This window comes from Lathyrus oleraceus, chromosome 4, assembly GCF_024323335.1.
Source record: "Lathyrus oleraceus cultivar Zhongwan6 chromosome 4, CAAS_Psat_ZW6_1.0, whole genome shotgun sequence".
NCBI lineage: Eukaryota > Viridiplantae > Streptophyta > Magnoliopsida > Fabales > Fabaceae > Lathyrus > Lathyrus oleraceus.
Window position 1 is genome coordinate 408,661,311 of NC_066582.1, and position 72,089 is coordinate 408,733,399.

The 72,089-nt window shown below is 39.4% G+C and overlaps 2 protein-coding genes across 5 annotated transcripts; one reads left to right on the top strand and one right to left on the bottom strand.

Moving 5' to 3' along the window:
- The first annotated feature begins 32,094 nt into the window (after positions 1 to 32,094).
- On the top strand, positions 32,095 to 38,971 carry LOC127075740 (chaperone protein dnaJ 10). Of its 4 annotated transcripts, none has more exons than XM_051017205.1 (10): positions 32,095 to 32,293; positions 32,400 to 32,517; positions 33,808 to 33,867; positions 34,079 to 34,161; positions 36,786 to 36,951; positions 37,053 to 37,182; positions 37,585 to 37,743; positions 37,837 to 38,009; positions 38,130 to 38,210; positions 38,287 to 38,620. In XM_051017205.1, exons 2-10 carry the CDS (start codon positions 32,431 to 32,433, stop codon positions 38,365 to 38,367), a joined length of 1,020 nt encoding a protein of 339 aa, XP_050873162.1. In that variant the 5' UTR covers positions 32,095 to 32,293; positions 32,400 to 32,430; the 3' UTR covers positions 38,368 to 38,620. The 4 variants fall into 4 exon arrangements, with proteins under 4 accessions (XP_050873162.1, XP_050873164.1, XP_050873163.1 ...); XM_051017207.1 differs by lacking the exon at positions 38,287 to 38,620 and adding an exon at positions 38,667 to 38,971 and having other exon boundaries at positions 32,114 to 32,293; XM_051017206.1 differs by having other exon boundaries at positions 32,114 to 32,293; positions 38,296 to 38,620.
- A 4,612-nt stretch (positions 38,972 to 43,583) lies between these two features.
- On the bottom strand, positions 43,584 to 44,633 carry LOC127137743 (protein MAIN-LIKE 2-like). The gene is made up of 2 exons (XM_051064170.1): positions 44,504 to 44,633; positions 43,584 to 44,321 (listed from the first exon to the last, which is right to left on the bottom strand). Exons 1-2 carry the CDS (start codon positions 44,561 to 44,563, stop codon positions 43,584 to 43,586), a joined length of 798 nt encoding a protein of 265 aa, XP_050920127.1. The 5' UTR covers positions 44,564 to 44,633.
- Between the last annotated feature and the right edge of the window lie 27,456 nt (positions 44,634 to 72,089).

The window sequence follows — 72,089 nt, forward strand, 5'->3', positions numbered from 1 at the left end:
TTTGTTTAAACAATGACATTTTATCAATTAAAACATGCAAAACATTTGTTGAATTGAAACAAATAAGAGTGCAAATAATTGGATAAAAAGCTCAAATTGATTTGATAGAATGGTAGTCTGCAAATGGCAAGACTCCATAGATCTGTACAAGTTTGAAATCAGTGATATATATTGGAAGAGGGCTACATTGAACATAATGATCCTTTCTCTACCAATTTGAATCTCGATGTATCCGAAGCTTCAGTTGATGACAAATCGAGAATCTTCTGACGAAATGACGACTGATGGAACAGAAAGTCTTGTCAGGATGCAGTTACTTGCCAAATCCCTAACTTTTGCCTAGATTGCCCCAGGGTGAGGTACTCAATCTAGCGGGATGCAAATATACTCTTTTTTCAAGTCTCTAATTTTTGCCTGGATTACCCTTGCGGGTTCTCCACCGAGACGCTCATTTTTGCCTAAGCCGCCCTTTCGGGTTTTCAACTTAGCGAGCTATTCTGTTTTTTCATTTGCATATACTTTTTTTTTCTAGGCAAAGTATCTCTTGACTGCATCTGAATTCACAGGACGAGTGAAATCCTCCCCATCCATTGTTGTAAGCATCAAAGCTCCGCCTGAAAAGGCTCTCTTAACAACATATGGACCCTCGTAGTTTGGAGTCCACTTGCCCCTGGAATCGGGCGCAAAAGACAAAACTTTCTTGAGCACGAGGTCACCTTCTCGGAACACACGAGGCTTGACCTTCTTGTCGAATGCTTTCTTCATTCTCTGCTGATATAACTGACCATGGCACATGGCAGTCAATCTCTTCTCTTCAATCAATTTCAGTTGGTCATAACGACTCTGAATCCATTCAGCATCAGTCAACTAGGGACTTGAGGGTATAATTTTTTTCTTTTTTCTTTTGACAAGATTGAAAAAATTTTCCTGATTTTTGATTCTTCTTATTTTTTTCACCCTCTTCTCTTTTTTTTTTTTTTTTTTTTTTTTTTTTTTTTACATTACATTTGTAATGCCCCAGTTTGACTGGTTTGCTGATTCTCATGATACAGCTGAATGAGCCTTTTTGTGCTCAAGAAGGCGGGTAATCTCATCAGGAATCCCCTTCAACATCATCTTCCTCTGCTCCGAATACAAAGAATTCAAGATTGGGAGATGGCGTTGGATCATTATGTTCAATGGGTTTAGAAATCCCTGCATAATGATTCTGGATAATGAAAAGCCTTTGAATTCAAACAAGCAAATCATTTATGCAGATAAAAAGATGTTGTTTTTGTTTTTCAGGGTTTTTTGTGATCACTGATTTCATGCAAAAGCAAAAAGTGAAAACAAATGGAAAAACAAATGTTTGACAATGCATTAATTGAATGAAAACATCATTGTATTAAATGCTGCCAACAATGTCATCACTTCCCCTTTTGGCATGGGAGAAGGGTTTCAAACAAAGTGAACAAATCATGCTGATTTATGGATGACCGTAGGAACATCCACAGCGACCCAATTGTGGCAGACACCACCAGGAAGGATGAAATTGTTCAAATCTTCTGCATCTTCTTCTAAGATAGCAGCAGCTTCTTCTTCAGGTTGATCAGCATGGATGAATCCTCCACTTGAATAAACCATGCTCCTTAAGTGCCCCAAAACAGTAGCCAATGCCAGCCCGGGATTGGTTAACCAGGACTAAATCCATCAACATCACTTAGTCTGGAAAATTCCCCCTTGAGTTCACAACTCTCTTGCTCAGGATGATCCATCAATCTGGCAGAGATGGCTCTGGTATAGTACCGGCGAAGTGCGTCTTCAAAATAAATGAAGATCGCAGGGTCAGACCACAGGACGGGAGACCGGAACAAAGCACCTGCTTATGCAAATGATGCATGAAGTGTTTGTGCATATGCTTGTTTTTATATTTCAAAGGAACTCGAAGGTTTTATTTGCAAACTTTGAAATGTTTAAGCATTTTGATCATGTATGAGAATATCTCATCAGATATATCAGGTGAAAAAATTTTCCCGGTTTTTTCATGTTTTGAAATTTTTTGCAGATAAACTCCTTTGAGTTCCTTGAAAATTTTCTTTTTTCTGATGATATGAATGCGGATGAATGCGTGAATGTATGAATGCAACAAACACACTCAAGGATCAAACAAAGCACACCAAACAAAGGTCGTGGGAAAGCTCTATGTATCCCTAATATCAATCATCCATTTTGGTGGATTTAGGTTTTCACCTTATCGACACCCAAGTTCCATTGATATTAACGGTACATGAACCGGTTCTAACATTCTTAATATCAACCAGCCGCTTTGGTGGATTTTAGGTTTTACACCTGATCCGGGATCCATTGATATTAACAATGTTTGAACGACTCAACCACGAATCACGGGTTTGTTGAGAGTCACGAGCATGGAGTCTCGGTTAAGAACCACCCAAAGGGAGTGTACTAGGGTTTAGACCTGCCAGACATGTTCTATCAGAGGTTCCCATAATCATCGTTCCATCTTTCGAATATTATCGGAGGAACGAATACTCGTATTCCAAGAATATTCTCAAGAGAAACTCTTATGAGTGTAGTATCGCGTAACAATCGTATCAGAACTGACATCTGAACGACCTCCGCACTACGGTCCTAAAAATAGGCCAAGATGGGTTTGGTAAACTAAGGTCCTTGGCTTCTGCGGCACATGATTGAAAGAATAATGCCTAACCACAAATAACTTGTGTGACATTATTAGTTCAACATGACCTCCACCAAGTGAATGGACTCGCAAGTCAACTGGCTAAGGAATACTCCACACCAGTCAACAAGACTATGCCATTCTCCTATCCTAGAGTGCACTCGAGTTCGGGTATAGAACTCATCTCACAGATCACCAAAGCAAACAGCAATTGTATATCAAGCAATTCACACATTACAATCAATACAGTTATCCCAAATTGTACAAAAATATGTCATATAACAAATAATAATATAGCACAACAAGGGTGAAAAGTAGGCAATACCACCAAGGATCGTTCGAATCCCCAGTGGAGTCGCCACTTTTCTGTAGCGGTGTATTCGTCGCTATATGATTTATCGATTAAACCATAAGCAAAGCATACAATGAAAATTTCGAGTCGCCACCGCACTTTTATTTATCCAAAGGATTGGCTAAAAAGCGAACAAAAGCCTAAGAAGTTTTACACGTAGAAAACTAATAAAAAGATCAGAGAGTCTGGGTAAGGGGTAAATTACGCAATGGGAAGGTGTTAGGCACCCATCACGTCCTAGGTACTCCTAGGGAGCCCTTTTCACACTTGTTGTATTAAATTGTTATTTGTTATGACATAAGTATTGTGCAAACATGATTGGGATGAGGAGAAAAGAATATACAATTTTTTATTGGGTTTGAACGGATGAACCCGCTGCCTACGTACCTTCCATCAAAGGTAAGGATCAAAACGCCGTAGTTCGGCTAAAAGATTTCCAAAAGTTAGTTGGGTTCAATTTTAAACACAAACCCTAAGGTCTTACGTTATCTACAGGAGAAAACTCAACCTTATACAAACAACAACGTCCACCATGTGAGAACAGCTTCAACTTGCCAGGGAGGGGTTAACCCTATAATAGGCAAGGAAGACTTACAATTCAATCACTAAAGACAGAAGGTGAGATTAACATCAACCACTAAGATAAATCAAACCTCTAGCTCATGTATGAAAAGATTAACAATGGACAAAGCCAAAACAAGTGAATGAGTGAAGTTAATTGATTGTGATTATGAAAATGGAGTCAAAGTAGGATTAAGATTAATTCAAAGAAGTATTATGAAATGAAGTTTGAAAAAGTCAAGGACTTGGGGTCCAGGTTTTTAGTTTGAAAACATGAAGATGTTTGCACAATAACTATGTCAAGTTGGAAATCAAAGAGTGAAAAGGTTTAGGACATAATGGGGATGAATGGATGAGAATGGATTGTAAAACTTCTTAGAAGGTTCACTTCTTGAAATCATATAGAAGATGATTCAAGTGTGTCCTTTGGAATAGCAATGGATAATAACAAACAAACAAGAAAGTCAACAAAAGCGGATATCGGATGCCAATCACTGGGCTTATACCAATCTCCTAAAATAAAACTGGATATCAGATGCCACTCAATGGTCTTACACTAATCTCCTCAAACAAAGAAATAAAAGGGTGGATACCGGATACCAATAGATGGATTTACACCAGTCTCCTAAAACAGAACAGGATATCAGAAGCCACTCAATGGTCTTACACTAATCTCCTCAAAAGAAAACAAAGATGAAATATGGAAGTCAACTGCCAATCTATCTGGACTTAGGTCAACTGCACATATGCTCATAGGAATACCAATGCCACATTACAGGGACTTACAATGGATCCTCACATACAAGAACAAAAGCAACAATATGATCATAGGAAAGCAGATGCCCACTTACAGGGACTTATAACTGCATCCTCACATACAAATCAAACAGATCAAATTATGATCACAGGAAAGCAGATGCCAGCTTACAGGGACTTATAACTGCAACCTCACATACAATCAAACCAAACAACAGAAGATATGAGTGACCAATGAGGTCTTACACTCTATCCTTCCACATCACAGGAACAAATGCCAAAGGAATGGACTTACAATTGTCCTCAATGGGTAAGCAACAATAATAGCATCACCAATACAAATGAGATGATCATGCACCAATGGCAATGGATGATGATAAATGCATAAAGCATACAAGCAATCACGTGCATATGAAGCAATCAATCAATCAATGAGAATCAAACAGCACACTCTATAACCAAACAAGGAGGCTCATACAAGAGGGTTAGGCACTGAGGCCAACTGGAATAGGGTCAAAGATTTGCTCTTAACCTTGCCATTGAGAGGCTAAGGTGAAGCAGATGAAAGGATATGAGGGGTGTGCCTCATTGCTCTTATCCCTGATCAGGGAGAGCATTTTAAATATCAGAAAGTGTGGGAGCTCAGAAAGATAGAGCTCTTTCCACATTAGACTCTATAGATCTTGGGTTTTGATCTCAATGCTACAACCATGTAATGGGAGCAAGGAGAAGACTCACTGAATAGTAGGGGATAGGTTGCTTATCCCTTTGATCTACCAATTGCCTTACTTGAAGGACTTTTCCTGCTTGGGACAAATATAAACACACACAAGCATTGCCTCTTAAGGAGGACTTCAGACAGTTGCCTGGCCAAGTAACAAGCCGGGTCTCCAGACTACATGAAGAGAGAGTAACTATACCTCAAAAGCAAATTGCTAAATAGCAAAGCAAGCAAATAAAGCAACTAAAGGGTACCTGAAAAAGTCAAACTAATCAGTAAACAGTTCAACAGTTTAAATCAAAAGGAAATGAATCAAATAGTTAAATCAGAGGGACCAATGTGCCAAGCACAAGACTCAAGTCACATGAGTCACACCTACAAAACAAAGGTTAGTACATGGTATAATCAAGCTCAATCAAATTTGTATGGTTTCTTTGAAGCATTGATGCTTAACCTGAAACAATGAACTCAACATAAGTCCAAAAGACCACTAGGGCAAGCCTAGGGTCAAAAATAAAAGGGAAAGTCAAAACAGCAAACAATAGTCAACCAAAGTCAAGTTCAAACATTTAAGAAGCAAGCACAATTGGTTTCAAGTTTATATCATGCATCAACATCATTTTATAGACCAAAGAAGTCAAAACATGGCAAGAGGGAGCACACAAAAGGTCAACAGCAAGACCAAGCTCAAACCCAAACATAATCAATTCCAAAAATCATGAAATAATTCATACTCAATCACAATCCATAACATAGCATGCATATGAAATTTCAGCTCAATTGGATCATGGGAAGATGGTCAATTAAAATCAGGAAGTCAACACATTTTCAAGTATGCACAAAGAAGTCAAACAAGCATGGGTCAACTTCAAAAAATCATAACTAAATGAAAACAGATGAGAAATGAATGGGATCAACACCAATGCAAAGCTCAAGATGTCTAAGTATGCACATGTAAAATTTCATGATCATCCAATAAGGTATGAGAATTTCCCAAAGGAAATGGCAAGATGTATCACACAAGTCAACATTTTGGTCAAACAGGGGATAAAATCTCAAACAATTTGGAAATGCCATAATTAATTCCAGGAAAAATCACAAGAGAACTAGACATATAAGAGAGGGTTCATGCAAAATTTCACATCAATTAGAAGCCAGGAAGCATGTCAACAAAAATCATGAACTTGCATATCATTGGTGTGACACAAATTGTCACACCCTACTTCCAAAATTCATATCTCACAAACCACATATGATAAATGCACAAACTTTACACCAAAATGAACATGAATGAGTGTAGATTAACCACAAAAAATTTCAGGGTCATTGGATGCAACATGATTATTTCACAAAAGAAATGGCAAAGGGTACAATTTTTGGTCACATGACAAGAAACCTAAAGCCATTAAAAATCCAGCCACACAAAAAATAATTAAAAATCATGATAAAATAGTGGACATTCTCATGAACATGATGCAAAAAATTCCATGATTTTTGGAGTTGAAATGAATGAGAAATGATTTTTAGAAGTTTGAGCAACAATTGGAATAACATGGACAAAATAACATGGTTCAATGGTCAAAATGTTGACCGAGTGGCAAACTTGTAATAATGCCCTCATTAACCCAAAACGGTGCGTACAGGGTATGGGAAATGAAATGTTCTCATTGGTTAAAACCAATGGAACAGTACCAGGACAGCAAATACACGTGAAAATCCAAGTTTCTGGGAACAGGGTTAGGGTTTACAGGCTGCAGCAGCTCATTTCATGGTTCATCATCATCAAAACGAAATTACAAACAATCATCACACAAGCAGCATGGCAGTAATATAGGAATGTTCGTGCAGCATCAAACATCAGCAAACAACACGGTTCATGCAAATTTGAAACAGGATTTTCTGGAAAAATACTGGGGTTTACAAAGCAGCAGTAACAACATTCATCGTTGGAAGAACAAATTTCCCAGTTTTTTGAATCAAGCATACCATTCGAAACAGTGAAGCAAACACAAGCATAATCCAAGCATGGTTTTCAGTGAATCACACAAACAATCATGAATCGAGCAACAATCATCATGCATCCACAAACTTTAAAACAGCATATCTTAATGAATACTTGACCATTTCATGCAATCCAAAGCTCATTAAAATCAGCATAACAAGAGCTATCTAAAACATAGCATGACATAGTAAATGGTTAAGGTCGAAACCTTACTTGTTTTTGGAGAAAAATGAAAACAGTGATGGATTGATGTTGTTGTGCTGAAACAGCTGCAGGTCCAAGCTTGTAATGATGAATGGAGAGTGGCTTGTAGCTCAATAACCCTTGGAAATACTCAAATCGAGTTTTGCCATTGTTGGAGCTTGGTGAAAACAGAACATGAAATGGAGTTCCAGCTGGGATTTGTTGCTTGAAAAAGCTCTCAAATGTTGGCTAGAATGAAGAACAAACCAATGGAGATCGTGTACTTTGAAGGTTTTGAGCAGAAATTGAAAAAAAGTAAAAATGGAAAATGAGAGAGAATGAGGATTTCTGTCCGTTTCAGGCTGCTGCTAGGGTTGGATGTCCAGAAAATGACCCTTATATTTGCTGTTTTAAGTCTGCTAATGAAGTGCTAAACTTGTTTTACTTTAATGAAGCCATTTGCACAATTGCTAACTTTCCACCAAATGAACATGGAGGTGTATGGTCTGCACGATTTGGGCTTGAAAACATGTCTCAAATATCATACCAACCAAGTCCCAAATGGCAAAAAATGAGTAGAAACCTTTAATTCACAAAGTCAACTTTTGGTCCACTTGAATTTTAAATGGAACAAGTCAAAAAATGCCATTTTGATTGGCAAGGTTTTGGTACATGATGTTTATATTTTTGGAAAGAGGAGATGAAATATGGTTTGTAGGAAAAAACCCCACCAAATTTGGCCTTATGGTTCATGAGATATGGCTTGTTGAAGTTCACAAATTTTTGAAATTGAATTGATCATATCTTGCAAACCATCCATGGGATTTGAGAGTTCTTGGACTTTTTGAAAATGGGAAAACAAGATCTTCAACTTTCATGTTGGGCAAAAATTCATTTGAAGCTTGTATCATGATGTAGGTTTAAGATCAAGAAGTTTCCATTTTTGGCAGTTGAAATTACAGGTCCACTTTCTATTTTGGGAAATTTTCTGTTTGACTTCAAATTCTTCCATGATGAGGTTTGACATGGTATATGAGGCTTGTGTGAGCATGAATGAACTCCTTCAAATCAATTCCATCCATCAAATCACTGATTAAATCCATAGTTGACCAAGTTTGACTTTCTGTTGACTTTCTAGGGTTTTGCAATGATTGAACCACTTCTGATGAATTCCAAACCCTAATTCCTTGAGACCTTGACTTCAAATGATGTTCCAAGTCATATGAACTCTTGATTATTGATCATGGTGCCCAAATTCTGCAAGAATGGTCACCATCCACTGCTTTGACTGACCAATGACTGACTTTAACCTAATTGCTGATGATTGCTTCAACTGCAAGCAACAAGGTTAAACTGACAATATTTTTGTACTTTTTGGTTAGTAAACATATGAAAAGCAAAGATATACAAATGCAAGGCATGCTTGGTGATCAAGAACCACACTCACAAGGCAAACCAACCACTAGGAGGGAAACTAGGGCATGCAATGATCCTTGAGGCCATGATATGATATGATATGGGCCATGAGGGATCTTAGGGCCAAAATTGGGGTCTTACAGATGCCCCTATTTAAGGTCATTCTAGCCGGAGAAGTGAAGTTTAGAAATCTTCATCTCGACGCGGTAGAATGGGCTTAAATAACAGTAATGAGACAAATTTTGGTCCCTAAGAGACCTCATGATGCAAATGTATGTATGCAAAAGACACAAATTCTGTGGGGAATATGATTCACACAGAAGAAAAGACGATCCATCGGAGTAGTACACTCACCAGGCACAGAGACTCTAACAAGACTCTGGTTGGGGATAAACTGACACAGCGTGAACAATACACGACTCTGATTATGGAAACACAGAAAACAGACTGGAGAGCTCACTGGGGAGTGAAGGACTCACACTGGGGAAAGAATTCCAAAGGAAAATAAATCCATTGGAGAGACACAAGCTGACTCCTGGGGAGCAGCAAAAAGAAGTTCCACTAGGGAAGCACAAGAAAATGAGGTGTTACCGGCATAAGGGTAACAAACTCAGGAAGAATGAATATCTAAGACCGGTATAAGGGTGAGAGATATCAATCAACCAAACATCTGAGAAAGACCTGGAAAAGGTACATAACTCAGGAAAAATCTGACTCCACAGGGGACCAAAGTCATAATAGGGAGCAGAAAGGAAGGAACACCAGGGATACCGGTTACTGGGTATATAATAGGTGACCGACCGAAACGTGAATTGGTTTTCACTTCCAAAACACTCATCATCCTGAAGAGAGCTAGAACAGCAGACTTGTTTATAGGATGGATGTTCGATTCCATAAGGAATACAAACCTTACTCGACTGGGGAAGATCAACAAAGGATTCCGACCAAAGAGCGCATGAGACATATTATTCATTACCGGCAGACCGTGAATAATACACTCGCATGGTAAGAAACACTAGGGATACCGGTTACTGGGTATATAATAGGTGATCTACCGAAAACGTGAATTGGTATATGAAGGAGAATAGCCATCCATGGCGCAGCGGAATATAAAAATTTCTCCTTTAATGATCCTTACGAATGAGCATGATCAGTGATAGAATCGTTACCTCTTGTGGAGATTCAAACCTTTGGTGCAGATCTCTGACAATGATCAACCTTTGATACAGATTCACGGGGCGATCACGAACGTTGAACGATGACAACGTCTCTACTCAGTCCACACGAACGGATTCCTTCAATCGCAGTGCTAGCTGTTTGTGAGTGAAGGCTTTGAGTGAGAGAGAGAGATACGAAATTCCAACTCTTCAGTTGTGTTGTCTGGAGTGTATATGCTTCTACCCAAGGGGTTCTATTTATAGAACCACTTGTGTGGGCTTCAAGCCAAAAATCCCACTTAAGTTCATTTTGGCCCATATCTCAGAATATGCCAAAATCACTTAAGTATTTGGTACTTTACCATATTTCGTATTCTTCTTAAGTACACCGTACCTTACGATGTTCCTTAATTATTCTATCTCTCATCAATCCGTCCTTTGTGTGTGACCCTATAGGTTTTCGCGGCGTTGGCAATTATATTAAATCATGCATTTAACATAATAAACAGTGAGCGGTATCTAGCAACACATCACTGCTACCCAAGTCACGAAAATGTCATGTGATCTGACAAAACCTCCTGTGATAATAATTATGTGTATAATTACCTCTTTGCCCTTATGTCTATATTGAACACAAGGTATAGACCATGTCACCCTTGTCCAGTTCAATATTGGGCCCATAGACATTTATCCTGTTAAGCAGGATTGGCAAATTCCATCTAGGACACTCATGTCCCTCAGCATGCTTCGTGGAGTACCTATCAACTGCCTTTATGGTTATCCAGTTACGGACAACGTTGGATCAGCAATAAAGCACTCGACTCTACATCTAGGATCCATAGTGGTTTCAGGTCGAAGAGTGGTATACACTATTATCACCATGAGAATAACTTATGACACTTTGCATAACTTTCTATATAGTATTCTCATAGCGGGTCAATCCAGTATGAATATTACTCTTAATATTCATACCTATGTTTAAGACTTGATAACTCTTTATCCATGATCCATGAGACGTGATCATCAGTCTACAAACATAATAGTCTCCATGCTTTAATGTTATCCCATTTCATAATAAAGCTTGACTACGGACATTTTAAGAATAGTGTCCTTATGTTTAATGTGATCTCATGATTAAGTCATACTTGATACATTAAATGGACTATCTATTCCAGGGACTTTATTAAACAAACATAATAAAGAAAAATGCCTTTTTATTATTAATAAATAATTCGATACAAGTACCAAAAGTATTGGCCTCTAGGGCTTACACCAACAGTATATATGCCAAAACACTCATCATCCAAAACACAAACTGGTTAAAGGATGGATATTCGATTCTACAAAGAATACGAATCTTGCTCAGCTGGGGAAAATCAGCAAAGGTTCCAACTAAAGAGCGCATGAGATATATTATTCATTACCGGCAGACCGTGAATAATATACTCGAAAGGAAAAGACACCAGGGATACCGAAGTATATAATAGGTGACTATCCAAAACAGAGAGACAATCGATACCAAGCATCCGGGTAAACGAAAGACAACTCAAAGGGATAAATTGCAAGCATCCGGCAATTATCCAACAACAAAGAAATATTCGACTCCGCAAAGGGAAAGAACGAATCTTACTCGACTGGGGAAACGCAAAAGGCTTCGACTGAAGAGTGCATGAGAAATATTATTCATTACCGGCAGACCGTGAATAATATACTCGCATGGAAGATTATCCACAACCGGTTACTGGGTTAATAAAGGATAAATCAACCGAAAAGAAAGGCATCGGGATACCAAATTAGGTATATAATGATAACCAATCAAAAGGAGCAACAGACATTACCGACAAAAGGTAAATGAAAGGCGATCTGCTGAGGATAAATTGCAAGCATCCGGCAATTATCCACAGGGACTAGCTGGGGATGCATTGGTAAACAACCAATGATCCGGGGAACAAATCACTAGCAAACGGTGAAAGGACCCACTGGGGATAAAATTGCTAGCATACGGCAATTATCCACAAAAGACTTGCTAGGGATATAAGTGCTGATCTGAGCAACTTATACAAGCACAGGAAAATCAACATCAAATACTAGATGAAGATAACCACAAAATTAGGGTTTACATCTACCGAATACGGGGTAGAAGACCAAAAACTCCGCGTGGGGATAGAACAAATCACAAATCCGCACGGGAAACCAAGGTAGGGTTTATAACAAACCACAAACTGCTGAAAAGCAGGAAAACAGGATTTACAACTACCAGTATGAGGGTAGAATAAATAATTTTTCTTTGACCTTCATTGCCTTTCTTTGGAACAAAATATCATTTTTCTTTGGATTCCATATATACCCTTTTAGAATAAATAATTAGTGTCCACCTCTGAACTAAGAGTTGTTTGTCTTGTTGCCAAACACTTAATTCCTTACTTTTTGGTTTGATGCCTACTTTCCCATGTGGTTCAAATTTCATTCCTTGATGGATTCCAACAACACCATTATCTATTGGTTCCAAATTATACCTTTCTGCCACTTCTACCAAACCTTTCATTTCTTTCCACATAAATTATTTTCTCTTTATCCTTCCATTCATCATCTATTATTCACTATTCACTACATCCATTAAATATATTCTACCAATCATTCACCTCATGTGATATACTCTCTCTTTGAGACAAATACATTATTTCTTTGAGCTCTATACATACTGTGGGCAAATAACTAGTGTCCATTTTCTGAATAAATACCCCTTATCTTTAGCTTGATGCCAATTTACCCCTTATTTTTGGATTGATGCCAAAGTACCCTTTGTTTTGGATTGATGTCAGTTTTCTCGTTGGTTCAAATATACATACCCTATGGGTTCAAATAAAATTATATTTTGGTTCAAACCATACCTTTATCACTCTCTTTTCATCTCCCACCAACGGTTCTATGAACTACGGAGCTCTAAATTCCTTATTGCACTATAATGATACGTAAGCATGAGGGCCCTAATCCTCATCGAGCACTATATCTATTCCTTTACTTTTCCATTTATTCTTTTTTAACTAACCTTTAGATAGTAACACCAATCCGAGCAAAGAACAATCAAAATGGTTCATATTGAGTACAACTGATGTGAGGGGTGCTATTACATTCCCCTTGCATAACCGACTTCCTTACCCTTTTTCTCTTTCCACGTGTTTTATCGATGTTTTCCCTTTCCACGTGTTTTATCTATGTTTTCCCTTTCCTTAGGGAATAAACAAAGTTTGATGGCGACTCTGTTGTATCTTCGAGCGTGCAATACACTCGGGTATATTTCCATTATCTTCAGCTGGCGACTATGTCGGGGAGTCCTTGTTTAGGCAGGAAGGAATCAAGCCTAGTTTTGTTTGTTTCTTTGTTTGCTTGGGTGTTTATCTTTATGCTTTATTCGCTTTTATTTTATGTTATTTATCGCTTTACATATGCATTATTATGCTATTCTGGATATCTATATTTTTGTTGTTGTTAGGTTGGGAAATGTTACATGAGAGAAGCTCTATACCCAAGCTTGAGCACAACATACATGATAGTAATATGACTAGATTAGTGTTTTGATCTCCTTGGAGTTAGTCGATCATGGTTGACACGAGACGTCACACCTAGAGTAGATCCTTTTGAGAGCATCATTGTCCGACGAGTCAGTTGTCTAAAGCAATGGTATCTCAAAATGGGTCCTTGACTCTAGGAACATTTTTAGGATCACCTTTGAAGGATAATACACACCTGTGAGGGGGGTATTGGGTTTTTGCAGGAAACCAAGACCCTTCATACCCTGTTTCTCATTTATACGTCGGACCTTTGAACCTATAACAAAGCAAAGTATACAGATTATCCAGGATATGTTAGAGCTTTGATTTTATGATGTTTCTTTCTCATTACATTATATAACATCATTGAATCATAAATTTGATTTTTTGCACGTGCATTTTTAGGGAACTATCAGTCTGTCATTTTCAATAGTCCATCAAATTATGGATAAGTCTGACAGAAGGAATACCTATAAGTACAAGCACATAGAGTCTAAGTTTGATGAGATAAGGAAGCTTGGGGGTCTTTTGATTGGTGACCACAAGAGTGCCTTTAGGAAGGAGGATACACGATTAATTATCACCTTTTCCCAGTTCTATAATCCTACTCTGCACTATTTTATGTTTCAGAATTTCCTTCTGGCTCCCACGCTAGAGGAATTTGCTCACATCCTTCATATGCCAGTAAGAGACCAGGTTCCCTATATGAGTGTTGATTGTTTTCCGGAATCCGCTATGATTGCACAAGCTCTTCATCTGAAGATGGAGTTGGTTGATTCTAATCTTCGGACTAAGGGTAATGTTAGGGGTGTTCGTTTAAAGTTTCTTTTAAAGAAGGCCACATTGTTTGCTAATAGTGGAAGCTGAGATGCTTTCTACGCCAACTTTGCTCTTCTTATCTACGGTTTAGTGTTGTTCCCAAACATTGAAGGTTTCGTCGACAAGGTTCCTATTACGACTTTCATCTCCAAGAATTCGGTACCCACTTTGTTAGCCGATGTATTTTTCTCCTTCCATTGGAGGAATCTGAAGAGGGGAGGGACAATTAATTGTTGTATCCCTTTTACTCCACAAATGGATCTTAACCCATTTGCTGAGACGAAGGCCTTTTGTTGATAATATTTGAGCTTTGAAATGGTCTCAGAGATTGATGTCTTCGAGTGCTGATGATTTTGTTTGGTTTAGTCGTGACTACGATGGGGTCGAGCCTATTTTCAACTGTGGGGATTTCCAAAATGTCCCTCTTATGAGTGCCAAATGGGGGTTGATTAACTACAATCCTATTCTTGTGCTTCGTCAATTGGGGTATCCGTTGAAGGAGAAACCTGAAGACCGACAATTTGAAGAATTTCTTGTGGTAGGAGGGGTTGAGGATTTTGAGATGGTAAAGAGAATGCGCCGCGCGTGGGGCAAGATTCACTATATCAGGAAGAAAGAGTTGTGTAAACAGAACTGCATTGAATTGACACCATATTTGGACTGGGTCAGATTAAGGGTCAAGACCCTCAAGCTACCGTATCCATGGGATCCATCTATGAGTTTCAAGCCCATTGAGCTCCCTGTTGTTGTTATTTTTGAAGTAGATAAACTCAAGGAGACCATCAAGGCACTAGTAAAGGAGAACACTGATCTCCAATCTAATCTTGGTAAGGTCACACTAGAGAAAGAGAATTTGAAGCTCAACCTTAATCAAAAGAGGGAACGAGCTCTCAAAGAAGATAATGATGTTCAGGTTGAACAACACAAGAAGAGGAATGTCTAATCGATTATGAATGTTGCTTAATCGATTATACAATGAGAATTCAGACTATAATCGATTAAGGATCATATCTAATTGATTATGAGGCAAAAATTTCTTTATAATTGATTAAGTAAGTTACCTAATCAATTAGGGAATCGTTCAAGCAAATCTCCCCCTTTTTTACTAGGTATAATTAATTATTAGGTAATTAATAAAGATAGTTGTCTAATCGATTAGAACGACAATGTAATCGATTAGAGAGCAGACTCGACCACAAAATCTTTCCTTTATGAGCCAATATTCTTCTTCTAAATAATGGATTATTGTGCACTCTCCAAAGCACGAAAATCTGATTTTCTCACTCATTTTCTTCCAAAAACAATTTTTATCGACTATAAATTTCCTTAGTGATGAGAGAGTGAAAACTTACTTTGAGTTGTGTAATTTTATTAATCTGCCTAATTTTTATATTCAAGAGATAATTTCTTTTACGCATTTGTAATTGACTTTCAAATTGCAAGGTTAACCTGCATAGCCATCTCAAATAATTTGAAGGTCATATTCTAATTAATGAGCGTGCTCTATAGATTTTTTAAATAACAACTATAACAATATATAAAATCTATAATAAAGAGAATTTTTAGTGTTGCATTTTTATCATTATTTTATTGTGTAATTTATTTAATAATTTTTATTAAAATCATTATTATTAACTTTTACGTGATTTTCTTCGATTAATTTTCCCATACTATATTTTTAAAAAATTATATTAAATAAAAATATAACTTATATTTTTATTGATACATTTTAAAAACGAACATACGGGCATTCAGGTTAGGATTGATAAAATCAATAGATATTGGGTCCGTTTATTTGAAATTTTTACAAAAATAACCCACTTTTTCAAGGAAATTCCCAAAATACCCTTGGTTTCAAAAAAAATCCCAAACTACCCCACTTTTAGGAGGAGTCGCCAATTGAATTGGAGATTCCTCTTAAAAATTGAATGGAGGCGCCAATCCAATTGGCGCCCCTGAGTAGGGTTTAAGAGGAGGCGCCAATTGAATTGGAGACTCCTCCTAAAATGCAATTTTTGTGTTATAAATAGATGCGTTGTGTGATTAATTATTCCACATCTCATATAATCATTTGGCAATCATGTTTGGTGTTCCTCGCCGATACGAGAAGGTGATTTATGCGAGAGACCAACCTCAGATGCTGATGTTGTTCTGGAATATCACTATGTTCGATCAACTGAAGAGGGAGCTGGTTCGTTGGTTAGATGGGAAAATACCAGAAGGGGAAAAATTAGAAGTATTGAGAGACTTGACAGTATCTTTGGTTGGGTGCGAATGAAGACTGATAAGGATGTTAGGGAAATGGTGTTCGGTCGAGACGACATCAATTTGATTGTTGTAATCAGTTAGAAATATTTCTGTTTTCAGATAGCTTATTTTGTACTAATGTTTGTTGTGAACCTCGTTGTAACAAAAACTTAATGATATATAATGATTGAAGGTTAAATACAATGTTACAAAAAGCTTAAGTCCTAGATGATGCTCCTCGATTGGGACAATTGTTCTTGTTGTGTCCTGGTTGACGATAGATACTACATAATCTTATCATTTTATCTGTTGAATCCGTCTCTATTATGATACGTGTGTTGTTTGGCCTTCCTTTTTTCTTTCTACGCATCTCGTCATTGTGCCAAATAATATCACCTTCATATGGAGGCCAGTAATCCTCCATTGGTAGTACTGAGAAGCTTTGATTATATACATTCATGACGGTGTCGGCCTTGTACACATCAGATAAATGGATGTAAGCATCTTAACGAGTATAAGCGCATGTTGCAATGACATGGGAGCAAGGTATGCAGAAGGCCTAGAATTTTCCATAATCGCACCAACTTCTGTTTAGTCTAATAGCGTAGGCTAAATTTGGTATCCCCTCGTTGTGGTCCATTGTTTCCTGGACGCTGAAATTTTGCCTATGAAGGTCAAAGACTGTTACAGCGTGTGTGCTAGCTTTGATGCTCTCCTTTTTCATGACCTTCATGCAACACTCACTGAATACTTGCCCGAACATTAACACCGCACTCCATCTTTCACCTTTGGTTGTGAACATAGAAGCCAACCTATAATAGGTTGATCTTACCAAGGCGGTTATCGGCAGATTTCGAATTCCTTTGAATACCCCGTTCATGCATTCCACAAGGTTTGTTCTCATGTGGCCCATTGACAACCTCTGTCAAATGCCCTTGTCCATTGCTCTACTGGTATGTTATTTAGCCATCTTCCTGTGTCTTCATTAGACAGTCTAATTTCATCACGATAATATTGAAATGACGGTTGAGTTAGAGCATACCCATCATTCACCATCTTCTTGCGAAGATTCTTATCTTTTATAGCACGCATGAAGTTTTGTGCAATGTCTCTGATGCAATAGACATGGGTAGAAGGAGGATCATGCCATCCGTTGTCATGGTTGTTGTAGGCACTCTCAATGACAGCATGTCTATCAAAAATCAAACAGAGATTGGCTTGTGGAGCCACATGCATTCTGAGATGTCGAAGAAAGAAACCTCATCCACCAACCGTTTCACCTTCAACAAGAGCAAAGGCAATGGGAAAGACATTGTTGTTGCCGTCTTGTGCAACCTCCATGAGCAAAGTACCCTTGTGTTTGCCGTATAACCAAGTGCCATCAATTTGAATAATAGGTTTGCAGAATGCGAAACCTTTGATGCACGGGTCAAATGCCCAAAAGAGACGGTGAAAGATTCTATTACCTGTAGCACAGGTTCCGTCTGGCATCATCGCTGGCAATGTCTCCATAATTGCCACAGTTATTGGGACATATGTTTTTAGTGCCCATAAAAACTATGGCAATTCCTTGTATGAATCCTCCCAGTTGCCGAAAATTTGTTCAACAGCCTTTGTCCTCGCAATCCAGGTTTTCTTGTAAGATGGAGTATAATTATATGTTGATCTGATATGGGATATAATTATACTCACCTTCACTGATGGGTCTTTATTAACCAACGGAAGAATGTCATGACATATCAACGCTGCGCTTAGTTTACGGTGATCTTGTTCAACGTTAGTTGCAATGCAACTGTGAGGCGGGTCTATTGAAGCGATCCCCCAAGAGTCGTTTTTCTTCTTGTAAGACGCAGCCAAATGAAACTTACAAAGCATGTTACGACATTCGAAAACATACCTTCTAGAATCAGTGTGTTTCACTGTAAAATCAGCAGAGTTGTTCATGTGGAATTTTTTGATAGCCAGAACACATTCTTCTTTGGTATGAAACATGTCTCCCACCTTTAATTCGCCTTCTGATCTCGGATACAGATTATAGAAAACACCGTTGGATGTTTCATCATCGTGAAGATCCATATTTGTCATATGTTAAGGCAGATTGTAGACATGACTATGAGGTATTGGTGGTGGTTGATCATTATCTTCATCGTCGTTGTTCAGCATGTGATCAACCTGTATCTCGGTATCCTCTTCTTCTTCATCAACGACATCCACTTTTGCTTCTGCTTCTGGGTTGACGTCATCTGACCATTGTGGATCATCTTCACCAGATTCATCCTGACTGGTTAGTTGAGACTGTTGAGATGGTATACATGGTTGAAGAGTAATGTACAACTCAATACAGTTGCAGCCAGAATGTTCATGACTAACAAACATGTATTCAACATCTTCATCGTCTCATACCTTAAGGGGGGAATACTTGCATTGATTATTCTAAAAATTATATTGGATTTTGATATGTGATCTTTGACACAATACCCGATCCTATACAGGATTGTATTCTTTTTTTCAAATGTAAGAAGGTTGCGTTTCTCTTGATTGTGAGTCTAATGGTATCGGTGTTTCGAAAACAAAAACCATATAGCTCAGACTCGTATGTTTCACCGTTGCAGTGAACGTTGACACTGTATAATGATGAAGATGACATTGTGCAGATGAAAACTATTTTCTTACTGTAGATGAATATGAGTGAAATGTCTTGGATGTTGATAGTAAGACACTTAAATAGAGGAGTGAAATGTCTCACATGCTAGCTAGTTCGAAGTGACGTGTCGCACATGCAAGCTACTCCGAAATGACGTGTCGCACATGCAAGCTACTCCGAAATGATGTGTCAACCATGCAAGCTACTAAGAAGTGACATGTTCAGCATGCAAGAGAGAGGACAACCATGTTTCAGACATGTAAACACACACTCCAAATGAATTGGCGCCCCCACTCATTCCTTGCACATGGGCGCCAATTCAAGTGGAGACACCTTGTCAAAGCATGCATTCAGACCTCGAAACCAAGAAATCAGACCTAGGTCTTGCATGCATGTCCCTATGGAGGCGCCAATTTGAATGGCGACCCCTCTTAAAGGTTGTACATGGTCGCCAATTCAAATGGAGACACCATGCAAGCACAACTTTTCATGCTCCCATCCATTTGCCTATAAATACATCCACTCCATCAACACTTCTTCCACACCATCACTCTCACTACTTCTTCTACAATACTTCTTCTACAATTTCATCTGCAACAACTTCTTGTAGTTTCATCTACACCAACCCCCCGACAAAATGTCTATCCTCACAATGGGCGAATCACTTAGAGGAACGGTTGCAAACATCGCAACATATGTAAGTTTTTTATTTTGTTAACTTTTTATCTTTCATCTTCACCAACCCCCTTTTATTTTAACATACCAACTTAGTCAAGTTTTTTGTTCTTTCTTTTATAGGATTGTCGCATTACGCGAAAAACCGGCGGAGAAACGAAACAACAGAGCCGCCACCGTGCGTTATTTATCCCAAAAGAGGGAAAGGAAACGCTCAAAGTAAACCTGGAAAAGACATGGTCTCGCGACCAGAGAAAGATGGGATCGGGAGTCGGTTATGCGAAGGGAAGGTATTAGCATCCCTACGCATCCGTCGTACTCGACGGGATCCACGCTCGGAAGGAATAGAAAGAAGGTTGCTAAAGAACTGCTCAAACACTGCACAAGGCTGGAAGGAAACACAGAAAGACAAAAGAAACGAGACTCGGCAGGATATCGCATCCTGGGCCTACGTAGTCTGTCAAGCACAAACATCAGAGTCGACGTAGTTCGGGATAGGGGAAACGTGCTCGCTAGGATGTCGCATCCTATGCATACGTATCTTCTCTGACCGGAGAAGAATTAGAGCACTCGTAGCTCGGCCAACACACGCCAAACAAAACACAGACAGGAAACCGACTGCCAATCGCTGGACTTACGTCAGACTCCATGCAAACAGGCAAACATGGAAACCGAATGCCAATCGCTGGACTTACATCAGACTCCGAACCAACAAACACACACACAGGAAATCGACTGCCAATCACTGGACTTACGTCAGACTCCAACAAGCAAACAAAACACAGGAAACCAACTGCCAATCGCTGGACTTACGTCAGACTCCAACACAACACAAAGGGGGTTGAAAAAGAAAAGGGCGCCCGGAGAGATCAGCTCATCTCCTGCCTACGTACCTCATCTGGTATGAGGATCAGGGCGACGTAGTTCCCCTACGCAGGGAAAGAACTTCTAACCTAACCAGAGACAAAGGGAGACACAAACTACTAGGGAGACTACGACTCGAGCCTAGAAGTTGTCATGAATACGATCCCTATGTTGAGGTTTCTATCCTAACTTGCACAGGAAACAAGCTAGCCTAAACAGCACAAACAATCACAAGCAAGCACACACACTATATACGAACAAGTGGCTCACACAAGGTTAAGCTTTAGTCAATGGGTCAAATCAACCTCAACAAACAAGCCAACTGGAAAAGGGTGTGGTTAGCTCTTAACCCTAACATTGAGAGTTAGGGTGAAGCAGATGAAATGGGAAGTGAGGGTAAGACCTCACAGCTCTCATCCCTGGCCTGGGAGAGCTTGACTCACAATAGAAAGTGTGGGAGTTCAGAATGTAGGAACTCTTCTCCACAGATGACTGACACCACATGATCTTGGGTTCTTATTCAAAGTGCATCAACACAATGGTGTGAGCAGGATGAATGACACAACTGAATAGCAGAGGATGGATTGCACATCCCTTGTATCTGCCAATGCCTCTTGACTTAGGAGGTCTTTGAATGTACAAGGCACAAAGATAAACAATCACAAGCATTGCCTCTTAAGGAGGACTTCAGACAGGTGCCTGCCCACATAACAGGACAGGTCTTCCAGACTACATGAAGTCAGAAGAATTATACCTTAGTGGTAAGCAAACCACAAGCTAACAAAACAAGTTCAAAATGAACTCAAAGCCACTTAGGTACCTGTGAAAAAATCTAAACCAATCAGTTCAACTGTACAGACAAACAAACAACGGTTAAGCACACAGACAGACAAAGCATCAGGCAACAATGAGCAAGGCACAAGCACAAGTGAATTTGTTCTCAAAGCCTATAAAACAACACAATGTTAGCCAACATCAACCAATAATCAGGCTTAAATGAATGAGTCACTCCAATCATGGCAATGTGCATCTGAACCTGAAATCACAACTCAAATGATAAGTCCAAACCACTAGGTCAAAGCCTAGGGTCCAAAGAGGGTCAAAAAGTCAAAACAGAACTTCAAACTTGACATGAAGCAACTTCAAACACATATTGACATATCCTAAAAAGGCTCATATCAAAATCATTAACCAAATGCATTTCATGATCAAGTGAAGTCAAAGGCCATTTCAAAGTTCATATGTGATCATCATGAATGAAAAATTCAAATCAAAACAGAAATGATTCAAATAAATCTGGAAAAATTCATGCATATTCAAGACATCTAACATGATCAACACACAAAAAATCAGAAGCATTGGACATCATTAGGCATGGCAATCACATTGTACAAGTCAAGCAATCAAAGGTGTGACACAAATTGTCACACCAAGTTAACTCAATCATAAAACAGAATTGGTGCATGGGAAAAATATCAAACCAAAGCCAACATGTCCAGCAATGTGTCTAGAAACTACACACAAAATTTCAGAGTCATTGGATAATTTTTGAGCATTTTATGATGAAAGGAAAAAGGGAATATCATAAATGGATACATGTTCAATCACCCTAGTACAAATTATTTTTCCAGCCAAGCACAACTTGCAAATTTATGCTCATAAAAAAGTAGACAAACCAAGGAGCATTGTGCAAAAAATTGGAGTGAAATTGATGCATTTTCCTATTTTATATGATTTTTTGAAGTTGAGAAAAAAATTGAAATCAAAAATGAATAGCATGGTCAAATAAAGGAGGGAAACATGGAAATCATGGAACATTTGAAAATAATCCCTCGCCAGGAATCGAACTCGGTGTGAGTTCAAATTGACGCGCCAACCTAAAACGACCACGTTTTGGTCTTAAACCCTAAACCTGCGCGTTTTCCAGAATCGTAGCAAATGCATGAATGTTTCGTAGCTAATTCCTAGCGAAGTCATAGCAATTCTGGAAACAGCATGAACTTCATCCTCTTCCTCATGAACACGATGAACAAAATTCCAGAAAATCTCAAAACATTCCAGAAATTAACAAAACCTATACCAATCGATTCCTTGGCTCATGTACATGCAAGATCATCTATCATTTTGCACTAAAACATCACATATCATCCAAATCGAAGGAAAGAAAAATTTGCATCAAACTTTCAATCAAGCATAACTTTGTGTATAGTGCACCAATTCACTCAAATTTCATATCAGCATGCTCACCAATCAACGATCTACATGAATATCCTAATGGATTGCAAAATAATTGAACTCGAAAACTGACCTTCTTGATGAACAGAACCTGGAATCGCGTGATACAAGGCTTGTAATGGCTCAAAGTTCCTCTATGATGCTTGTGGAGATGAATGTTGGTGAGATTGAAGCTCAATTGCACGTGAAACCAGCTCAATTTGCAAACTCCATGGATGCTTCAAGCTTTGAGTATGAGCAAATATGGCACGGTTTGATCCAATTCCACGTCTAAATCTTCTAAAAAATGCTTCAGGATCATGAATCAACCAATAGGAAATGCTACTGCGTGAAGAATATATACACAGGTTAGAATAGTAAATGCACTAAATAAAGCAAAACAAGCAACCTAAACTATCCTAAAACGCTAGGAAGGACTCGCTTAGGGAAGATGGACCAGCACAGGTCTACATCCTAGATCCCCAGCAGAGTCGCCAGCTGTCGCATCCGCGAAAAAACAACCGGCGGGACTCAAATAAAAACACAACACAGAGCCGCCACTGCGCGTTATTTATCTCAAGATAGGGAAAGGAAACGCTCAGAGAAACCTGGAAAGGAAATGGTCTCGCGACCAAAGAGAAAGGGTAAGGGAGTCGGTTACGCAAGGGGAAGGTATTAGCACCCCTCACGTCCGTCGTACTCGACGGGATCCACGTTCTAAAATAAAGAATAGGTTGCTAAAACATCACACACACACACAGGGAACGCAGGTGGGGTTAAGAGAAGGGAGCTCGATAGGACATCGCGTCCTATGCCTATATATCTCGTCTGAAACGAGAATCAGAGCCACTGTAGTTCGGCTTATGCACGCCAAACAACACAAAACACACAAACAGATGGCAAACATGGAGCCCGACAACCACTCGATGGAATTACGTCAGCATCCGAACCAAAACACACTCAAAAGGGCAAACGTGGAGCCCGACAGCCAATCATTGGACTTACGTCGGCATCCGAACCAAACACACAATCAGATAACAAGTAAACACACGCAAAAAAGAAAAAGGTTGCCCGGAGTGGTCTCGCACGACCACCTGCCTACATACCTCGTCTGGAACAAGGATCAGGGCGATGTAGTTCCCCCTCAAGGGAAAGGAAGAACATGCAAACTAGTAGGGAGTCGGGAACTCGAGCCTACAAGTCATCAAGCAAGCCAGAAGAGACGCTGAGACGTCAGAAGAAACGGCACACATAGACTAACAGGGAGTCGGGAACTCGAGCCTGATAGCTGCCAAACAAAACACACGCAAAAAAGAAAAGGGTGCCTGGAGAGACCTCGCGCGGTCTCCTGCCTACATACCTCGTCTGGCACGAGGATCAGGGCGATGTAATTCCCCCTCAAGGGAAAGAAAATCTAGCCAGAAACCGAGGGAAGACACACTACCAGGGAGCTGGACTCGAGCCTAGTGTTGTCATGCATCGTTACCCTACGTTCAGGTTTCTACCTACTTGCACCATTGCAAACTAATCCTATCCAGGAAAGAAGCAAGCATACAAGCATACAAGCATCAACAGATCAAAACAAGCATTTCAAGCAAGTATCCACATAGCACACACTATAACCAGTCAAGTGGGCTCAAACAATGGGTTTAACTGCCGAAGCAATTCATCTGTACATGGGTATTGCTCGCTCTTAACCTTGCCATTACGAGGCTAAGGTGAAGCAGATGAAAAGGTGAAGTGAGGATGAGACCTCACAGCTCTTATCCCTGACCAGGGAGAGCTTCTGACAAAGGAGCGTGGGTCCAGAATGGAGAGACCCTTCTACGCTCAAAGACTCTGACTCGATTGTGCAACAGCACGAGATCTTGGGTTTGTGTCCCAATGCATCAACACACAGCCGTGTGAGCAGAGGGACGACACACAGAATAGTGGGGGATAGATTGCATATCCCTAACTTCCACCAATTGCCTCATAGAGGACTTCACCTGCTTAGGCACAATATTAAACAATCACAAGCATCGCCTCTTAAGGAGGACTTCAGACAGTTTGCCCGGCCAAATAACAGACCGGGTCTCCAGACTACATGAAGAATAGAAGTCCTACCTCAAGTGGTTTAAAAACCAAGCAGCAGCAAGCAAGTTCTTAAAGAACTGTAAGCAACTAAAGGTACCTGAAAACAATCAAGTATCATCAGTACTCAGACAGACAACAATAAACAGCAAATGTTAATCAGTCAGACTATACAGATTAATGCACACAAAGGCAAGCTATGAGCTCAAGCTCAAACTTCACAACCTACAAAACAAATCCCAATTAGTTCTCAACATCAAACAATGTCAATTTAATCCACTTGGTTCAATCTCCTTAATCATGGTGCTTTTCATCCTGAAAAATCAAGCAAATGTGAGAGACAAGACCACTAGGCCAAGCCTAGGGTCCAAAAGTGAGAAAAAAAATCTAAACAACAAGGGATTCTCAACCAAAATCAAATTCAAACAAATCAAAAGCAAGGGCAATTGATCCCATACTCATATCATTTACCATATTCATTTCATGACCAAAACAAGTCAAACTAGGTCAAACATAACACCAAACATCCAAACAGAATGACTTCAACCAAATCCATATCAAAACAATTCCAAAAATCCTCAAATAATTCACACCTAAACAGGACCTATTCAAGGTATAGCATGTCAATTTTCAGCTCAATTGGACAAAAGGAACTAGGGCAATGAAAATCAAGAAAAACAGACACAATTATTCAAGCCAAACCATAACATCAACACATGCATTCACTTCAAAAATTCATAAGTCAATGAAAACCGTTAATAAATGAATGGGACCAAAACAGGGATATCCTACAATGTGTCTACAACCAGCATACCAAATTTCATCATCATCCAATACCATATGAGGATTTCACAAAGATAATGCCAACATGTATCACATGGACTTGCACATTTGACCAACAGAGATGCAAAATACCAATCAAATTGAAAATGCCACATAAAAATCCAGAAATATTCACATAGCATCTTAACATGTTAATGATCACACATATAAAATTTCAAGTCATTTAAACAAGCCTAGGTCATGAAAATAAATCCAGAAAGTTGACCTAGCTAGGTGTGACACAAATTGTCACACCTAGATTCAAAAATTCATAACTCAATCACCAGGTATCCAAAATTCACAAAATTTATATGTAAATCACCATCAGCATGTCTACAATCACCACAAAAATTTTCAAGCATTTCTTTTAAGGCATGAGTATTTCACATCAAAAATGGCAAAATGTGTCAAAATTGCATACAAGTCAAACATTCCTAGGTCAAACCAATTTTCCACCAAGCACAATTTCTAAAAATATGCTCATAAAATTCTACAGAGAAAATGGGAACTATAGAAAAAATCCTCACATTTTTCTGACTTTCCAATATTTTTCTATGATTTTTCTAATATTTATGTGATTTATTAAATATTTATTCAATGTTTTATTAAATTAAATGGAAGCAGTGGCAGTTTGGTAATTAGGCGCGCAGGAGGCCAAAACGCGCAGCTTCACTAATTGAGCTGTCAGCGTGTGAGTGGCCAGAAATGGAGGGAAACACCAATTCGAATTGGTGTGGCGCGCGCATGGATCAAACGAAGCTTTTGCCCAGAAATCTCATCATCTTCAACAACACTTTTCCAGATTTGCCAAGAACATGAAGAACAACAAACTTCAAGGAAAATTAACATGCCTATAACCGTTGGAAAGGTCTCACTCTCAGGATCTCAAATATCACAATGATTTTGACTAACTCTTCCTATATTTCACGAATCGAAGGAATTAGGTTTTTGCATCATAACTTTGAATCATCATAACTCGAGCTAGGTTTCACCATTTCTAAAACTAATTATATCATTGAACTCTACATGAAACAGTCTTTAAAACGCATATAAGCATTCATTAATCCATGAGATTCGAAAAATTACCTTGATTCGAAGGCAGTGGTGAATTTGATGTTCTTCGCGATTCTTCTACCAAAACAGATGGAGCATGATGATGTGTGAGGTGTCTGGAATGTTCAGGTTCAGTTACAATTGTTCCTAGTGCACGAATTCTTCAAAAGCCATGGATGAACCAAACTCGGACAGTTGCATTTGGTGATGAATTTGATGATGATCTCCACAAACAGTCCTAGAAGAAGTTGAATAGAGATGGCAGCAAAAGGAATTTTCGAGTTTGATGAAGAATTGGAAGAGATTGAAGGATTTTCCTCTTATGTGTTCTTGAAGAATTTTCAGAAATTGGAGAATTTGGAATTGTGATTTTGGGGAATTGTCAAATTCTGTTACAAGTTTGTTAGGATTAAGAACTTATACCTCCAATTAACCAAGCCTTAATCACCTTAATTAACATAATGCAATGTGATTAGCATACATGTCATTTTCAAACCAAGGGCAAAAATGTACTTTCATATGCCAGCTAATGCCAGCTCATTGACAGCTCACACAAACCCTAAACACCTGTCATGAGCTATTGCCACTTGTTTCATGTTCATTGGATGTGTATTTCTCATTTTCCACATGTGATGGCACTTTGTTCATTTTTCCAAGTCCATTTCAAAAGTGAAATCTCAAACCACAAGGCCTTGGCATGTTATGATGATTCCAACAATTTTCAAATGTCATTTGTGAAGTGTTGCAAAAATCCCCATTCAAAAATTCCCATTATTTCTCAAATTGGACAATTTTGCCCTTGGATTTTTAACTGTACACTTGAAATTTGACTTTTTGCATTGACCATTTTTGATAAAATCCAATTATGCACCATGAAAGTACATGTCAAATGGAGTTTGTGCATAAAAAGATCATCCAATTTGGACACTCCTTGTGGAAGTTATGCCCCTCTGATTATGGGTCATTTTTGAAATTGACTGGACCATAACTTGCCAACCATACATGGGATTTTCAAGTTCTTGGGCTTTTTGGAAAGGTTAGAACAAGATCTACAACTTTCATGTTGAACAAATTTTCATTTGAAGCTTCCTTGGACATGTAATTTTGAAGTCCAAAACTTTCCATTTTTGGAAACTTCTATTACAAGTCACTTTCTATTTTTGGCAATTCTTGTCTGACTTGATTTTCTCCATTCTTGAGCTTTGACATGTCAAATAACACTTGTTCCAACATGAATGAAGTGTATCCAACTCATTTTCACCTCCAAATCCATAAAATCATGCACAGTTGACCACAGTTGACTTTTTCAACTGATAGATGAATCTGGCAATGCACTGATCAATCTGAGCCCCAATCTTCTGATGAAATGGCTCAAGGGTGAAACCCTAGCCTCAATAAGCTCCATACAACCATGGGATGATCCTCATATACATCATAGACCCCATCTCCTGATTATGCCCTGATTGGCCCAATGCAACTGATTAGGGTTGACCAGTGGTCAAAACCCTAATCTCAAGGAATCTGCTTCAACACTTGATGATGTCAAACCATGATGATGATGATGTATCACTTCAATCAAGATGAAGACCAATCTCCTTGAGAATCACAAAACCCTAATTAGGACCTCCACATCCTCAGATGATTAATGACCAGTCCAATGAAACCCTAGCTCGCACATGACCTCTTATCTTCTGATCAAGACTTGGGAGGATGACTTGCACAATGTAACCACATGATATGCAATATGCAATGCCTAATGACCTAAAAAATGATATGTAATATGTTATGCTAGTCCCAAGAGAGGAGGGCAAATTTTGAGGTGTTACACCATGTTAATCATGTTTAGAACCTGTTTAAGCCGAATGCAATTAAGATTAATCAATTGTAAGGTGTATGCACAAAATGACATTTTCACCTCATGCACCCCATTCATGCGTGAACAGTGCTTAATTCTGGCCCAAATCCACTTAAAATAAGTCCATGCAAGCTTTGGAAATGGTTTTGTATGCATATGATCCACCAAAATGATTTTATGAAAATTCCTTCTAAAAACTTCATGAATGAGCACATGATAATGCAAATGGAATTCAAGCCATGTAATGAGATGTTTGGAAACTAGAGGTCATGATGAACAAAATGCAAAAAGAACCACTCATCTTAGAGCTTTGGTTCAAAAGTTATGCCCATTTGAATTTTCAAACACACTTTGCCATGATTGGACCATATCTCCTCAACCACACATCAGAAATTCATGATCTTGGACTTTTTGGAAATGGTAGAGAAAGATCTTCAACTTTAATGTTGGACAAAATTTCGTTTGAAGCTTTCTTGATGATGTAATATTGAGTTGAAGTTGGTCCAAAACCTTTCCATTTTTGGAATGTTCAAATTATAGGTCACTTGCTATTTTAGGAAAGTCTTGACCTGACTTCAAATTCTTCCGTGTGAGTGTTTGAAATGTCAAATGAGACTTGTTTGAACATGAATGAAGCATCTCTAACCCCTTCCCACCTTCAAATCCACAGTTGACTTTGCAGTTGACTTCTGTTGATTTCTATGGGCCTCAGATGATTTGCACATGCACTGATGAGTTATGAGCCTTCAACACTTGGCCAAGTTACTTCAAAATGATCCTTGATTCATGTGAACTCATTGGAACCACCCTAGGGCTTTGATCTCATGGGAAATGCTCTTGTTGCCTTGCACAGTTGAACCTCCTGACCAGTCTTGCCTGATGAGATGTATCATGCTATGCAATGCTAATGTAATCTTAATGACCTAAAAAATGAAATGAATGTACAAATGGGAGGTGCAAATTTGAGGTGCTACAAGGATGTATCAAGGTTCCGAACTCGGGTCCACGAATATGTCCATATGGACCCGATGATTTAACCTTATGTTGAACTCGACGGTTTTGGTCATATAAGCAAGATTTTGTCTTGGTCCACAGATAACAAATTCATTCTAGCTTTATGCGAAAGATGGAGACCAGAGACACACACATTTTGGTTTCTAACGGTGAGTGTACCGTGACGTTAGAAGATGTCTACATGCTTTTGGGACTACCCATTAAAGGTAAGGCTGTTAATGGTAAAACCAACTATGCAAATTCAATTTGCATGGATCTCTTGGAGACTGATTTGTTAGATGATAACACAAGAGGTCAAGGTATACTACTCTCAAGCCTTAAGTCGTACTATAATAGTTTATACTTAGATGAGCATTCTACCGAAGATGCTCGAATAATAAAAACTAGGTGTTACATTATGCTGTTAATTGACTCGTTTTTATTTCCCGAAGGTAGTGGTTCTAGCATGCATATTATGTATTTACCTCTACTTAGACATGTAGATAGAATAGGAAGTTACAGTTGGGGATCTGCTTGTCTAGCCTATCTCTATAGCTCCTTGTGCAAAAACTCACACAAAGACACATCTACATTTTCTGGATGTGCTATTTTGCTACAAGCATGGGGTTGGTCAAGACTACCGTCTCTAGCACCCGTCAATAACAACCCTTTCACATTTCCGTATGCACAAAAGTAAGTTGTTTAAATTGCTATATCTTTACTTACTTCTTTAAAGATTATTACCTCTAACTAATATTTTTTGACTTTTTGGTGTAGATGGTCTGCACGCGGTATGAGTTACAATAGATGTCCAAGACACTGTATTACTCAGTATCGTAACCTGTTGGATCACCTTCGACCGACAGACGTAAGAAAAATAACTTAATTATTTTGTTATATTTTGTTAACTTCTTCTACCTTGACTATAATCCAATCTTATTTTACATTTCAGTTTATTTGGCGTCCCTACCTTAATTTGGATCATGACCATCAAGTCAACGCTGAAGATGCGGCCGTATAGACTGCATGCACACTGATAATACGGTTCACAACTGTGGAGATGCACAACAATGATCGTGTGAAGCTGCAGTTCGGTATGCCCCAAAATATCCCACATCCCCAGCTAGCCTAGGAGAATGGCATCTGCGCAAAGTTAACGACCAATGGAACTTCAATCCATGGCAAAGCTTCGCAAGATCAGAGTGTCGCAAATGGAAGCACCGTCATGCCCATGTGTTAACTGACGCAGTCATGCCAACTGAAGAAAAACCAAGTCGAACGTATATGGCTTGGTACAAATCGGTTGATTTTCAGTTTATCGCCGAGGATATGTACTTGTACGACCCACACCAAACGACTTACACACCTGACACCTCAACATCAAACCCCTAATAACAGTGTTAGACCGGATACAAACAACCCCCTGTCCGTCAAACGTTCCGTTCACCCAACACACAAACATACAACCAAAACATTCCATACACCCAACCCCAATACCAAGAGCATACCCCATACCACCACCAACAAATTGACCATCAACTTGAGACTCAACATCGCTTCGCACCCACCCCATCACCCTACCAAAGTCGCCTAAGCCAGAACACCCAACGATCATTCAACACCAACCGCCCCTCCTCCTACCGTAGCCAAGAAGTCCAAACCTCACAAAACCAAAACATCCAACAACCTTATCCCTACCAAACACCCCAACAACCTTTCCAACCTTTCCTCGACGCATCGTTCACACCCATGTCTCCCTTTAACCGTCCCGATCGCCCATCAATGAGTCAACCACATCCCAACTTCTCTGGCATGGGTCATGAGCTCATCTACGACGGTACACCATCGATGCATACTGAAGACTATGCCGACTTGTCTGACTACCTCAACAGACCTTCTTTTGTAGTTGGTAGTGACGCTCCTGGCCCCTCAGATGCTCAAACACTGGTACCGAATCGTCAACGTGGGTTAGGGCCACGGGTTAGGGTAGCTAGAGGATGTGGGACCGGAGGTCGATTAGGTGATCCCGGTCATCACCATTAGGTTTCTTTGTGTAAACGACAAATTTTATTAATATCAAGTGGTCCTATATCAAATTTATCTATCACATATACCATTTACCAAAAAAAATTGTATTTTAGGAGGAGTCTCCAATTGAATTGGCGTCTCCTCTTAAATCCTACACAGGGGCGCCAATTGGATTGACTATGACACCTGCCCTAGCCAATTCAATTGGCGCCTCCATTCAATTTTTAAGAGGAGTCTCCAATTCAATTGGCGACTCCTCCTAAAAGTGAGGTAGTTTGAGATTTTTTTTGAAACCAAAGATATTTTGGGAATTTCCTTGAAAAAGTGGGTTATTTTCGTAAAAATTTCCGTTTATTTTGACTTTTTTTAAAATGATTTTTATAGTATTATATATTTTAGTTTTAATTTTTTTTTACAAAGAATATCTATCATATAAGTTAGGATCTTTTCAATTTATAAACAAACAAAGAAGACGCAAAAGTGACTTACATTATTACACCTTCAAACGACATCGTTTCTTTTGCCACACGGATCCACAACAAATCTGGTTCTCTTCGAACCCCTCTTTCTCTCAATTTCAAGTTCGATACTTTTTCCATTATTGCTTGCTGAATTACTTCTGATATCTCGGTTAGCAAATTCCTTCGTAATCCCTTTCTAATTCTATTCATATATCATTTTACTAATTGTTTTTTTCTTCTTCTCGTGTGGTTGTTTTTCATTTGCATGATTTTAGGGGTTTGAATTGTGATTTGATATAACCAACAATGGTGAAGGAAACTGCTTACTATGATACATTAGGTGTTAATGTTGATGCATCTGCTGCAGATATCAAGAAGGCTTATTATGTCAAGGTAATAATAGTAATAATCAATGATTGATTACCCTTCAATTTTAACACAAACTTAGATTTGAGGATTTGGGAATTTGATTATAGTTTGGGAATTGGGACAGACAAATTTTGATAACTTTTTAATTGGATAATTGAGTTTACACATGGTCAATCAAGTGTTAGGTTTGATTAATAGAATAAGATATATCGAGTGTTGCAACTCATTAACCAAATCTAGCACTTCATTAATCATGCGGAAACTGCATTAATTATTGGCCAGATACATCATATATTCAATGAATCTATAAAGTGAAAATTTGCTTATAATAAAGAATGGAGGGTGTACTGAACTTTATTAACCACAAATTTAAACGTGATTAACCATGATTTTCAAGTGTTTTAATCTATGTGTTAACCACTTGTTGAATTGTGTTAACCACACGTGTGAACTTCTTTAACAATTGAAAAAGTTGAGTTTTGTTGTTCCAAATTGATGTTAAAATAGCATTTTTGTTTGAGTATATAGTTTGTTTATATTTTTTAAGCAATCAGGGTACTTGTGTTAAATATGGCTTTACTTTGTTGGCAAGTTTTTACTCATTCTGAGATTGGTATTACTATGTTGCCCTTGTTTGAGTTATTTATCAAGTTTTGAATTCAATATGCCTCTAAGAATGGCCTCTTGATGTCGCACTACGGAGACTGTATTATAAATAGAGAAATTACAACTAATTATATGATATAGTCGACGTCGTGAGACTATTCTATACAAATATTCTTAACACTATATATTTATTAATTTCAACACTTACAAATCTGGCTTAGATGTGAGGATTACTCCCACTTAAAAACATATGTTCAACCCATATCTCATTAGATGTGAGACTCTTGACATCTTTGATCACATTAGTTCTTTCAGAATGGTCAATTTAGTCCTTAAACTTATCTTGGATGAACTAATGTGATCCGGAATTTTTAATTTCAGTTAGTGATAACCCTAAAATTTTGTTAATTTCAAGGACCAAATCAACCGACTTCTATTGACTTAATACTTAGAATACTACACTTCTTATATTTCTTCGTCTAAATATCCCATCTAAAAGGCTTAGGGGATCAGCGGTTTGAGTGGTGGAATCATCGTCATATAAAATGCAAGATAAGACTGCCTGTAATAGATATGCAATGGGTCTGACCCTTTGCGAGGTTCTTCCATACAGAGCATTATAGAACCAAGTAGCCCTTTCATTAATTTAAAATAGTACATTTGTGCTGGTGTTTTACATTTCTTTTTTCTTTTTCTTCCCTTTTACAGGCAAGAATAGTTCACCCTGATAAAAATCCTGGGGATCCCAAGGCTGCAGAAAATTTTCAGGTATGCACTAAGAATCCATGTTTTGACTTCACAACACTAGCCAATATTACTGGATTTTATTAACAAAATTATTTACATCTTTCTTAAGATAAGATATTCAGAAACAGTATTAAATGTAGGGATATTTGCACCTTTGGGAATCTCTCTCTATTCAGTTTTATTTATTTAATTATTTTTTTGGGTACTTTTCTAACTTTGATATCTGTACCAGCTGCTTGGCGAGGCCTACCAGGTTTTAAGCGATCCCGATAAGCGTGAAGCATATGACAAGAATGGAAAGGAAGGAGTGTCACAGTAAGTTTATAGAACCTTAAATGACTGAAAAGTAATTAAGCTCTATAATGTCTTCCATTGATTTTGTCTTTTATCTTCACCATATTTAATTATTAGTCAGATTGAAAGTGGAATAAAAAATATGCAATATTCACTCCATACACTTTATGTATGTTCCTTTTCTGATGTTGGAAGTTCTTCCTTAATTGCGGTATCCTCCAAGCTGTCTTGTTGCAAAATTTGAGATTTGAGATGCCTTCCTTGCATCCTCCACCTGTCAAGAGAATTTCGTAGGGTTGAGTTAGGCCTAAAATAAATTTTGTCCAGCACTGGAACCAGAATTGTTGGTGCAGGTCTTTGAATTGATGACACACGTTGCTCCGGTGCGGTTGCGGGGTGACTCGCGTCGTTCTGGCATGGCAGCGCGGGGTGGACCTGCAAAGTTAGCACTCCAACACAAGTCAGTTTTTGAGTAATGAAGATGGAGTGAATTATGAAAAAAAAATCCTACCTGTTTCCATGCCAATGGTGGTATTTATATGGTAGACGAAATTAGGCCTCCTTGGTCTTGGGCTTAAGGCCGGCCCAGAACAAATTCTAAAACCTGATAGCAGTGTGATGTGAGTCCAGAAAATGGGTTTGTTGATACTGTAAAATGAAGGGCAATTTGAAGGTCCTACTTCTTTGTTTCCTACAAACACATTCAATCCACGCGTTCCCGTTTTCTCTCCCTTCTCTCAGTCTGTCAGAATTTCACTCCCTTTTTAAGCAGATGGTTACACTCACTGCCCAACCCTTATTTTCCCTCACTTCTCACGTTCACCACATGATTCTTTACAAGAGTTCCTTAAATAGTGTTTTTTCAACACAAGTGGTTCCCAGCCTCATATTTTGTTGCAGATCTAACCAAATTTTGGGGAAACTTCTTAAATATATTAGTGTGCGTTTGACTGATAATTTTTTTAAAAAAGAAAGCAATTCACCTCAAAATCAAATATGCACTTAGAGAAAGTTGTACATCTGTTACTTCAAGAAAACCTATAATTTGACCTTGCTATGCCAGACCTGTGAATGCTTGTAGAGCTATCCAAATTTTAGTAGAGACCAAATACTATAATACCAAGTAGTCTTACTAAACATCAATTTATTTAGATGTTGGGAGAATGAAATACCCCATTTTCTATTGCAATGGAACAGAAAATTATATGCAAGAGGAGATGGTGCAGAATAGTTTAAGAACACTTATATTATTTTTGTTTATCAATTTGATGATGATAGTGTTAGTTAACGCATGTTTATTTTATTATGTTATTTATTTATGTGGATACTTTTCCTTTTTATCTTGAACATTATTTTTGATGTATTAGAGTCTAGGCCCACTCAACCCTAAAAGATAGCTCAATGGTAGAATTTTCCAAACCCCTTGTAAGGAGTACTTTGGCTATATTTGCTAGTCAATGTCAATATGGGATTTCATCTATTTAGGCCCCTTCAAGTGGAAATGGCAAACCATCAAAACTTGTGGGAAAACTCTTCTGTCTAACCCACACCAGACTAGACATGGTATATACAGCTAGTGTGGCAAGGCAGTTTATGCTTGATCCACGAAAAGAGACAAATTATTATTCAAGGAAAAAAGGAAATTATCCATGGAAGTGTTGGAGAAATAAGAAGAAAAATTTAGGTCAATTACAAAGGCAGAATTTCGAAATATGGCTCAAGGGGTTTGTGTGTTAAGAATCAAAATCATACTCGATGACCTTAAAATAAAAAAATAAGCTCCTATAAAACTATCCTGTGACAATAAGTCAGCCATTAGCGTGGCACACAACTAGATTCAACTTTATAGGACAAAACACAGATAGACCGACACTTTCATTAGGCAAAATTAGATAGCAGGCTTATAGCTACAAAATACATCCCTTTAGGACTTGATTTGGCAGATGTATTCACCAAAGGACTTCTCGTAGACCAGTGTTATCAAATAGCAGCGCCATGACCGCTATGGCGGATATACATGGCGTTTTTTGGGCTCGCCGTGATGGTAAATATCAGCCGATATTGCGCGTTTTTCCGCCATAGTCCACTATAGCGGTGCCGCAAAGCGGCCGGTATGACGATGGTTTTGGCTCTCCAGACCGCCATCCACCATCGACAACACTGTCCTAAACCAGTTTTAAGGTATTACTTGCAGATTGGGAGTGATGTATATGCTTTCATCTGCTTCCAAGCAGAACTGTAGGTCAAATAGAAATTTTTTCCAGATTGGGGAAATTCATGCCAATTGATGATGAAGTTGCATAAAGCCTTCCCTGGTTTTCACCACGAGTAAAAGGTTCATACTTTGTGGATAGGTTGCTGGAGCTGGTTGAGCAGGCCCAAGAGAACCCAGTAGTTAGTTAATTAGTTGGGAATTGTTACTTTGTTGGTTACTATTTGCATCTCAGCATAGGGAGTTAGAGGGGTTCTTTTTTTTATGGTCACTGTAAAGGAAGTAGGAAACTCAATGAGAATTCTTTTCTTGGAATAATGGAACTATTTATTACTTTCTGAGATATACCAGTTTAACAGCATGTAAGAGAATGTCCAAGTATGTTAATTAATTGTGAAAACCGGTCAAAAAACATTTTTTCTTTGTTTTTCAGAGATTCCATGATGGACCCTTCAACTGTATTTGGAATGCTTTTCGGAAGTGAATTTTTTGAAGAATATATTGGAAAACTTGCACTTGCTTCTTTAGCATCTATAGAAGTTGAGGAAGACTCATCGGAGCCTCAAGTTCGTATGCAAAAAATTCAGGAAAAGATGAAAGTATTATTTTTTCTCCTAATTCTCGAATACTGTTTTTTGCGGTCCATTGTAAAGTTTCTTACTTGGGTAACTAAAGCTACTTCATACTGTTTTATTTGTAGGCATGGCAGAAGGAAAGAGAACAGAAGCTGATATCTGTTCTGAAAGACCGTTTGCAACCATTTGTTGATGGTCGAGAAGAAGAATTTACAACATGGGCAAATTCAGAAGCGAGTAATCTTTCAAAAGCTGGTAAATCCCTTCTGTTTATCCTGTAATTTTATGGTGTAATATTGAACGATAATCCCTGAATTTCGAAGTTTTAATAACTGAAATTTATTGTTATCAAGAATATCAATTTAATGTCTTTACCAAATTACCAACACGTGTTTTTTAGTTTGCCATCAATTGGATCTTTTTGAGCACTATTGGAGGTTTCAATACTCAATGGCTTGAAAGAAATTATTACTCATTTTTTCGACACTTCAAGTTTTGATTAACTGAACTCTGTTATTCAAATGCATGGATTTCATCATACAGATTTCTCTTCCTCTCAATAGTTTTAATCTCTAATGGCAACCGAAGTGCAAGTGTTTGTTCACTCCTGGTTTTTTCTACTCCTTGAGTCCTGTTAACATCTAACATTGTTTTCAGCTTTTGGAGAGGCCATGCTACATACAATTGGTTACATCTACACACGAAAAGCAGCAAAAGAAATCGGAAAGGATATTCGATTTATGAACGTTCCCTTCTTGGCCGAGTGGGTTCGAGACAAAGGACACCGTATAAAGTCACAAGTGACAGCAGCCTCAGGTACTAGACTAATTAATATAATTGTGTAATCTGTCAAGATGAAAGGGTTTCTCAGAGTTGACAGATTCTAACGGAACTTAAGTGCTTCTATAGGAGCTGTGTCCCTAATTCAAATCCAAGAAGAGCTCAAGAAGCTAAATCAAGGTGAAAATAGAGAAGAAAATGTAATGAAAGCTCTTGAAGATAAGAAGGAAGCCATGGTTAATTCCTTATGGCGGATAAACGTGATTGATATTGAATCAACTCTGTCGCATGTTTGCCAAGCAGTAAGTCGCAGTATTTTCTGTCCATAGCTTGAAAATTATATTTACACGGATCAATGTTATTTTTTGATCATCAAAACAGAATTCATAAGTTACAAAAAAATACTCTTATTATTTTCTCAGGTTCTTCGAGATCCTACCGCGTCGAAAGATGTTCTGAGGTCTCGAGCCAAAGCATTGAAAATGTTAGGAACCATCTTTCAAGTAAGTGTTTTAGTCGAACTCTGATGTTATGCACTAATTTGTATTCTATCTAAGATTACTTCATTTTACTTATGAGGGTGCTAAGGTTGCTTTTAGGCGAGAGAATAGTCTGCGCCGAGAAAGCGAAAATCGGGTAGAAGCTGGTCCCTCAACATAGTCATCATGTTCAGTTTGTTCAATATGGTTATGGACTGGGTTGATCATTTTCTCATGGCCTTTTGGATATCAATGAAATTTGAACCTTATGTATTGTGTTAAAAACGAGAAAGAAACCACAGTGCAATCTGCATATAAGTTTCTAACTTATAGTGTGTAAAGCAATTAATGACTTGTGTTATTATAACTTAAGTGTTCATTCTAAACTCCTATTTCACCGGGGAGGTGATATATAGATGGACATTCTTTTTGTATCGCCAGATTTTCTTTAATTTATTTATTGCTTTTCTTGTGTGATAGGCTATATTAATGGACCGGTACGAGTAATGGACGGGTACGAGTAAAGTACTATAACACTCATCTCCACATCCGCAATTTTAAAAAATTTCTGTATCCAAGTCCATCTCTGCGTGGACACCAACATTTATATCCGCAGCCATATCCATTTATCTGTACTTTAAAAAAAAATATTAATTATAATTTATCATTTTATTTTAAGTTTTAACAATATTAAAAAAATTCAAAGATGTTATTATTGATTAATGCACCTATAGTTCTTTTGTTGATGCAGCCAAGGTTTGTTTTAAGATATATTATTGATTAATCTATAGGTGCAGTGGTTATTTACTTTTATAAGGGGGTGTTTGTTTCGTGGATACAAATATTATTCCCGGGAATATGACATTGGAATTCACATATTTCCTTGTTTGTTTCAAGTTTTGATAGTTTATGTCTGGGTACTTTTTATTTCCAGGAATATGTTTTGTTCATAAATTTCTCCATTTTTATTCCCATGTCAAATGATGAGAATCTTATATTCCCATGGGAATATAAAATAACCAACCATAACTTCCCACTCTCATGTTATTTTAACACATTTATTTTTAATTTTTAAAATTTAATTAAATAAAACTTAAAAATATTCTTAGGAATTTTATTGATTTTGCCAAACACATTGATGGGAATAAAGTTCCTGGCAATACTATTCCTAGGAATGATATTCCCGGGATTATAATTTTAATCCATCAAACAAACACACCTTAACTATCAACCCTAACTATCAAGTATATTTAACCTGTGTGGCGGTTTGTTTTAACGGTTCCATCACTTGTGTATGCAGACACATAATTGGTTTTTCTGCAATTTTCTACTTTAATATTAAAAGTTTGAGTGTTATTTTTATGAATTATAGAACATAAAAACATATTGATCATAAATTGTCATAAATTATCTTAATGGTGGTGAAGTTATTGATATTATAGTTAAACAATACTTTATTGTAAAGTCAGAATTTTTTAATAATTTTAAAATATAAAATAACTTGATAACTATCATGTTAGAGATACAAACAAATAGGTTTATTGTTTATCTATGGATTTTATATTTCTCTAGACATCTTCATTACTATCGATTTAAATAATAAAAAAAAAACTAGATAAATAAAAGAATGCATAGAGATAAGAATATGAGAATAAAATAAAAATAAAAAAATAGAAGATTTTCTATAGGCTGGAAGTTGAATAAACCAGATCCCTTCCCTTCTTTTGTCCCATGAGTATCTGCTCTGTTTACGTTACCGTAACCGCTAAACAGTAACCGCTCAACCTCTAAACTCATCTCTAATTTGTAACTTACGTTTATTTCAATAAATAAATATAAAAAATAAAAAATAAATAATTGTTGAATAAATCTATAACTAAGCATTGGACTTTGATTAGGTAAACATAGCAAAGCATATTTTTCAAGAATTTAATTGATATACACTGACAAGTCTAATGCTTAGTTATAGATTTATTGAAAGATTTTTTTACACCGTCAGTTAATCACACTCATTGATTTATTTAAAATATTTGACTTATATTTTAACCATTTAAAAAATAATACAAACGGATGATTGTTATGCATTGACAGTGTAAAACTTTTTATACTGACAGTTCATAACAATTAATCTCATTTTTCAATAAATCTATAACTAAGCATTGGACTTGTCTCTAAATTAATTTAAATATCCTTTTTATGTAATTTAGAGACAATTGCAATATATTTTATGGAATAAAGTATACTACATGCAATTATGCATTCCAATGTTTAGGGGATGTTTGTTTCATGGATACAAATGTTATTTCCGGAAATATGACATTGAAATTCACATATTCTCTTGTTTGTTTCAAGTTTTGATAATTTATGCTTGGGTACTTTTTATTCCTAGGAATATGTTTTGTTCATGAATTTCTCCATTTTTATTCCCATGTCAAAGGATGAGAATCTTATATTCCCATGGAAATATAAAATAATCAACCATAACTTTCCACTTTCATGTTATTTTAATATATTTATTTTTTAATTTTTAATTTTTAAAATTTAATTAAATAAAACTTAAAAATATTCCTGAAAACTTTATTGATTTGCCAAACACATTGATGGGAATAAAATTCCTGACAATAATATTCCTAGGAATGATATTCTCGGGATTATAATTTTAATCCATCAAACAAACACACCCTTAGTTATAGATTTTTTTTATGTAATTTAGAAAAACCATTACTGTAAAAAGAGTATTTAAGAGAGAGAAATTTAAAAAAAAATTGTAAAAGTTTTTAAAAAAAATAAATTGGGTGAAAAGTATTAAATTCAAATATTTAAATTAATTTTATCAACATATTCTTATCATTGAAAAAATGTAATGAATGGGATTTTGTCTTTAATGACGAATTAAATTAAATTTATTTAAAGAGATTTTAATAAGTTATTAATAGATTAAATAATTACTTTGATCTATTCATTAAAGTTAAAATTTAAATTTATTTGATCTATCCATTTTGCCATCCTTACTCAACTGCTATTGTAACGTACTAACATTGAATAACAAGTAGTTATACGGCATAGCATGTTAATTTACACAATTTAAGACATATTTGGATAAACAACACAATTAAAAACTTATAATATTTATTATTATAAGTCTTTGGACATGCTTGATTTGCAAAAGAACAAATACCATAACAACATTAAACAAATGATTAGTAGGTTTTTTTTTTGTTCTACTGTGTTTGTACCGTATATGATGATCAAAATAAACAATTTTGCACTATTTTCAACATAATAATAATAATAATAATAATAATAATAATAATAATAATAATAATAATAATAATAATAATATAAAATTTACTGTAATGTCCTTTGTGAATCGTATTTAAAAAAAAATTATATTTTTTGTTCATAAAATTAATTTTAATTTCTAAAAATAAACTAAAGTTATATCTAATATATAAGCCAAATAAATATATTAACCAAATATATTACATATTCTAGTTATTATACACATGAACTAAAAAAACAAACAAAAAACGCAATATAAAGCAAACAAAAAAATCCATAGCTATTTCATAAATATAGTTTACCCTTGTAGAATTTTTTTTTAAAATAACCATGATTTTGAAATTAAATACGATAATAACCGGGTTTTCAAAATATTTTCCAAAATAACCATGTTTTTTAAGGGATGCGCCGGAGGAGTGGGCGCATCCCTTAAAAATTTCAGGAGCCTTAAAGGCAGGCGCCAAAGGGGCAGGCGCCTTAGTTAGAGCCCCCTTAAGGGAGGCGCCCCTAGGGTTGGCGCCCTTGTGTGCCCCTTAAGGGAGGCGCCACTAGGGTTGGCGCCCTTGTGTGCCCTTAAGGGAGGCGCCCCTAGGGTTGGCGCCTTAGCCTCCCACTAAGGGAGGCGCCCCTAGGGCTGGCGCCTGTGTGTGCCACTTTAATTTTTTTTTTTTAATTTTTTTTTAATTATAATTATTTATAGTATATTTTTTTTAATATTTCATATTAATTATTTAATACGTAATAAATAAAAATAAAAATAAAATGACTTCATTAAATATATAAAAAATGATTACATTAGAATGACCAAAACCCTAATGACCCGCCCGATTATAACGTCCCCCGGTTCCACATCCCGGTGCGTTAGGTTGTCTCCGAGGTCTCCCACGATTTTCTTGAGGTGTTTGTGGTCTTTGGGTGCTGACCTGATCGAGCGATGGCTGGTTGGAAGGTCCGGCAGAGGTTCCGGCGGTATTCGAAAGATGTGTCATCATTTGCTCCCAATACCCGGAGGGGCTGTGGCCAACGGCGCTTCCGTAATGGAGTTCGGTGCCCATGTCATCGTAGTTAGGGCGTTGGGGTTGGGTGGATTGGGTGAATTGGGGACGGTATAGTTGCCCAAATTGGGTCATTGAGTCGTTTTGAAAACGAAGCAATGGTTCTTGGGGCGTACTATAGTTAAATAGTGGTTGGGTGTTAAATGGTGGGGGGCTATGATGACGTGACTAATATGAATCATCGGTGCTATAGACGGTTGTGGTTGTGGGGTTTGGTTCTTGCCTTTGTGTTTGGGTGGGTGGTATGAAGGGATTGCGACGTTGGATGGTTCGTTGTTGGGTGGTTGGCATGAACGGGTTGCGATGTTGGGTGTTTGGTTGGTTTGAGTATGTGGTCGGTTGATGTTGTGTGGTTGGTTGTTGGGTTTGGGTGGGTTCACATTGGTGTTGGGTGGTGAATTGATGTGGGACATACGATGATGCGGCTCAGATACGAATTGCTGAGTTGTTACAGACCTAAACCATGCCATATATTGTTGAGTCGGTCTTACACCTTGGATGACTGGTTCGTTGAGGATGTGTTGTCGTCGATTTCTCCATTGACGACACATGTCTTTTGCAAAGTCTCTCCAGTCCGAAAAATCCCACTGTGCATCGACCCTTTTTTGATGCCAAATTCCCAAACATGTGGGAGACTCTGGGATATGTTGTACCATTCCGAACTGCAGTTTGACCCTGTCACTTTGGTGCATTTCAACTGTAGTGAATCGGATAATTGGAGTCTTCGCTGTCCAAACTGCAGTATCGTCATGGTTCACATCATGATCCAGACCCAGATATGGCCTCCATACAAACTGGAAAAAAATAACAAATCGTTAGATGAGAAATAATTTGAGAACTATTTTAAGATTAACTATAGTTTGGTAGGAGTATTACATCGTCATGTCCAATGTGATCCAATAGATTTCGATAGACTACAATAGCGTGTTTCGGACACCTATTGTAGTTCATTCCCCTTACTGACCACCTAAGATAAAAAAAAAGGAGTGAAAAATATTATTTACTGTTAATTTAAATAATAGATATAATTAACAAAATGGTAAATAGTAAAGTGGTAGACTTACTTGGTTGCAAAGGGGAACGCGAATGGACGTTCATTTTCTGGGGCGAGCGACGGCATCCTAGACCACCCCCAAGCTTGAAGCAAATAAGCACATGAAAAAAAAGTACAGGTATTCTTTTTTGCATTTTTACACAATGCACTATATAGATGGGCCAACACAGCTGAACCCCAACTATAAGTGTTTACCTTATTGATGTTGCGTAATAAAGGTAAATACATTATATTCACAGAATTACCTGTACTTTCTGGAAACAAAAAGTTACCAAATAAAATCATAATATAACACTGAGCTTTTATTATCTTCTCATACTCGGTTGAATCTTCAGACAGTACTATACTGTTATAATATTGTCTAAGGTATTTTAAATTTATACCTTGCCCCCTTGCTTGACTGGATGTGTCTCCCTCAGGTTCGTCGTCTAACAAAGGGGCACCCAGTAATTCATTGCATATGTCGTTGACATGGTTAACTTTCCCATTGACTGCCTTTCCATCTATACGAAGGCCCAACAGCATGTACACGTCCTCAAGTGTGACGGTACACTCACCAATCGGAAGGTGAAATGTGTGGGTCTCGGGTCTCCACCTCTCCAACAAAGCTAGGATGAACTTGTAGTCCACCGAGTACGAAACAATGTTTAGGAGATTTCCAAATCCACATCCTCTAATATATGGTTCTATTAAAGGATCGTGGGGTACATATTCATGTACACGACATCTAAACCGCTTCGGATCCTAATAACAAAAAAACAAAAATACAATTAGTAGAAGAAATACATTCTAAAGAAATATGTACAACATGTAATCCATAAATAGAAACTAAAAAGAAAGAGATTTGTTTGAAAGGTATAACACAAAGAACACAAAGATATTACAAGTAATCCATAAATAGTAACTAAAAGAGAGAGATAACATACAAATGTCGAGATATTCTCGATTGTGCCTCTGTGTTCATCGCCCATAGTTAACAAAGACATGATTCGATTTTGCAAAGCTTAAGTTTGTTAGATGAAAGAAATGTGGTAGAAGGAAAGAGTGTGATGAAGATGGTTTGATAATGTTGATATGAGAGGGTATTTATAGATGAATAAATGAGTAGGTTTAGAAACTATAATGAATTACTATTGGTTGCATGCAACGGCATAAGAGGTTAAAAACCTAGTGAATGACAAAAGAGGAAAAATCAATGACACAAAGTGAAAGGGAATCTAGCATAGCATGTGTGAATGACAAAACTAGCATAAGGGAATCTAGTAGGCGCATGTGAAGAAATCACATGCAATAGGAGGAGGAGCCTTTCCTAATGGCGCCTACATGTGATTTTTCACATGCAAGGAGGTGGCGCCCTTCCTCTAGGCGCCTAAGTGTAAGCCTTAGGAAGAGGCGCCCTTCCTAATGGCGCCTATGCATTATTTAAGGAAGAGGCGCCCAAACCATTGGCGCCTATGTTTTTGCCAAGGGAATGGGCGCCTATGTTTAGTGTTAGGTCACTGAATAAATTAGGGCACAGAGATTCCTGATTCCCTCTGTATTGAGTATTCTTTTTACTCTTCCGTCTTCAATCTTTTCACTCTTCCCTCTTTATGTTCAGTCTTTCCTTTGCGTGCAAGTATAGTCAAGTCTGTACAGACTATTATGAATTTATTAATGCATTGGCCAAGTATTTATGTTTTGCGGTTGAACAAGATTTACAAATCAGTTAGTTCAATTCCATTCAACACAATGTCTTCCACACAACAATATATGATCAGTGCACATGTTGACGGTGAAATATTTGATCATCAGTTGTTCGGTTTTTGTTTTCGAGACACACAAGTGACTCATTTTACAATAAATCGGCGATCAAATTTTTCACACCTAAAACAAAGAATAGAAAAGAAGTTGCAGTCCAATAATGTCGGTCAGATCATCTATAAAAATCCAGTTTGTTTTGCAGATAACCAGGTAAAATTCTATCAAAGGAAGATTCGAGATGATGATGATGTTCAACATATGTTTGGCAGTCACGAACAATCCGGTTATAACGATATAGAGTTGTATATATTACCACATCAACAACAGGAGTCCCAGTACATTAATCAGTCACAAGTGTTTTGTGAGACTGATGATGAACAAGTTGAGGTGAATGTTCCAGACGATGAAGAAGAGGAACCTGAGATCATCGTTGATTCGATGGTGAACGCTGAAGAGGAAGAGGAGGCAATACCAGTAGGTCATGTATATTGCCCACCCCAACACATGACAAGGTTAAATTTGGGTTCGGATGAACCTTCGGGAGATGTATGGTACAATCCTTACATGCAAATGCAAGGATCTCTGAAACAAGGAGACACATTTCGCACAAAAGAGGAATGTGTAAAAGCCATAAAAAAATTCCACATGGAACTAGCAACAGATTTCAGAGTTGACAGAACTGACGCATTGAGGTATAAAATTTATTGTCCGAATGAGCACTGTCTTTTTAAGTTGTCAGCTTCGTACAGGAAGAGGAAGGAGTCTTGGGAGATTGGATCAATGGGTCCAGATCACACATGCATCCTGACCAACCCAATGCAGGATCATCGCAAATTAAGCTCCCAACTAATATGCGATGAAATATTGTCTGTCATTGCCGATAATCCGTCTTTAAAGGTGAGTACAATAATCTCGCATATTAGGGCAGAGTACAACTACACACCATCATATAGGAAGGCATGGATAGCTAGAACAAAAGCTGTTGAAAAAGTGTTTGGCAATTGGGAGGAATCTTACAAACAACTTCCAAAATACATGTTCGCTCTAAAACACTATGCTCCCGGTACAATTTTCAAGATGGAAACATTGCCCGCATATACACCAAATGGTACATGTGCTGTTGGAAATAGAATATTTCACCGTCTATTTTGGGCGTATCAACCGTGTATCACAGGTTTTTCTTTCTGTAAACCAATTATACAAATTGATGGTACATGGTTGTATGGAAAATACAAAGGAACGTTATTGATGGCAGTGGCACAAGATGGGAACAGCAATATTTTTCCGATCGCCTTTGCCTTAGTTGAAGGGGAGACAGCTGAGGGATGGAGTTTTTTCCTAAGAAATCTCCGATTGCACGTAGCACCTCAACCTAACTTGTGTTTGATCTCTGATAGACACCCCTCAATCATCAGTGCATATAATAACATTGACAATGGCTGGCAAAATCCTCTTTCTACGCATGTGTTTTGTATTAGACATATTGCTCAGAATTTCATGCGAGAAATCAAAGATAAGACGTTGCGTAAGAAGGTTGTCAATGCAGGTTACGCATTGACGGAACCTTCTTTCAAACACTACCGCGACGAAATAAGATTGTCGAACGAAGATGCGGTTCGGTGGATTGATAGTATTCCGTTGGAGAAGTGGACTAGGGCATACGACGGCGGACAACGTTGGGGCCACATGACAACAAATCTTGTGGAATCAATGAACTCTGTCTTCAAAGGAATTCGTAACCTACCAATAACCGCTTTGGTCCAAGCTACATATTTCAGGCTTGGGGCGTTGTTTGAAACCAGACGATCAAAATGGAGTTCCGTGTTGCAATCTGAACAGTTGTTTAGTGATGCTTCAATGAAATTCATCAAACATGAAGCTGCCAAAGCAAACACACACGTGGTTACGGTATTTGACCGAACAAAAGGTTGGTTTAGTGTTGCCGAGTCCATGGATCACAATGAGGGCATGCCAATGGGACAATACAGAGTTGAATTAGATAGAGGTTGGTGCGACTGCGGAAGGTTCCAAGCCTTCCGTACCCCCTGCTCCCATGTCATAGCGGCGTGCTCAAAGGTTCGAAGAGATCCATCCTACTTGCTATCTGAAGTTTACAAAGTCGCCAGCCTTTCAAATGTTTATAAAATTAGTTTTTCAGTAGTGGCAAAAGAGGATTATTGGCCAGAATATCAAGGGGACATTATCTGGCACAACGAAGTTATGCGAAGGAAGAAAAAGGGTCGCCCTAACAGCACCCGAATTCGAACCGAAATGGATACGGCGAACAAAATGGTTAGACTATGTAGTTCATGCCGTCAACCAGGTCACAATCGTAATAACTGTCCTAGTGTTAGAACTAGCACAACCAGATAAATTCAGATGTACGTCTATTGCTATATATGGAAACTTAAATTTATTTCAAAGTACCTCTGTTGCAATATATGGAAAATTAATTTTACTTCATAGTAGACGGCTTTGACGAAAAGACAGTTGTTCATAAAAAATAACACAAACAGTTAAAACAACTAGAATACAAAAACTATGCGATTACAACCATCAAAACAATTTTGAACATGTACTGCATCATCCTACGAGCGTCTTGGTCGGTCTTAATATCCACCCATTCACGCACTTCTCCGCTTTGGTTGAACGTGGACACAAGCCATTGTATTCTTCTAATCCGTTCACCCTCTCCAATTTCGCCCTCTAACCAACTATACAACGTCCGATTAAGACGTTCAAACGTATCTGTGTTCCAAAGTCGAACCTGTATCGGAACCGCAACGACAGAAAATATTACATCAGCATTTCGTTTTTGAATATATCTAGACATTGTTAAAACAAAGAAAATCAAAAATGATGGTTGCACTAGACTAGAAGATGAGTTTGAGTGAAAATATAAACTGAGAGATGAATTTGACTGAAAATTTGTATGCAAGGTGATCGTATTTATAGAGGCGATAAATCAGACACAAAAGACACACAGAAGGGCCCCAAAGAAGACACACAAAAGAAACTAAAAAACCCTAGCGCACACACACACAGGCGCCAACCCAAGGGGCGCCTTCCCACTAGGGCACACACACAGGCGCCAGCCCTAGGGGTGCCTCCCTTAGTGGGAGGCTAAGGCGCCAACCCTAGGGGCGCCTCCCTTAAGGGGCACACAAGGGCGCCAACCCTAGGGGCGCCTCCCTTAAGGGGGCTCTAACTAAGGCGCCTGCCCCTTTGGCGCCTGCCTTTAAGGCTCCTGAAATTTTTAAGGGATGCGCCCACTCCTCCGGCGCATCCCTTAAAAAACATGGTTATTTTGGAAAATATTTTGAAAACCCGGTTATTATCGTATTTAATTTCAAAATCATGGTTATTTTAAAAAAAAATTCACCCTTGTACCACCATGTAATTATTATTTTATCAATGTAAAATTCTTAAAAAACATTTAACAAAAGCGTTGTGCAATTTCAAAATTTTCAAAAATCTCTCAAGATTTTCAAACACATCGGATATTTACAAATTTTGACTAGTACTATATAATTTTACTGCATTATATATATATATATATATATATATATATATATATATATATATATATATATATATATATATATATATATATATATATATATATATATATATATATATATATATATATATATATATATATATATATATATATATATATATATATATATATATTCTGGATTTTTCTGTATTTTTACCGCATTTTTGGAAATTTCAGATAAAAATATATATATTTTTCTGGATTTTTGAAAAAACCGATAAAAAGCATACATTTTTTAGATTTTTTTGAAAAATTCGATAAAAATATATCTATTTTCATTTTTCGTATTTTTTGAAAAATTCAGAATTATATTTTAATTTTTACTGGTTTTTTCAAAAAATCTAGAAAATGTTAAGCATCACTACCGCTTTTTTGAAAAATCCGGAAATATTCATAACTATACCGGATATTTTGAAAAATCAGGTAGTTTAAATAATTTTATTTTGTTTTTTGCAGTGAAGACCAGAGGATGAAATGTCATGATTGTCGGTCTGCAATGTGATAGAGCTGTTGCTGCAGGGACTCAAAAGAGGCGAGGTGACATAGAGGACTCGCATCATCGGGCGGGGAGAGTAGTCCCAACCAATTCTCACAATAGGCGTTTGGCCGATCAGTTTCAGTTTCGTGCATCTCACACAACCCGACGTAGAAGATTTAGATCTGCTTCTGGATGGACGACAAAATGATGAGGATGAGCTAGTTGATGTTCAGGAAGCGGTTCAGGATGGTGGCAGAGACAGAAGCGCCCCATCCTTCAGAGACGATAGAGGTTCCCCCATCTTTCTTAGACAGAGGCTGCAATTACTATAGAGGTTACTCCGGAGATGGCTATTGAGGCGCCTACTCTGCATACGACTACCGAGATGTCTGCTATAGATGATATAGAGGTTACTCATTCTATTGAGATAGAGGTCATTGCTCTGACATTGACAAAGCCACGGTATACACAAATGAAGGGTTTCTTGATGGGCCTAATGATTGTCCTGTGCTCACTAGATATGTGAATCATGTGGCATTCAGATAATGGTAGAGAGAGGTATGTATATAATATGCCAATGATGTGAATTTATTTATTATTGATACTTTGGAATTAACTGATTCTTTTTTTACTTTGTTTGTTATAGGATTGTATTCCGCTAAAGGTGCCCACTCATGGGTTGAAGCTGAAGAAGTTCTCTAATGTAGTGATTCCACGAGAAGTGAAGGAGATTGTTGAGGATTGCGGTCTCCTTCCACAAGTGCACTGTTCGCCGACCATGCTTGACAATCAGCTATTGGCAGTCTTTGTTGAGCGATGGAACAAGGAGAAATCTTCCTTCCATCTTCCATTTGGTAGATGACAATTACATTGGATGATGTCTCATTTCTGTTCCATATTCCATTGGCAGATAGTTTCTTCACCGCTCACATCATTAGTCAGAAGACCACATTTACGATAATTGTACAACACTTGGGGGTTACTGAGGAGCAGGTGATAAATGAGTTTAAGTTTATAAGAGGTGCTCACTTTCTCCTAGCTTGGTCGTGGGATATATATGGCGATCTAGTGCATCAGGGTATTTATGAGTCAACCACAAGGGTATACATGCTACATCTTGTAGGATGTACTATCTTAGCATATATATCGATGCGAAGTACATGTGTCTGTTCACTCGGCTTTAGCATTGCATCTTGGCATGTGGGTGTATTGCATTGACTGTTCTATATGTTGTGCTTGGAGAGGCAACTATTTTTGAGACTAGATAGCTTGCCAGTTATATGAGTCTATTTCAAGTATAAAAAATATTATTTCTTATTAATTTAGTTTTTTTGCTCGTTATATGATTCTGAGTTATTGTGCGGTGCTGGATATACAACCATTTCCTGACCATTTGTGACAAGCACGTTATGACTACTACTGTTGGGGTCCCACGGGCCAAGAGATGAAAGGAGAAGCATGCTCATTTGGGAAGTGTTATAAATTACACGAGGAAGATTGATGCGCTTACTATAGATGATGTCCTCTGGACACCCTACATAGACCATAAAGTGCATTATGAGTTCGATGACACTTTATTATTTTCTGTTTATCTTCGACAAGAGACCTTAGTGGCTAGACACTTACCTGAGAGGTGTTTGTGCCAGTTTGGATATGTCCAAAACAGCCAATGAACAGTCTCTATTATTCTATTTGAGGGCGTTGATAGCTGGTTTGTTTCTCACATTTTGAGTTTTGCACGTGCCATTAGAGATCATGCAGTGCATGTTTAGTTCCCCACATGCAGTGCATGTTTAGTGCATGTTTAGTTCCCCATGGAGTGTGTGAATGGGTACTTGGAGTGGTACGTTACTGTATCACACACTCGCATCATGCCACCTAGGAAGCATGGAGATGATACTAGACCTTCTCATGATGGATCTTCACATGCTGGATCTTTTCATGCTGATATTTGGGTACCTTCTGATGACGGACAACCTCTTCCACCGCCTCAACATGGCGAGAATGATATAACGTCCCAAACTACTTTTAGGATCACCGCCTGACCCCACAAACCAACACGAGTCTTTTCAGAATATTTTCTTCTCACTCACACGCTTTTTGAGAAACTTTCCAAAAGGTCACCCATCCAAATGCTACTACAAGTCAAGCACGCTTAACTATGGAGTTCTTATTTGTTAGGCTACTAAAAAAGATGCATCTTATTTATATAAGTAGTACCAATCAATCCTTATAAGCCTTCCTTCAACCATGCAGTCCCATACCTACATAATCTCATGATCCTCTTATTTCTATGTGAATTTGGGCGTTCACTCCCTGATCAGAGCATTTCTAGATCATCTGTCAACCATAAAAGTCAACTGAAAGTCAATTGAGGGCTAGGAGGTGGAGAAATGGTTTGAGACATCTCATTCATGTCCTAAAGAGGTTTATTCATCATGTCAAACACATACCTTGAAGAATTTGAAGTCAGATCAAAAGTTTCCAAAAATGGAAAGTGACCTGTAATTGAAAGTTTTCAAAAATAGCAAGTTTTTGGACCATCTTCAACTTGACTTTCCAACATCAAAGAAGCTTCAAATGAAATTTTGTCCAACATGAAAGTTGAAGATCTTTCTCTCCCATTTCCAAAAAGTCGAAGATCATGAATTTATGATGAATGGTTGAGGAGTTATGAGTGAATGATCATCAAGTGTGCATGGAACTTCAAAATGCCATATCTTTTGTTTCAAAACTCCAAATGAAGTCACTCTTTTTGCAAAATGCTTCTTATGACCTATATTTTTCAAATCCATCATTGTATTGCATGAAATAATATCACATGATCATTTGGCCATGCATGTGCTTTTTGGAGGGAAAATCGTTAATTTGAAATTGGTTGATCACATGAACTCAATTCCACTTCCATGGTGTTTATGAGATGATTTTAAGTGGATTTGGATGTTAGCATGTTACTGTTCACGTCCAAATTAGGCCATGCACCACACTTTTCCAAATTTGCAAAACACCTCTCATTACACTAATCTTAATTAACCAAGTTCATTTTTGATTAGCACGGTGATTAGTAAATGATATAAAGCCTTAATCATAATAGAATTTTCAATTTACACAATTTCTAGATCTAGATCTCATTTTCCCTCGAAATTTTTCTCTCAATTGAAACTTGAAATTTTTCCACATAGCACTTGGATTTGATTGCATATTCTGGTTCTCTGATCATCATTTAGTGTAGATCAAGCTTTGATTTGAAGAATTCGAGCAGGAATCAAGCACATGAAGCTCAAGAACATGAAGATGGAAGTTATGATTTGAGCTAGATCTAGATCGTGCCAAGCCTCAATTATTGCATCAAGCTTCAAGTTATCATCTCAGGAGTGGATCTACATACTTGCAAGGCCTTGAATCTACAGATTTCAGTGACTTCTCTTCAAGAGGTTAGGTTTTTGAACCTCTTAATTCTTCAAATAATTGTCATGATGTTATAGATCTTTTCATGCTAGAAATTCTGATATAAAATTCATAAAAATTGGTTGAGATTTGACTAAGATATGATGATTTGAATGTTTGGATCCATAATATGTTTTCCTTCGATTCTCATTTTTCATGAAGAATTAGGTCTAGATATTGCTTGATCCGTGTTCCTCGTTGCATGAGCTTTCCAATGATGTGCATTTTGTGTGATTCTGGAAATTTTTTCTGAGCTTCTTACTGTAGAGCCATCGTCTTCATGAGGAAGATGGTGGAAACCACCCCTGGCCACCGCGGGCTCCGCCGTCTGCAAAAGGCCTTTGAATGCTAGGGTTTTGCGTAGTCGGATGCCACGCTTGTGCCTGTTGGCCAATCCATTGGCTGCGCTCTCGCTGACTATTCCACGCATGGCCTTTGACCTGTGACTAGGCGCCAGGTCATTTAATGAAACTGCATCGTTTTGCCTTGTTACTCCATTCGATCCTTGGCCTTTGCATTTTGGAGATTATTTGTTCAGCGCCTTGTTTTAATTGTGCACATGCTTCGATTCCTGCCTCTTCCACTTTTTCAAATTAATTCACCATTTGTCATTTCCCTCCATTTCAACATGTGTTTTATTCATTTTATTTCATATTTTTTTCCCAACTTCAAAAAATCATTAAAAATTGAAAACACATCCAATTAATTCCCAATTTTTTGATACATGATCCTTGAAGTGTCTACTATTTTTTGGTTGTGGTTTCATGATTTTATCACTTCTGGAATTTGAATTGTGATTGATCCTTTGGACATGTATGCAAATGTGACATGCTTCATTCATTCTATTGTGAAATGCTCATACATTGGCCAATTGATTTGAAACTTGGTATGCTAATTCCCAACATGTTGCATGATTTTTGAGGCTTGGTTGTGTATTTTTAGCATTTTTCATCTCTGTTTTAGACACATGATTGTATGGTGTGACAATGTGTGTCACACAATTTGATGTCATACTTGTGCATTTTCATTGCCACATCAATTGAGCTCTGTTGATTACAATTTTTGGCATGATGATTGTGTTTAACCTGTTGATATCACATAAAAATTTCCATGATTGTTTGATTCATTTCTGTTTTAATATGGAATTTTCATTCTTGATGACCAATTGTGTGCTTTGAAATTGCCTTTGCCATATCTTGCTCATGTAATGACTTTGCTTGATGTTTTAGACTTGGTCCTTTTTAGGACTTGTTCTCACTTGTTTAAATGAGCTTCATGTTGAATATTGGTTGCTGTTTTGACTTTTTGCTTTGTCTTTGACCCTAGCCTTGGTGCTAGTGGTTTGTACTCATCTTTTGAGTTTTGCATTTCAGGTTCAAGCTTCTAGTCTTGATGGTTGATGTTGATCTCATGAATTGAGATGCAAAATTCTTTGTCCACTAACCTTTCTTGTGTTGTAGGATCCTTGGTGATGAGCTCACTTTAGTTGTTGACTTGCATTGTGTATATTAGTTGTCTCACTGTTGATTGTCTGTTTGGTTTGTCTGAATGTGAATATTGACTTGTTTGATTTTCTTACAGGTACTTTAGTAGCTTTAACTCATTGCTTGAGTTGCTTTGCTTGTGGTTGGCATACCACCTAGGTAACCATTCTAACTCCATGTAGTCTGGAAGCCCTGTCGTTTATGTTTGGCAGGCACCTGTCTGAAGCCCTCCTTAAGAGGCAATGTTTGTGATTGTTTATATTTGTGCCATGTACTTCAAAGACCTCCTAAGTGAAGAGGCATTGGCAGATAGAAGGGATGTGCAATCCATCCCCTGCTATTCTGTTGAGTCTTTCATTTTGCTCGCACTACGTGCTGATGCAATTTGAATAAACGCCCAAAATCTTGTTGTGTCAGTCATGTGGAATAGGGTCCCTCATTCTGGACCCCCACACCTTCTTTGATTAAAGCTCACCCAGGCCGGGTTAAGAGCTATGAGGTCTAACCCTCATCTCCCATTTCATCTGCTCACCCTGACGGTTAATGTCAGTGGTTAAGAGCCTCAGACACCCCTTCCAGTATTTGGCTTGTTTGTCAAGGTCGATATGACCCCTGGACTAAAGCCCAGCCTTGTATGAGCCGCTTGTTTGCATATAGCGTGTGGTGATTGCTTTTGATGTTTATTTGCTTTTGCTTCTCACCTCCTTTTCTGTAGGAATCGTATGTTTAACTTTCGAGGAAGTTGAACGTGTGTAGAGATAGACTTGAGTTGACTCACTGCCTGTGTGAGTCAAACTCTTGTTAGAGACCTCAACCTAGGGTTATAATTTGCATGATGACTATTAGGCTCGAGTCAGTCTCCCTTTTAGTCCGTTATTCCCTTGGTCTCTGGTTAGGAGAAAGTTTCTCCCATGTTAAGGGGAACTACGTCGCCCTGATCCTCATACCAGATGAGGTACGTAGGCAGGAGATCGTGCGAGATCTCTCCGGGCGCCCTTTTTTCTTTTTGCGTGTGTTTTGCTTGACAGCTATTAGGTCCGAGTTCCCGACTCCCTTTTAGTCTGTGTGTTCAACTTCTTTGTTTCTTCTGACGTCTCAACGTCTTCTTGGTGTTTGCTTGACAGCTATTAGGCTCGAGTGCCAGACTCCCTGTTAGCTTGTCAATTTGATAACCTTCTTCCTTGTTGTGTGTGTTAGGAGATGGATGTAAGCCCAGCGATTGGCATTCCTTTTCCTACCGTTGTTGTTTGTTTGTGGAGTCAGATGTAAGACCATTGATTGGCTATCTGTTTCCTGTTTCTTTTGTTTGGAGTTGGATGTAAGACCAGCGATTGGCATTCCGTTTCCAGTTGTGTGTTCGCTCTGACGTCTCAGCGTCTTTGTGTTGTGTTTTGTTTCGGCGTGTGTTAGCCGAACTACGGTAGCTCTGATTCTCATTCCAGATAAGATACGTAGGCATAAGATGCAATATCCTAGCGGGCCCGTTCCTCTCTTCTTCCATCTGTGTTTTATTCCAGTGTGTGTGCATTCTTTGAGCAGTTTTTAGCAACCTTATTCTTTTCTCTTGAGCGTGGATCCCGTCGAGTACGACGGACGTGAGGGGTGTTAATACCTTCCCCATGCGTAACCGACTCCCGTACCTTGTAATCTCCGGTCGTAAGACCATTCCTTTCCAGGTTTACTTCGAGCGTTTCCTTTCCCTCCTTTGGGATAAATAACGCAAGGTGGCGGCTCTGTTTGTTTTGTCTTTTCCCGCCGGTTGTTTTTCGCGTTGCGACAGCTGGCGACTCTGCTGGGGATTACAGAAGTTGACCTCTTGCTGGTCCATCTTCCCTAAGCGAGTCAATCCTAGCGCTCTTTAGCATAGTTTTGGTTGCTTTTACTGTTTTATTTATTACATTTATGATTATTATGCTGTGATTGTATATATCTGCATATATGTTTGCATGCATCATATTATCATTGTGCTGGATTCTGTACAGGTTGGTTCCTCTGATTTGGGGTGGGTGTTCTAAGTGGGGCTAAAATCCAGGCCCGAGTATACACCTAGGATTAGTGTGGTCTCACGTTCCTCACATGTTGGTTGGGCATGTTGTTGTGACGTGACATACCACAAGCCGGACGAGGTTCTTTTGAGAGAGCTTTTCCATAGTGGAGTTTCCACTATGGTTGGGTTACCTCTTCTGAGCTATTGACTTCGGTGACTGTTCTTTCCCGGATCTTTGGTTTAGACGATCTTATGAGAGCTGCAACGGTACACCCGAAAGGGCAAACCCGTTGAGTATCTTGCCCGATTGTCGAGACCATTTTCCGCCTTAGGATGACCTTGTTAGAATTCACCTGTGAGGGGAGGGTTGATTCCTACAGATGTATGTTCTGATGGTGATGTTCTGATGGTGACTATTGGTTCAGTTATTGATCTGGGTCCTATTTATGAGTGGGATTTATGGATTTATTTCTGAGACGCCGGAGTTCTGTCTGCGGTATTTATCAGTGGGGATCCGTTTATTTCAGGATTCCCTGGGTTGATTCAGATGGTTTTTTGTTGTGGCTATCAGTTCAGTGATTTTTCTGTGATGATGGTGATGTATCTTCCGTTTCATTTATTTCGGAACCCCGAGTTGGATTTATGGTTAATCAGTTACCTCAGATGGTTGTGATCAGTTCAGAGACCGGGATTTCCGTACAGTGGATGATCAGATGACTTGGAGGATGGCACAGTGACTTGCATTCATGCATCTACATCATCCATATTTTGCATTCATCTGCATCTAACCCATGTCTATCCATACTCAGGGTACATTCTCGATTGAGATTCTGGTTGAGAGACATCCTGATGTCAGAATGTTATTGTCGAATTTTTATCCGTCTCGATGAAACCAGGACCGAAGGACAGAATATTCCTCATACGGATAGACGTTGCATTCATGCGTGAGTCATAATAACCTGCCTTCTATTTTGCAGGTGTCAGTTTCTAATGTGTTTGGGTTTACTCAGGAATCATTGCTCGCGCACGCCGAATTGTTCCCCTGCACGTAGCTCGTCCGCATCGATATCCTACCAGACGCAACAAATCCAAACTGATGGATACATCCAACGCAGATATTCTCGAGCTGAAAGAGAAGATGGGAGAACTGATCAATGTCATGCAAGGGTTCGCCTTGGGGCAGAAGGCATTGATTGAGAAAGTGGAGAAGCTTGAGCGGGCTTCTGCTGCCAACATCGGTAATAACCTAGAGGGTGTCTCCAACAACGGTCTTGGTGGTTCTAGGGATGGTGGTGACCTCAAAAAGAAGGCAACCAATGATGGTGTGTTCATCAACAGCGGTGGTGGTTTTGGTTTCGCTGCGGGCGGTGGTCCAGGTCCTGTTGACAATACTCTGAAGGATAATCAGTTTCCTCCTTTCCTTGAAGCCCTAGAGGATAAAGAAGCGGATCAGTTCTCCATACTGAATGAACAGTTTGGTCAGTACGGTGTCCAACCGCCAAACAAAGAGATTCAGGTGCTAGCAGAGAAGATCAGGGCTCTGGAAAGCCATGCTACTCTTGGGGCTATCAACATGACAAACATGGGGTTAGTTGAGGGGATTGTAATCCCACAGAAGTTCAAGGTGCCCTCGTTTGATAAATACAATGGGAGTTCTTTCCTGGAAACTCATCTCCAGGCCTTTGTCCAGAAAATATCTGCCTATACTATGGATCAGAAGCTATGGATGTACTTCTTCCAGGACAGTTTGTCTGGTGGGTCTCTGGAATGGTATACCAAGTTGAAGTCATCCGATATCAAGAGCTGGCAGGATTTGGGAGATGCTTTCTTTAAACAGTATCAATTCAATGCCGACATGGCTCCTAGCCGTACCCAGTTGCAGGGTATGTCTCAGAAGTCGAACGAAGGGTTTAAAGAATATGCACAAAGGTGGAGGGAGTTGGCTGCCAGGGTTCAACCACCGTTGGTAGACCGGGAAATGTCTGATCTGTTCATGGGTACCCTGCAGGGGATTTTTGCTGAAAGGATGGTGGGTTGTCCCGTCACTGGCTTTGCAGACATAGTAGTGGCTGGTGAGAGAATAGAAAGCTGGTTGAAAATGGGAAAAATACAGGGAAATGCTCCGTCATCTGGAGTAAAGAAGCCATTTCGGAACAGTCAGCGCAAGAATGAGGGTGAATCGAGTGCTGTGTACGCCCAAAGGGGACACGGTAGGGATCGTTACTACCAGCACACTGCTGCGGTAACCATTCCTGCTGGTAATCAATCGGTACAACGGCAACATCAGCCACCTCAGCAGAGAGCACAGAGAGCGGGGTACCAAGTGAGAGGAAAGGGGATTGATCGTCAGTTTGATAGGCCACCCGTGACATATGCTTTTCTGTTTAAGAAGTTGATGGATCTTGGGTTGGTTCAGCCGAGGACGATGGCTCCGGTAAGACCAGATCAGAGGCCTCCTAACTATGATGAGAACGCCAAGTGTGAATTCCATTCTGGTACACCAGGGCATAACATTGAGGATTGTAGAGCCTTTAAGCATGTTGTTCAGGACCTGGTGGATTCTAAGGCCATCAATTTTGCACCGTCACCAAATGTTAATGCTAATCCCATGCCGGCGCATGGTCAGGTGATGGTGGGTGTAATTGCTGAAGATTCAGGTCACGTCTGTGCGGTGAGTGAAGAGACTGACAATGACTGTGAGCTTGATCATTGGATAAAACCGTGCGTACCAGGGATGGAAGTCCAGAACTGGAAGGCCGAAAAGATCATCACTGTCACTCTGCGTGAAGAGTAATATTTCTGTTTTTAATTATGTATGCATGACAGCCATACGTTTTGCCCGAAACGTAATGGTCCATTGTAAGGGCCACCTCATGTGCATCATTGTGGAACGTTTTGCATCATTAATAAATGGATGTTTTTCACATTAAAAGCGGTGTTCCCTGTTTTTCATTTATTTTTGCAGTTTAAAAAAATGACAATGTTTATTTTCATTTGTCCTTCCTTTTGATTGGCTTCGTTCCGACTTTCGTATTCTCCGGATCTCGTTGATAACAATTCTGTTACACTCTCATATGACTTCGACAATCCGAGCTATCATGCCGAAGAAGAAGGCGAAGAAGATTGTGAACTGCCGGAGGAATTAGCCAGGTTGTTGAATCCAGAGGAGAAGGTGATTCAACCGCACGAGGAGCGAGTTGAAATTGTTAATCAGGGCACCGAGGAGGTCTGAAAGAAAGTAAAGGTTGGGGCTGCCTTGGAGGCGAGTGTCGAGAGCGGAGGTGATGCCATTCGGTCTCAAGAACGCCGGTGCTACTTATCAGAGAGCCATGGTGACTTTGTTTCATGATATGATTCATCATGAAATTGAATGCTATGTTGATGACATGATAGCGAAGTCCCAAACAGAAGAGGGGCATCTGGTGGATCTGGCCAAGTTGTTTGACCGGTTGAGACAATTCAGACTGAGGTTGAATCCGAATAAGTGCACTTTCGGAGTGTGGTCCGGTAAGTTGCAGGGGTTTATTGCGAAGAAAGAAAGAGGAATCGAGGTCGATCCTCCTAAAGAAAAAGTAATACAAGAAATGCCTGAACCGAGAACAGAAAAGAAGGTTCGTGGTTTCTTAGATAGATTGAACTGCATTCCACGGTTCATATCTCATCTAACAGCCACGTGTGAACCCATATTCAAGCTGTTGAAGAGAAAAGATCAAACGGTCAGGTGAAATAATGATTGCCAAGGGGAATTGAAAAATAAAAGAATATTCGCAGGAGCCTTTGATTCTGATGCCTCCCTGTGGAGGGAGACCTTTAATCCTATACTTGACAGTACTCGAGGGGTCTATGGGGTGTGTACTGGGGCAGCATGACGAGTCTGGTCGAAAAGAGCATGCAATTTACCTTAGCAAAAAGTTTACCGACTGTGAAACAATATATTCACTGCTCGAGAAAACTTGCTGTACTTTGGCATAGGCTTCTCTCCTACTGAGACAGTATATGCTGGTTCATACCACTTTGTGGATTTCCAAGATGGATCCAATCAAGTACGTATTTGAGAAGCCACCATTGAGAAGCCAGCATTGACCGGACGGATTGCGAAATGGCAAATGATTTTAACCGAATATGATATCCAGTATACCTCTCAAAAGGCGATCAAGGGGAGTGTATTGTCTGATTACCTTGCCCAGCAACCCATTGAGGATTATCAACCGATGAAGTTTGAGTTTCCTGATGAGGACATCATGGTTCTCGAATCGAAAGATTGTGAGGAACCGATCCCGGAGGAGGGGCATGACCCTGAATCCGAACTAATTCTGATGTTTGATGGGGTCGTTGACGTGAATGGTATGAGTGAGTGATGTTTTGGTTATGCTGAAAGGATCCCGCACTCCTTATGCTGCCCGACTAACATTTGAATGCACCAACAATGCGGCTAAGTGCGAAGCTGGTATACTGGGTATCGAACATCAGTGCGTACCCCTACTGGGGCAAAGTCTTTCTCACTGTGTATGGGATGGAAGCCGTGCTACCAGTCGAGGTCCAGATTCCGTCATTGAGAGTCCTGATGGACGTGAAATTGAAAGAGACGGAGTGGGTAAGGACTCGGTATGAAGGGTTGAGCCTGATTGAGGAAAAAAGGCTGACAGTCATTTGTCATGGGGCAGTTGTGCCAACAACGGATGAAGCGTGCTTTTGGCCGAAAGGTGCGGCCTCGTGTGTATCATGTGGGAGATTTGGTGTTGAAAAGGATCCTTCCTCCTCAAAACGATCGTAGGGGCAAGTGAACACCCAATTATGAAGGTCCATTCGTGGTCAAGAAGGTTTTCTCTGGCGGAGCCTTGTTGTTGACAACCATGGATGGCGAGGATTTTCCATCCCCTGTGAATGCGGACGCAGTTAAAAAATACTTCGTATAAGAGACCCGCTGGACGAAAAGAATAAAATAGTCCAGGCAAAAAAGGGCATCCCGGCGAACCGAAAAAAAAATGAAAAGGTTCGGGCAAAAATTAGGGATAAAAAGAAAAATTGTACACCCGGCAAGTCGAAAACCTGAAAAGGCGACTTGGGCAAAAAAGGGTATCCCGGTGGACTGAAAACCCGAAAGGGCGGTCCAGGCAAAAGAGGGATTGAAACGAATAACTGCGTCTTGTTCAGGATATGACCACTGGATAATCCCCCGACAGAGATCGGTCGGAAGCGTCTTGTTCAGAAGGCAGAAAGTGCGGAGAGTCTTGAGGACATATGGGGCGTAACCGAGTTGGATCTCGATGAGATCACGGGTTCACATTGCCATTAGGATAGATTTTTCCTTTTGTGCGCAATTACCTCTTTTCAGGAATTGCTTCCTGTGTATTGCTCGGTTTTGAGCCACCTTTTTCAATCAATAAAATGCATGTTCAGTCAAATAATTTTGTTTTTTGTTTTCATGACCGCTTTGATTGCAAAAACATCCGTTTATTTTGATAAAGAATCTTTGCATTTTGAGGCATACAGGTCCCTTCCAATGCATGTTTATAAGATTGAAAACTTGAAATCTTATTTGGAAGGTTGAGTGACCCAATGTAGCAACCTGAAAAATACAGTGTGCGAAAAAACAACCGGCGAAAGAAAATGACAGAAGAGTCGCCACCGTGCGTTATTCATCCCAAAGGAGGGAAAGGAAACGCTCGAAGTAAACCTGAAAAAGGAAAGGACAAGACGGGGTCTCGCAACCAAATCTTGGGTTCAGGAGTCGGTTATGCGAAGGGAAGGTATTAGCATCCCTACGCATCCGTAGTACTCTACGGGATCCACTTTTGTAGTTCTTGTCTAAAGGGTGTGAGTTTATCTTATGCTGTTTACCAAAAAAAAGGGTTAAATGAGAATGACTTGCGCGGATGTCGCATCCACTGCATACGTATCTCATCTGAATATGAGAATCAGAGTCTTCGTAGCTCGGCTGACCTATGGGTTGGGGGGATGTGTGCTCGCTAAGACATCACGTGTTATGCCTACGTATCTCATTTGGAATGAGAATCAGAGCAAGCCGTAGTTCGGCTAACTACGGGGTTATGGATTGGGTTTTGGACGAACGACGTTACTACGCAATCTACCGGATGCTCGACCTTTGGAGACTTACTCACCTGTAGTAGAAGGAGTAAACGTGTGTTTAGGAGAAGAAAAATCAATGAAGGGTTAGGGTTTGGTGAACTCATGCAAAAAGGCAGTCCTTGATGAAGGAACCTGTAAAAAAACACACAAAAACATTGCCTCCTATCGAGGTCTTCCAGCTAGGAAAGCAGTAAAATGCGGGAAAAATGTAAAAGTACCACGCGGATAAAGATCCGAAGTAACATCAGTTAGAGGAATAGGAAACCCAAGGATCCTTCCAAGCTAAACACCATCAAAGAAAGTGAGTCAGTACAGGTAATCGGAATGAAACCTCCAGGGGATATCCCACAAATAAAGTGGAAAACCACGCAAGTTATCCCTGCAAAAGTCATGTGAGCCCTCACAAAAACTCAACAAACAGGTTAGAGACAAAAAAATAGGGTAATCAAGGGTTGCCCCCAAATCAAAATGTAACCACATGAATCATGCCATTAAAATTCACAAAAAAGACATGCATCAATAGGGTATCAAATTCACCCATAATACCTCATACATTTAGAGCATTCAAATTAAAGGCATAAAGATGATGGATATAGGGCAAACCTAATTGGAGAGCTTGATTGAAATTGAGTTGCACCCGTGAGGTTTACAAAACAATCTTTAGGGCTTATGTGAGGTAGAGGTGATTCTGTGCAGTTGAGTTCCCTTCAGGGTTTGGAGGCTGCTCTGAACTCTGTTAGCTCTTCTCTCACTATCTTTTTCCTCAGGGTAATAGGAATAGAAAATCCATATTTGTTTCACTGAAACTCTAGTATTTATAGCCTAATATTGGTAGCTTAGTGGGCTTTTGAGAGAGGTCCAAGTCTGAAAAGTTTTTCTTTTATTTATTTATTTATTTATTATTTTTATTTATTTATTTATTATTATTTTTTTTAAAATAAAGTTTCTTGGATCTAATTCTGATTGATATGATGAAATGCAATGTATCTAATGTTAAATGACCTAAAAATGAATGCATGCATGAGGTGTAAAGCGTATGCTTCCAGGAAAAATGAAGGGTAAATTTTGGGGTATTACAGCTGCCCCTATTCAATCAACTGGAGACCTGGAAAGAAGATAGCAGCGACTTTCGTGCTTTCGAGGTATCAAGGGATTGAATACAATAAAAGCCCAAAAATTTGCACTGAAGTGAAGTGAAGTAACAATGTCGGTCAGAATCGGCAAAGAGGTGGTCTTGAAAGAAGAATCCGTCTGGTACGGTGAGAGTCAGTCTGAATACCAAAAAAGAATGTTAACTTGGATACCAAAATAAATGGTAACACAGAAATAACCATGGACTGAATGCCGCTCATCAGTCTGAATACTAGAAATGACTTCGATCTGAACATCGAGAGATATGAGATTATTAATATCGGTCTGAACACCGAGAGGCTGGCCTGAATGCCACAAGTTGCGTCGACCTGAACGTCGGAAACTTCTTCGATCTGAACATCGGAAAATTGGCCTGAATGCCACAAGTTGCATCGACCTGAACGTCGGAAACTTCCTCGATATGAACATCGGAAAATTGGCCTGAATGCCACAAGTTGCATCGACCTGAATGTCGGAAACTTCTTCGATCTGAACATCGGAAAACTGGCCTGAACGCCACTTCGGTCTGGATACCGGAAACTGGCCTGAACACCACTTCGATCTGAGTATCGGAAATTGGCCTGAATGCCGCTTCGGTCTGAATACCGGAAAATTGGCCTGAATGCCACTTCGGTCTGAATACCGGAAAAACTTCATGTCTGTCAGCATCGGCAGAAATAGGGAAAGATAATAGAGGCGGCGCATGGGCCAATGACACTTGCTGGGGATAACAAAGTTAAGTCATGAACAATCTTCAGTCTGAGTACTGGAAACAACTTCTAGCTTATCACTTGGGATACCGAGAATATTTTATGCTTACATGCGTATGTTTGAATTTTTCAATGGCGTAATGCTCCATGAAAATGGAAATGCTACGCGATTTGGAAGGATGCAATGCAATACGATTCTACATGCAGGAAGCGAAATGCTGGGTAGAATGCCAAGCTGAGGCAAGGGGATCTGCTGGGGAAATGATCACCATCTTCTGGACCCTGGCAAGGCTGCGGGAGATGCACAGCGCAAAGAATTATGTGGGGAAATGACCCGCCACACGGTGTTCTAGCAATGACTAAATGCCGAGATTCAGACTGGGGAGAGAACGACACTAAAAACCTACTGTTGGGGAAAGCGATAGTGGTTCTGGCAACCACGATCTGCGAGAGATGACTCAGCAGGGGAAGCAAACACTGATACGGTACCGAGGTTCTGCTTCAAGGAAAGAAAATATGGATCTGGCATTGGGATTATCGATCTGGCCTCGAACTCTAAGGAGCAGCCACTTCTGCTGGGAAGATACAGTCTGGCACTGTCAACTCCACTGGGGATATATAGTCTGGCACTGTCAACTCTACTGGGGAATGTATGTCCTGAAACAAACGCTTGGGGAAGTACAGTGGTGAGAACCTGCTGGGGATTGAAGAATCCAACACTCTGATCAGCTCTGCAGGGATAAGACATCGGATTCGTCTGTTGGCGACTTCACTGGGGAAGATATTCACGATCATCTGCAGGGGATTTTAAGGAAATGCCCCGAGGGTATCTGTTCTGAATAGACGATCCAAAGCACTTAAAATTTACAACAATTTTAAATGTTTATTAAGCATGTACCTGTAAAGCCCTTATGTGTCATGATGCAATGTTTATAAAAAATTCGAACGTCATTTTTGCAAACAAAACAGTAAAATGAAACTGAAAACAGAGATATACTGAATAACATGATTTTATTGATTGAATGGCCCCTGAATAGGCATTTACATCAGGAAGCAATCCCTGGAAAGAGGTAATCGCACAAAAGATAAAAACAGAAATTAATCTAATGGCAATATGAAATGGATTTCTATTGGGTTCCAATTCTGCTATGACTTGCCCGTCTTCAAGATCCTCCAGATGGTCAGCCTTCTGAAAAGGTGATTGGACTGTTTCCTACCTTTCGAAAATTTCCAGTCATCGACATGAGATGAGATTCAGAACTAACTCAGAACGCAGTCATTCGCTTAATCCCTAACTTTTGCCTGGATCGCCCTTTTCGGGTTTTCAATCCACCGGGATACCCATTTTTGCCTAAGTTGCCTTTTCAGGTTTTCAACTTACCGGGTGTACGATCTTTTCATTTTTAATCCCTAATTTTTGCCCGAACCTTTTCATTTTCTTGGTTCGTCGAGATGCCCATTTTTGCCTGGACTATTCTTTTTACTGTCCAGCGGGTCTATTTTATGTGAAGTATTTTTTAACTGCGTCTGAGTTCACAGGGGAAGTGAAGTTTTCACCATCCATAGTTGCAAGCATTAAGGCCCCACATCAAAAACCTTGGTGACAATATACGGTCCATCATAGTTAGGAGTCCACTTGCCCCTATGATCTGTCTGAGGAGGAAGGATCCTTTTCAACACTAAATCTCCGACTTGGAAACAACGAGGATGCACTTTCTGATCATAGGCTCTCTTCATCCGACTCTGATACAACTGCCCATGACAAATGGCTGCCATTCACTTCTCTTCGATAAGACCCAACTCATTGAACCTTGTCCGAATCCATTCAGCTTCGTCTAACTTGACATCCAACAAGACTCTTAGAGAAGGAATCTCCACTTCAACAGGTAGGACTGCTTCCATACCATACACCAGGGAGTAAGGGGTTGCCCCGATCGACGTACGTACTGAAGTACGGTACCCATGCAAGGCGAAGGGTAGCATCTCATGCCAATCTCTGTATGTGACGACCATCTTCTGCACAATCTTCTTTATGTTCTTATTTGCCGCCTCAACAGCGCCGTTCATCTTAGGGCGGTAAGGGGAAGAATTGTGATGCTGAATGTTGAAGTTCTGACACAACTCCTTCATCATTTTGTTGTTGAGATTAGAACCATTATCAGTAATGATTCTTTTGGGAATCCCATAGCGACAAATGATTTCTTTCTTGATGAAACGGGCAACCACATGTCTGGTGACATTCGCGAACGACGCTGCTTCGACCCACTTGGTGAAATAGTCGATGGCAACAAGGATGAAGCGATGCCCATTGGAAGCAGTCGGCTCAATCTTTCCAATCATGTCAATGCCCCACATAGCAAACGGCCACAACGAAGTCATCACATTCAGAGGATTTGGCAGCACACGCACCTTATCAGCATAAATCTGGCATTTATGACACTTCCGAGCATATTTGAAGCAATCTGATTCCATGGTCATCCAATAATAACCCGCTCTCAACAATTTCTTAGCCATTGCATGTCCGCCGGCATGAGTACCGAAGGAACCTTTATAAACTTCCTGCATTAACATGTCCGCCTCGTGTCTGTCCACGCATCTGAGCAAAACCATGTCGAAGTTCCTCTTATACAGCACATCGTCTTTGTTCAAGAAGAAACTGCCTGCCAATCTTCTCAAAGTCTTTCTGTCATTGTTGGATGCCCCTGCAGGGTACTCTTGATTCTTCAGAAAGCACTTGATATCGTGATACCAGGGCTTGTCATCGACTACCAGTTCAACAGCAAACACGTACGCGGCCCTATCAAGGCGCATCACATCGATCCTGGGAGCATGGTTCCAACGAGTTACCTTGATCATGGAGGATAGAGTAGCAAGTGCGTCTGCCATCTGGTTCTCATCACGAGGTAAATGATACAATTTTACTGTTGTGAAGAAAGTCAACAGTCTTCTCGTGTAATCTCTGTAGGGGACCAGAGTGGGTTGGAGAGTATTCCAATCACCATTTACTTGATTGATCACCAGAGCTGAATCTCCGAAGATGTCCAGAGTCTTGATTCTCAGATTAATGGCTTTCTTAATACCAAAGATACGGGCCTCGTACTCAGCTTCATTATTTGTGCACTCAAAAGTCAAACGAGCGGTGAAAGGCATGTGGGCACCTTTCGGAGTAGTAATGACAGCGCCAATTCCACTTCCTCTAGCATTGACAACCCCATCAAACAACAAAGTCCACTTTTCGTTTGGATCAGGTCCCTCCTCAACAACTGGCTCTTCACAGTCTTTCATCTTGAGGAACATGATGTCTTCATCTGGAAAATCAAACTTCATCGGCTCATAATCATCAATCGGCTGCTGAGCAAGATAGTCTGACAAAATACTCCCTTTGATGGCTTTCTGGGATGTATACTGGATATCGTACTCTGTCAGTACCATTTGCCAACGAGCCACCCTTCCGGTGAGAGCTGGCTTCTTGAATATGTATTTGACTGGATCCATCTTGGAGATCAGTAGGGTTGTGTGAGACATCATGTATTGTCTCAATCGCTTAGCAGCCCATGCAAGTGCACAACATGTCTTCTCAAGCATTGAGTATCTCGACTCGCAATCTGTGAACTTCTTACTCAAGTAGTAGATGGCATGTTCTTTCCTACCTGTCTCGTCGTGTTGACCGAGAACACAACCCATAGAATTGTCAAGTACTGTCAAGTACCAAATCAGCGGTCTCCCTGGGACTGGAGGCATAAGGATAGGAGGATTCTGCAAATACTCTTTTATCTTCTCGAAAGCCCTTTGACAATCTTCATTCCACCTGATAGCCTGATCTTTCCTCAGCAATTTGAAAATTGGCTCACACGTGGTTGTTAGGTGAGAGATGAACCTTGCAATGTAGTTCAACCTCCCTAAGAAACTACGGACTTGCTTCTCTGTTTTGGCTCAGGCATTTCCTGTATTGCTTTCACTTTGTCAGGATCCACCTCAATCCCTTTTCCGCTAACCATAAAACCCAACAATTTTCCCGATCTCACCCCGAAAGTGCACTTGTTCGGATTAAGTCTCAGTTTGAATTTCCTTAACCGTTCAAACAATTTCTGCAGATTTACCAAATGTTCTTCTTCTGTCTGAGATTTGGCAATCATATCGTCAACATAAACCTTGATTTCATGATGAATCACATCATGGAACAGAGTCACCATAGCTCATTGATATGTTGCTCCGGCATTTTTCAGACCAAACGGCATCACCTTGTAGCAGAAGGTGCCCCATGGGGTTATGAAAGTTGTCTTTTCCATGTCCTCTGGTGCCATCTTGATTTGGTTATAGCCAGAAAAGCCATCCATGAAGGAGAATACCGAGAACTGAGCTGTATTATCCACCAAAACGTCGATGTGAGGTAATGGGAAATCATCTTTAGGGCTAGCTCTGTTCAGATCCCGGTAGTCGACACACATCCGTACCTTTCCATCCTTCTTAGGTACTGGGACGATGTTTGCAACCCATGGCGGATAATTGGTGACTGCTAGAAACCCTGCATCCAACTGCTTTTGCACTTCTTCCTTTATCTTGACAGCCATCTCTGGTCTTGTTCTTCTGAGCTTCTGCTTGACCGGAGGACAACCTTCTTTGAGAGGCAAGCGGTGTACCACGATGTCTGTGTCCAGCCCGGGCATGTCCTGATAAGACCAGGCGAAGACGTCAACGTATTTTTGCAGCAATTCAATCAACCCTTTCTTCACATCATCTCCCAAAGCAGCCCCTATCTTGATTTCTCTCTTGGCGTCCTCGGTGCCGAGATTAATCACTTCAGTAGGCTCTTGATACGGTTGAATGACCCTTTCTTCCTGTTTTAAGAACCTGGCAAGTTCTTCAGGGAGTTCACAGTCTTCATCACCCTCTTTTTCAGCTTGAAAGATTGGATTTTCAAAGTCGAAGCGAGCCATAGCAGAACCGTTATCAATAGGATCCGGTGACGTGCATCTGCATGAGCGATGGTATGTGCTTATGAGTGTGAAACAAAAGAGTGGAAACTAAACAAAACATTGCCATTTTTTTTTATTTTGAAAAACTGCAAAAATAGAAAGACAGGGAACGAAATATTTGAATGCAAAAAGACGTCCTTTATTTATGATAAAAAATGCAAGTGTCACATATATGAGCCCTACAATGAGTCATTACGCCCTGGGCGGAACGTAAGACTTGGACATGCATGAATAAACAAAGAAAATTACTCCTTCAGAAAAGTGACTTGGACAATCTCCTCAGAAGACCAATTGTTGATGACTTCACCCGGGATCCTCGGACGCACCCAGTTGTCGATGTCGCAATCACTATCCCCATCTTCATCATTGACCGTAGAGACCTGGCCATACTGAAAGATGCTAGCGCTGGAGAAAGTAATCGGCCTCTGACGAGTCTGAGGCGTTGAAGTACACACATCCGAAACATCGGAATCAAGTTCAATTACATCATGGATTACAGAATCAGTAGGAACAACATCTGCGAATTCATCAATAGCATCTTCAAACCCTTCTTCCTCAACCCCTTCCACAGACTCTTGGACAGACAAATCTTCAACCTGGAGGATACCTTTGTCGAGCAAGGCCTGGATACCCTGCTGTAGCTTCAAACAACCTCCACTCTGAGTGGCACAATCCAAACAATCCTTCCCACAACCGGGGAAACATCGGCCTTCAGCAAGCATCCTTTGATATCCAACAATGGAGTCTTCAACTTCAACACATCCTTAATGGACTTGGCTTTTCCTTCCATCATATTAATGTTTGCACCACCATGCTGCGGCATGGGATTGTTGACGACATTAGGAGCCGGTGCAAGGTTGATGGCTTTTGAATCTATGAGGTCCTGAACTACGTGCTTAAAAGCTTTGCAGTTCTCAATGTTATGGCCAGGTGCCCCAGAGTGGAAGCTACACCTAGCGTTGGCGTCGTAACCCACCGGAAGTCTACCAACAAGAGGAGCCAGAGTGCGCAATTGCACAAGTTGTAGTTGTTGAAGACTAGAAAGCAACTGAGCGTACGACATTGGAAGGGTGTCGAAACGCCGGTCCATCATCCTTTGCCTCTGTTGATAGGCGGGTCTGTTACCCGATTGTTGCTGCTGTTGGTACTGAGCTGGTTGAAGTTGTGGTTGTTGTTGTTGTAGTGGTACTGCAGCTGGAATGGTCACAGCCGCAACATACGGTTGTTGATGATAATTCTGGAAACTGATCCTTCTAACACCTCTGTTCTGATAGGAAGTCAAAGAATTCACTCCCCCCTCTCTCTGCTTATGCCCTCCAATGAACGACTTTTTTTACCCCTGATGAAGATCCAACTCCATTTTGGATCTTGCAGGTCTTCAGGTAATTCTCCACCCTCTCTCCGGTAGAGACCACATCAGCAAAGTTGGAGGCATTGCACCCCACCAGACGCTCCAGATAAGGTCCAGGCAGCGTATTCATGAACATGTTGGCCATTTCCTTTTCCAACATAGGAGGCTGAACACGGGAAGCTATCTCCCTCCAGCGTTGAGCGTATTCCCTGAAGCACTCATTGCTTTTAAGAGACAGATTCTGAAGTTGAGTTCTGTCTGGAGCCATGTCTGCATTATATTGATATTGCTTTACGAAAGCCTCCACCAAATCCCTCCAGCAGCGGATATGGGCTCTGTCCAGTCTCATATACCATTCCAAGGATGCCTCAGCTAGCCTATCCTGGAAGAAGTACATAAGTAGCTTCTCGTCATCAGAGTAAGCAACCATTTTACGGAAATAGGCTTGCACGTGAGTTTTGGGGCAAGAGTTGCCATTGTATTTGTCAAATATCGGGACCTTGAATTTCGGTGGCACCCTTACACCTGGGACCAGCCCCAAGTCAGCAACATCTACTCCCAGAGGATTCTGTCCTTCCACAGCTTTCAGCCTCTCTTCCAATCTTCTAAACATAGGGTCCATACCATGACCCATACCAAAGTCTTCCTGCAGTAGGGGAAATTGATCGTCCTGATCATCATGAACGGGCTGTTGATCAAGGTTGACATGTGGGATCGGGATAGGCCCCGGTCCATTGGGACCATTAGCCTCTCCAGCTGGAGGATCATCTAATGTCTCTGGTTGAGTAGCGGCGGGATTCCTCTGCATCATCTGTCTGAGCTCTTGCTGTCCCTGAGCCACCCCTTGAACCACATCCATGAATTGGGTCATGCGGATCCTCATCTCAGCGAGCTCTGCTTGTACACCTTCCATTGCTCTCTGTTGATTCCTGCGGGTACCGTACCGGTGAATGCCTGAGTCAGCTATCCTGCTGATGGAACACCAAACAACTGAGAACACTGTGGTGGTACCTGTTATGCAAGACATTCTAATGAATATGTAAATGCAATGACATGTTTATCAATTCTAAAGGTATTCTACCCCCTTGATTCCAGTCTCTCAATAGATAAACGATGTAAAAAAAAAGACTAAGCCGTTGATGAGAACCAAGAAAATTCCGACTAGAATCAAGTAGAAGATATAAACCCCATAGAAATGGATAAACATGTGTGAATGATTATGAATGCAAAATGATGTGGTGCAGAATGATGTGAATGCAGTGCAGTGGGATGGAAATCAAGATTGTTGTATCTGCTTGAACATCTGTCGGGTTGCACTGTCTGAAGAGAAAACCCACTGAAGAATATAATATAAGATCAGATCTCTGACCAGAAAACCGGGTTGGTTGGAGGTTAAGGTTTCCTGAATTTAGCCCGCCCCTCACTGGTAGGTTCTAAGAACAGAAGTTTGTCAGCTTCAGCCCTTCAGTCGCGAATAATACGTTTACCACTGAAGGTTTGGCATTATTACGGGATAAAAGACCTCCACTGACTCCCCTCAACAGGACATCCTAATA

What these genes read in the sequence shown, in the direction of transcription:
- LOC127137743 (XM_051064170.1), bottom strand. Translation starts at nt 44,563, where the DNA reads ATGTCTTTGTTAACTATGGGCGATGAACACAGAGGCACAATCGAGAAT. An exon ending in TCGAGAATATCTCGACATTT is followed by an intron (nt 44,322 to 44,503) that starts GTATGTTATCTC and finishes TTTTGTTATTAG; the next exon opens with GATCCGAAGCGGTTTAGATG.
- LOC127075740 (XM_051017205.1), top strand. Translation starts at nt 32,431, where the DNA reads ATGGTGAAGGAAACTGCTTACTATGATACATTAGGTGTTAATGTTGAT. An exon ending in AGAAGGCTTATTATGTCAAG is followed by an intron (nt 32,518 to 33,807) that starts GTAATAATAGTA and finishes TCCCTTTTACAG; the next exon opens with GCAAGAATAGTTCACCCTGA. An exon ending in GAGTAATCTTTCAAAAGCTG is followed by an intron (nt 37,183 to 37,584) that starts GTAAATCCCTTC and finishes CATTGTTTTCAG; the next exon opens with CTTTTGGAGAGGCCATGCTA.